The sequence below is a fragment of the Macrobrachium nipponense genome, chromosome 40 (genome assembly GCF_015104395.2).
Source record: "Macrobrachium nipponense isolate FS-2020 chromosome 40, ASM1510439v2, whole genome shotgun sequence".
Lineage (NCBI taxonomy): Eukaryota > Metazoa > Arthropoda > Malacostraca > Decapoda > Palaemonidae > Macrobrachium > Macrobrachium nipponense.
Window position 1 is genome coordinate 3406067 of NC_061101.1, and position 67421 is coordinate 3473487.

The 67421-nt window shown below is 39.1% G+C and overlaps 2 protein-coding genes and 1 pseudogene across 3 annotated transcripts in view; 2 read left to right on the top strand and 1 right to left on the bottom strand.

Annotated features, from left to right (window-relative positions):
* Positions 1 to 9015: 9015 nt before the first annotated feature.
* Positions 9016 to 36398, top strand: LOC135211887 (nondiscriminating glutamyl-tRNA synthetase EARS2, mitochondrial-like; annotated as a pseudogene).
* Positions 36399 to 44498: 8100 nt separating this feature from the next.
* LOC135211889 (endoplasmin-like) lies at positions 44499 to 59501 on the top strand. Of its 2 annotated transcripts, none has more exons than XM_064245112.1 (15): positions 44499 to 44653; positions 49048 to 49184; positions 51058 to 51156; positions 51315 to 51440; positions 51597 to 51734; positions 52250 to 52418; positions 52744 to 52925; positions 53058 to 53179; positions 53671 to 53899; positions 54004 to 54203; positions 54325 to 54496; positions 54639 to 54884; positions 56659 to 56795; positions 57788 to 57921; positions 58817 to 59501. In XM_064245112.1, the coding sequence occupies exons 1-15, from the start codon at positions 44599 to 44601 to the stop codon at positions 59023 to 59025; spliced, it is 2355 nt and encodes a 784-aa protein (XP_064101182.1). In that variant the 5' UTR covers positions 44499 to 44598; the 3' UTR covers positions 59026 to 59501. The 2 variants fall into 2 exon arrangements, with proteins under 2 accessions (XP_064101182.1, XP_064101181.1); XM_064245111.1 differs by lacking the exon at positions 56659 to 56795 and adding an exon at positions 57084 to 57220.
* A 572-nt stretch (positions 59502 to 60073) lies between these two features.
* LOC135211890 (bifunctional methylenetetrahydrofolate dehydrogenase/cyclohydrolase, mitochondrial-like) overlaps positions 60074 to 67421 on the bottom strand; it is an 18932-nt gene continuing 11584 nt past the window's right edge. The window contains exons 6-8 of the mRNA XM_064245113.1: positions 65889 to 65990; positions 65492 to 65725; positions 60074 to 60801 (exon numbers count right to left, since the gene is read on the bottom strand). Of these exons, the coding sequence (XP_064101183.1) occupies positions 60692 to 60801; positions 65492 to 65725; positions 65889 to 65990 (446 nt within the window). The 3' untranslated portion in view covers positions 60074 to 60691. The remainder of the gene's footprint in view (positions 60802 to 65491; positions 65726 to 65888; positions 65991 to 67421) is intronic.

Below are 67421 nucleotides of genomic sequence, written 5' to 3' on the forward strand. Positions count from 1 at the left end.
GCATCCGATCATAGCCTATCGCGCAAGCATAGCATATCGATAGAGATACTTAATTTCATTATATTTTCTTCTGCTTTTCCCCTCACAGTCCGTCCCAATACTATAATTTCTCTCTCTCCTCTCCCTCTCTCTCTCCTCTCTTCTCGCTCCTCGCTCTCCCCCCCCTCTCTCTCTCTCTCCCTGCTCTCTCCATTCTAAAACATACTTTAAAATATTATAATTTGCCACTCCACATCTCCCAAAGAAAATAAAGTAATTAATTAGTTTTATAAAAGGCCTAAAACTTTCACATGAGCAAGATTTTTGCGCCTCTCTCCTCTCTCTCTCTCTCTCCCCCGAGACGTTTAAAACAACTTTGAAGAAATTTATGCACTCAATCCGCAAGTAAATATAATGAATTAAGTATCTCTACAGATAGACTCTATGCTTGCGCTCTCTCTCTCTCTTCTCTTACAAAGTTCTTCTCTCTCTCTCTCTCTTCCACTTTTTGAAACTTTGAAAAAAGATATTATCACGTAATCTCTCAAAGTAAATATAATGAATAAGTATCTCTATCGATCGACCTATGCTTGCGCGTCTCTCTCTGTCAGTCAGAATTTCATTCTTACTTTAGTGTTTTCACGATTTCCACAAGTACTGCCCAAATTTTAAAACCCTTTCTCTCATTGTTTAAGATCCGTCTTTAATTACGTATAAATTTTACGTCAGTTTAGTGTAAGATACTTATAAATAAGGTTTTCCCAGTAGGGGTTACAAAGTATGATCGATTATTTCTACCCTGACTGACGATACCAAACTCAACATTTAATGATAACATAGAGCCTGTTCGACATTCAAATAAATTTGTTATAGGACCTCAACATAATCTTTTATGTTAACAGTTGAATGGAAATCTAGAAGCAAACAAACGCTATGATTTTTGAGCTCCGCCCCTGGTTCAAGAGGTTGCCAGTGTGTCATTATGGAACAATATACTATGTCCCGAAGATTTAAAAAACTGTATCTTAAGTTTCCTTGCCGAGTGCACAGATATAAAAGCCTAGCTGCCGTCATCGTCCTGCTTAGCCTAATAACTGGCGCACGTCCATCAGGCCCGCCATCTTGGCCGGTAATTCAAACAAGCAGCAGGCTGCAGTACAGGACGGTTTTTTCGCCACTATTCGCTTAATATTGTACGCTTTTCTTGTCTTATGCTCGTTACAAAGCTCACATAATTTCCCTACAAGGATTCTAATAAAATAAAGTGTTGTTTCCTTATTCTGTTTGAACGTTAACTTACAATGACTTTGTTTTTAGCAGGTAGGGGAGGGGCTAGTTGTACACAAATGTTAATATTTTACCCATCACACTAGTGCTGTAAAACCCATTATTTGAAATGCTGTGATAAGACAGCCTACAAAAAAAAATGGTTTAAAACATATTTTTAATGGCCAGTTAGGTCAATAGGGTAATCGTGTATGTTGGAACACCTAATTTGATGTTTCTAGATTTGCTTTCACTGCATTATAGCTATGTGATATTAAAGTGTTAATCTGGTCCTTGTAAGAAGAAACTAAGGGCCAAGCAAGGCACATAATGAGTTTTGTTGTTGATGTTTGATATAGCCTGCTAAATTTCACATAATCATGCATATAGAGTATCATTACAATGTAGTATAATTAAGAACTGTTGGAAACAGCACTGAAAAAAAAAACTTGTTTAACTGCTGGGAAGTATTTATAAATAAATGCACAATGTACAATAAATTGTTTATATATACATTCAATGTTTAGAACAATATGAAAATAAATCATTGTGGCAATACAATTTTTTGAGAGTTGTTACTTCAAAGTATAGGCTTAATGACCCATAAGGCACCCATAGCTTTAAATTTATCATGTTGCTGACCCAACCAATGAAAAGTTAGCTAAAAAAGTTGACTGGCCTTATGATTGTGGCCTGGGCTGAAAGGCTCGTGGGGTTGTGGTGGGGGGGGTAATGGTGGTACTATGACCGTGTTATGGGGGACAGGGTTTGCTTGTCTCAGTCTTGTCTCATTTTGGCAATTTTTGGTCTATAGATGGGTCCCCTTCTGAAGGGTGGGAGTATAGAGATGGCCCAGGCCCTTATACCAATAGGAGTGGTATAATATTTTTGGTCCTTGCAACACAGGTCTAGAGATTGAGCTTATATTGAACTGTTAGCTTGCATAGTATGATATTCCTAGTCTGAGCAATTAAGGTAGTTTTGTGAAAAATTAAGTTCTATAGAATTATTTTGTTCACCATAAAAATTAGGTCTAGAGATAGTTTAACTTTTGCCACTAGAACAGTCTCTTGATACCCCCTAAATTTTCCAAAAGCCAGGTCAGAGGTCAGAATTCACTGAGGATCATCGCCCTGTTAAAAAAATGGTTTAATCCCCACCCTCCCCAGACTCAAAGGAGCTCAGAGATGCAAAGGTTAGATAACACAGAAATCCTAGTTATTCTAGGGCCTACTATAGTTTTATTTTAGGCTCAACCCACAGTTTTATGACTTAAACTTGTAGGCCTGTGCCAAAAATTATATTGGTGGGATTTTTTAAAACAGGAGCACTTCGAGACAAAGATTTTACTTAAGGTGCACATATCCATGCTGTAGCCTACTTTGTAGTCTGTCTTATCACGAGAATGTCAATTATTGTTTACAGCAATAGTTATGGGTAAAATTTAACATTTGGTTGTACAACAAGGCCCCTTCGCCCCTACCTGCTAAACAAAGTTCATTGCAAGTTAACTTTCAACAATAAGGAACCACTTTCTTTATTAGATCCCTTGTAGGGAATTATGTAAGCTTTGCACGACCATCAGACAAGGAAATCCGTCAATATTAAGGGCGAATAGTGACGAAAAAACTGTTATGTCTGCAGCCTCTGCATTGTTTGAATTTACCCGCGCACGATGGCGGACTTGGATGACGTATGTCCGGCAGGCCGATGGCGCATCTAGGCTTTTATATCTAGGCTGAGTGTACATGGAATAAGAAAACAAGAAAATATTACCCTCCCTTTTATGCCTAAAATTAACAAATCACATTCAAAATGAAAGAAAGTAATTAAATTTTGTATATACATTTGATAATACCGTAATAAAACCAAGTATTAAAATAATGGAAGAAGACAGTAAATCCAGATGATCGTTAGCGGGGTATACATTAATCAATTGCAACAATGTTGGGAGAACAGATATGTTGGGGAATCAGAAGGGAATAAGAGACTAGAATCCGAATAACATAGAATGCAGTACACTTAACTCTCAGGGTGTGCTGTAATCCAGGCATTGTTGGGACAATTCCTTACGATTGGATTTCCAAAAACGAGTATGCTTATATACAAAGCACAACAATTAGCACACAGAAAGGGTAGTAGAAGTGCCTCATCAATAGAGATTAAATTAATAGAAGGAAACAAGGTTATTTACCTCAGAAGATCCCATAGCCGAGCTTTGATATTACAAGAAGCAAGATTAACAGATAACAATCCTTATTGCTTGTTCCCCTCGTAACCTTGGTGTCTCTGTGACTCGAGCTTTGGGTATTGCTCTCCCGTGTATGTTTTTAATTAATAAAGATCATGTTTGAAGAACTGACGTCTCCTTCCCCTCCCTGGGTATTAAGATGGTAAGCAAGCGTGGTTTGATGCTGCGGCGATCGTCTTGAAGATTGAATTTTTACTACTAAAGATAAAGAAAATGATGAGCAGCTAAAAAGTTCCCGAACGCGGGAGGGTTGTATCCGGAAGTTCTGTGTGTAAGATACCGCAAATGGTAGAACCGTCTGGGAGAAAGAAACCAATGATTTCGGCTTATGAACTGGAAAGGGCGTATTGGTTCTTTCGACCAGAGTGCTTCGTGATCAGATATCATGGATAGAGGAAAAAAAACAAATTTGTTGTGATGTTGCTGAACTGTTGATCATTGTGAGGCGATGAAACCTGACCTGAAGTTGTGAGTCCGCAGATGGTAATTACGAGTCTTCCAGTAGCTTAAATCCTTTTGCTGTATAGTGTTTTGTGAGTGCTTGGGATCTTCTGGCAAAGAAAACCTTGAACCTGATGTTACTATTTTACAATGAGTGAAACGCGTATAAATCTGGAAATTGTTGATACATATTTTTTTTCCCTAACGAGGAAAGATGGCGTCCTCAGAATACTCTGCAGTTTCCTTGACCATGAACATTGAAGATTGAAAGTGAGCTTATGAACCAGTGTGACCCGACGGCTAACTTTGGACCATGACATGCTGGAAATTTTATTCAAATTTTTCCCTAATTGTAAAGGCCCGTTATTGGGCATAAAGAAAAATGGAGATATAGGGCAAGTGTTAAAATATATTGAGTTGAATTTAGGTGAAGTGGGAAAACAAGTGGTACAACTTGGCTTAGCAACACAAATGAACTTTTTTGAGGCAGCAAAAACCAAGTTAGATCAAATGTATAGGCTAGAAATTTGTGGACAGTGCAATAAACATTTAAAAACAAGCAACCAATAGTTCGCATCAGAAAAAACTTTCACAAAAAGTGTTCAACTTATGTTTGGAGAAAAAGGCGGAAAAAATCCCATTAAAAACTGTTCACGGACAGCAACCAACGCTGGAAAGTATAGCGCTCATCAACAGGATTAGAAAGAAAATTGTTAAGAAACGCAGTGGCAGAAACTTGAAGGAGACAACTAATTCATAAAGAAGTAGAATCATATATTGGCTGGTACTAAAGACATGATAGCAAACATATTACCAAAGGAAATAAGAGAGTGATAGCATGGTGGATGTCTAGTTAGGGGAGACTTAGAATGGCTTTAAATGAGACATCTTGTTCATTTTAAAAACGATGAGTTCATGCTAGAAAATGTTAAAATTAAAGAGAAGGGAACAGGTGTTTAAATATGTATAGATGTCTTTTGTGCAATTCTTAGATATTTATGCAAAGTAATGTTTACGTGATGGTACACTGTTATAAGTTCTTTTTTTTATGAAATGCTATTGTTTGTATTCATTTTACATGTACGGTTTGTTTTTTTAGACTTTGATAAACAATTTGATATTACAATATTTTATCCATTTTATTATAATCATATACTTCTGTAATAGATCTGTTTGTTTAAAACGAAGTAAAACAAAAAGGACGGCGGGGGGAATAACAGATAACAATCCTTTAAATTGCTTGTTCCCTCGTAACCTGGTGTCCTCTGTGACTCGAGCTTTGGTAATTGCTCCCGTTGTCTGTTTTTAATTAATAAAGTTCCTGTTTGAAGAACTGACGTCTCCTTCACCTCCCTGGGTATTATAAAGATTGACCCTGCTGACGCTGGAGATTAGTTTCCTGCCCACCAACTTTTTGTTTAGCCACTCCTTACCTCAAGAATTAATCCCATTGACCATCACTCAGGATAGTCATAGAGACAAGAGAGGATTTGGCAACGTCTTCAGAAACTAGAACAGCCTCACATAAATGACGAGCTCAACGAAATAGTTCAGAAGACTGCGGGGCCTTACCCGGCTAACACCCAACCATCTCTAGAAAATTGGGGCCCACAGATCGGGCCTGAAATTACTCAAGTGTGTATGAAAGTAAAAATATACAATACTTAGAAGTAAACAAGTTACAAAGTGATTTTGTGGGTTTCTTTTTCAAACTTTGTGGAATGTTACATGGCACATCAGTGGTTTGTGGATTGCGCAGTTACGCATTTAGAGATACGTATATACCTCCCTTGCGCAAAGTTCTAACTTTACAGCTTTCAGCTTCTTGTTTGCAAACCTTCTAAAAAAAAAGAAGAAAAAATAATAAGGGGGCTTTTAGACTGCCTCCACGAGAATATTTATAAGAATTATACAGGGTGTCCATAAAGTCTGGGTACATAGTAAAAACAAATACTTCTTAAAACAAAATAATTTTAATCAATTTTTATGTTGATAAATAATAATTTCAACATGATTTCCATCATTTTCATGCATAATTTTTGTTTTATGCGTTTTACAAAATTCATGTGAACTCGATGGAATAGATCCGCATTGCCGTCGATTTCAGCACACTGACTGGTAATGCGTTCTCTTAAATGGTTTAAATCTGTAATCTTCATCGAGTACACTTTCTCTTTTAGCATGCCCCAGAAAAAGAAGTCAAGGGGAAGAAAGGTCTGGTGAACGATTCGTTTCTTCCTTAGACAAAGCCATTTTCATTCTGAGGAGAAAAAATAAAAATAAATAGTAAAATCCCCTATGTACCCAGACTTTATGGACACCCTGTATATTACCACAGGGGGCATTAGGATTTTAAACGTGATTGGGTGGGGCATTGCGCCCCACAAAAAGAAAAAAATAAGTTTTGGAACCACTGAGTCTACACAGTCGTGCAAAGGCTTGGCCTCATTCAAGAATATTTTGGTACCCTAAGACCAGAGGAATAATAAAACCATTATTTCATTATTTGAAAGTTTTTTTTTATTGTGATATTCGGGGTATTCATTTGAAGCAAGGAAGTTTGTTTAAGATAACGAGAAACGGGCAAAAGCAATTCAGATGTAGAGCTCGAACCTTTTCAGCGAATCAGTGTTGAGATACGTAAGTCATCATCGACGAATTTTACACAATATGTATTTTGTAACTAAACATTAGGCAGTAACTCGTTCGGTAACTAAACCTAACGCAGTAACTCATTTTGTAAATAAACAATACGCAAAAACTGATGTTTTCAACTAACTTTACGCAACGTAATAACTTAGTCCGTGATTAAACATTGCTCAGTAACGCATTTTATAACTAAACTACCCTACGCAATAATTCATTTTTGAAGCGAAACGTGCCGCAACAACTCATTGTGTAACCAAAAGAAGAAGAAGAAAAGAACTATTACCTCTTCTAACCATATCTGTGTTTCTAACATTCGCCAGCATTGACTGCTAGATGGCGTATACTACGTACGCACTCGGGTACTCCCAAGCCGTGGATCATCTATCAAAACAAATTAGCCGCAGGCTTGCCACATACGTTTTCAGTGGGACGCCCGCCCGCCTTCTCCTCTGATACGTTTGCGTCTATTTTGCGTATGCGTATCGTGCTTGCGTTCGTATCGTAGCTGCGTATACGCATCTTGGATTCAAATGAGTATACGTGTTCGTAATCGAACCTGAATATACGCGTCTTGCATTCCAATCTATGTGTAGATATCGAACCTGCTCATACGTGTCGTACTTCTCGGGTACTAAAAACGTTAATATACCATTCACTCTACACTGTATCCATTGTTTTCGTTACTCCCTCCTCCTCTTCAGATGCCCATGTACCCTTTCAGTTGTCTGAATCGCAACGCTTCGTCCAGCTACGTATACGTTTTTCTAGTAAGGGCTGTCTTAGAGCAAGAGCCCGTGCCAGCACAAGGCTGGCTTAATTTAATACTTATTAACCATGTATACGTTGCCATTAGTATCTATATTTGAACGTATCTGTAGGTACCATTTTTCTGTGTGTGTGTGTGTGGTGAGCTGTGGTCTCACCTGCAATGAAAACATTTAGTTCTTTACACAGTCCACTGATTACGTATAAATACCCAACAGGAATACTAATACGACTAATGAAAGAAATTCATACCTTCTCTCTGTTTTCTATGCCAGAACTTGGCAAACTGTTCCTGACACAGCGACGCTTCTTCCCGTCCCTGACGAGGAGTTGTTTAAGCATTTTCTTTGGGAAAAACAGCAGCCTAAAGGAAAATAACAATTATATTTATCATCATAGGTCGTCAATAACTCGTGAAGTCTTGTCAACTTCACAGAGCAAGTGAAGGTCTAACAGAAAAAGCGAAGAGCTAAAGATGTCCTTTCAAACTGGCATGAATAGTTTGTAGTGTATACTGGAATCCGGGAAGTGAAAAAAAACATTATGATCTGAAAACGTTTTGTACTTAATCTTTTTTTTAAGGCAATAATGTCAAGGGTACGGGCCGAGATATTTCCTGAACGTTGCGTTTTGTTGTCAACACAGCATCAGATTACGTAGGCCGAATTATGCAAATCTAGTCCTTCGGGAAAATCCCCTTAGACACTTCCATTGGGGTGTAGCCTTGAAAACAGCATTGTTCCCAGTGAAAGTAATTATAGCATGATGTATAATTCAAAGCTATAACAGCTACATAACGTCATAGCCCGAGGACGTCCAGAAATGTGATATAAAACGGTATTGACATTGGTTTTTTTATATGAAAATTGCTGTTAAAGAATTCATTCTTATTATGTGTCTATTGAATTCTGGTAGGAACATTTTTGATTCACATTTCTGTCATTTCTCTGCTAAATTGATAGAATATCCTTGGGTAGTAAATTAGCGATAACAGCTAAAGTGGGGACTAAAAATATAGGATTAACGAACTTAGTTTAACTTTCTGTTTCATGTTGATTTCATTATGTCTGTTTCCAAACACACACACAGTATATATATATATATATATATATATATATATATATATATATATATATATATCTATATATATATATATATTAGCGAATACCACAGGAAAATAAGCAGCAGAAACCCAAGTGCTTTTGTCCTTACTAATATATATATATATATATATATATATATATATATATATATATATATATATATATATATAGAGAGAGAGAGAGAGAGAGAGAGAGAGAGAGAGAGAGAGAGAGAGAGAGAGAGAGAGAGAGAGAGAGAGGTGTCGGGGGTGCTGGGTGGTGAGCATGATAATTATTATGGAAGGAATTTCTACATTATTTCGAAATGAATTCTTGCAATAAACATGTGGCTGATTTACTCGGTATTAAGCCAATATCCAGACTACCAATAGCACTGACATATACTTGTTTGAGGGCTAGACATAGACAGAAGGAAATAAATGGATAAAGTATGAAAGAGAAAATAAAATAAATTAATTATCATTCGCTGATTTAAGCAACTAAACCGGAGAGCCGTGCTATACGAAACACTTTCATTACTACTACTACTGCTGATCTCGGGACAAATGTAACAAATTACGTTTGGGTCACTTGGGAGTCCAATGTTGATCTTGTATAAGAAGAAAACCGGTGTAAAGTCAGTGTGGGTGTAGTCTTACATATGAATTTGAATTTAATCTTTTCAAATTTTCATAATTTAGGTATTTTAATTTTAATTTTGGCGTAGGCCTAGTCTATGCCTATCCTCATTTGTGGACCGGTCAGGGTTGCTTGTCGTAACCGGATTTCTAAAAATGATAGTAGAAGCCAATGCGGTTTTCCTAATACCTAGTAGAATACTAGTACCTAGTAGTTTTCAATTGTCATTGCTAAACAAGTAGGTAATGGTTTTAAAATGAAAGACACAAGATAAACATTCAAATAAATTTCTGATGCCTAGCTAGCCTAGTTAGGTAGGTACCTAGCTAGGTAGCTAGGTAGCTACTAGGCTAGCACCTACCTAGGTACTAAGCTAGTAGCTAGGCCCGTGGAACTACCTTATAGGTAGGCTAGTGGTACTTATTTATTTAGGTAGGTAGCAAGGGATAGCTACGTAGCCTACCTACCAGCTACTAGTAAGGTAGCTACCACAAACTTCTAGTTAATGGGTCGTTACGTTAAGCTAACTGATTAGGTACTATTTATTGTACCTAAGTAGCTAGCCTAAATGTCAATTGGGCTAATTTCACATTAAGACTTGTAAGAAAAAACCATAAGTAGGCTTATTTTGCACTCACATTTATGAGAATAAATTAGAATTAGTCTTTTAATCTGCAGGAATATAAAGTAAAGTTTCTGACAATTTTTTATGCCATTGAGAAATTTGACAGGTAATCAAAGTAGGTAAATAGAGACACGGCAGGCATTTCTTAGGAAATTCCAGTTTCCCTAGTATTTGGTTTGCTTATTAAGAATTTAACATTATTTTTTGTTGGCCAGATGTAATTAACCTATAATTTAACTTTGACTTCTATTCTGTGGTAAGGGGGACCCTTGGGAATGTGTATATGATCTACCCATTAGTCCCTTCTGCCTAATATCTGTAATGGGGTACCACAGTGGGAAAATGTGGTCTTACTATACAGATTAAAACAAACACTAGGAATTTCTCGAGTTCATCATGACCTACCCTTCCTAACTTAACCTAATCTAGGATGCTGCATCCTGCATGACCAAGGACACTCTATTACCACCCTCTCCTCCAAATGAACACCTTAGCCTGAGCTGACCTAACTGGGCAACCTTAATTATGGAGTGAAAAACCTAACCTAACCTCTCCTGTTAACCTAACCTAGGATACTGTTTCTAAACTACTATGGGGGGAGGTGCTTACTCATGAGCAATCATTTAGTAGCACGTTATGTATATAGTATCATAATATCATCCTCTTAGATATTAGATATTATCATGATTATCCACCCAAGGAAATTCGTAGAATATCAGTGTTTGGAGGAGGTCAAATTCTACCAAAGAGAAGATTAGAATCTCTTGCCACAAAAGATTTACTAGGTGGGAAAACCTCAGCAGTTCATTTCTGTAACCAATCTTTGTGTCCTGTTAAATTTGCTTTCAATATTTGCTGTTCATATTTTGGCGCTGCTGACACCTCTCATCCAGTCAAGTGTTTAGAGAAGTTTGCCATCCAGTTCCTCAGATCACAAATCACAGTTAAGGTCTAGAAACTAAGAGGTTTAGCTAATTTCATTGCAATCAGTTGTACAGCATATGCGAGATATACATATAGTACTGCTTTTCACCAGTCAGATAAGTTCCCCTTAGAAAGAGAATATTCTCTATCAGTAACTTCGCACATGTAAAGATCTTAGGCTGGAACCCCACAGAACCATAAGAGCTACAGGTGGGCTGGGTAAACACAGGTTAGGATAGATTAAAAATTGCATAGAGTGCATACCCAACATTGTTGGATTTTATAGATTGGGAGAAATCATTTAAACCTTTTCAGAAATCATGTTATACATGGTAACTCAAAGTCAATTTTGTTTTAAATGAGGTAAATGAAATTAGGTTGCATTTGTAGTGTGGTTAGACATATCTTTGATATCTTTAAGTAGAAAAAAATGCAAAGTGCACTTTCTAAGAAAATTGTCTCTTCATTTTTGCCAGGTTTGGAAATGACATTGTATGTGCTGTGGAGGAATGCTAAAATTTTGGTCTCTCCTTCAAAATTCTCCAGACAGATCACATTCAGTAGAAGTATTTTTTCTTCAAAGAATCTGTGTTCCGAAGTTAGAGTAAGATTTGCCCCAAGTCCCACAGGTAAATTATTGTTTATTATATAGTACATTTTAGGGAATTTTAATGATATGAGATTTGCTGATGTATGGTTTAGTAATTTGATACAAGTTGCCAAAAGTTTTGACCATATAAAATAACCAATAACCACTTGAGTTCACACAACAAACAAACAAACATCTGATTAATTTTTGTTGTACATACAAACTCATTTCATTTTCATGGTATACAAAATACTTGATACCCCTGTCTTTTATTTGGCAGAAAATAATAGGAATACCCATTTGGTATCTCTCGCACATGCATATCTAGTCACCTAGAGTCTCTAGCAGTTTTTGTTTCACTTTTGAAGTAAGTCTTCCCATTAGTTACCTAACTGGCAAGAAGTTACAAGAAATCATCAGGGTTAGGGGTGAGAACTTAGAATGCAGTAAAAGTAATGGGTTTTTATGAAAAATTTATCTTGTTTTCAAAGAATCAGATTTGTTTCACTGCAAACGAGTTATTAATAACGAAGGTCAAGTCACAAATTAGTGGTTAAAGAGTTGAATGAATTTATAACACAGTCATTAAAATTCCTTCAAAGATAGCTTACCACATGTGTTACTATTTGTAAATGGGAGGAAAAATATCATTAATAAAGTTGTTGTTTTATTATTCAGATGATTCTTTTAAACGGTAAAGATGACTGTCAAGGACCTTGCCTAATAGCTGTTGCATATCATACTACATTGAAAGTTGTTTAAAAATATTTCAGCTTTTGCCCCATTGTAAACTTCATTTAAAAATATTTCAGCTTTTTGCCCCATTGTAAATTTCATTAGTACACTGAGTTCCAATTCCTCTTTCAGGTTTCCTTCACTTGGGAGGCCTAAGGACAGCATTATATAACTACTTATTTGCTAAATCCCGAAAAGGCAAATTTATTTTTACGAATTGAAGATACAGATCAGACGAGATTAGTTCCAGAAGCGCTGAGAAACTGGAGGCAGTCTCAACTGGGCTAAGATTGTGCCAGATGAATCTCCATTTGTTGGAGGATCATAGGGCCCTATGTTCAGTCCCAGAGATACGAAATTTATGGTGACTATATCAAAAGCTCTTGCACAATGGAGCTGCATACAAATGCTATTGCTCTGAGTTTCGACTGAATTTGTTACGCAAAGATCTTCAACGAAGAGGTGAAACTGTGAAGTATGATAATAGATGCCGAAATCTTTCTGCTGCCAAGATTGAATTTGAGAGACAGGAGTGCCATTTTGTATAAGACTAAAAGTAAGTTGTTTGATGATTAACTTTTAATTCAGTAAGATCACTACAGTAATACTATTTTAATTTATTGCAAACTGAACACATTTTCTAGTACTGTAATAATAGTTTAGAATTTTTCTTTTTGTAGTTGGTAGGACATCACTGAGCCTTTTGAAGATTTAGTTTATGGACCAATTCTGAACAACATTGCTGAACTTGAAGGGGACCCTGTACTAGTTAAGACAGATGGTTTTCCTACCTATCACTTTGCTAATGTTGTTGATGATCATTTGATGGGTATAACCCATGTCCTGAGAGGTGTTGAGTGGCAGGTATCGACTCCAAAACACCTGCTTTTATATAAGTAAGTCAGAGGACTTGATGTATAGTAGTATTGCAATCTTATTTTGTTAGATAAAATAGTTGTTTGGTAAGCATTAATGTTTGTGGTTTCAAAAACAAGTGTATTATAATGCCAAGGACAAGTTTTGAAGGAGCTGAGTGCAATGTTGAACGTTTAGTACAAAAAATGTCAACCACGACTCTCACAGATGTAGATATACCTAGTCAAAAGCAGTAAAATGAGAGTTAAGATTGGTACATTAACATAATCATCATCCTCAAAAACATATTTATATTAGCTTTTCCCTTTAGGAAGGTTACACTCTCCTCTGTCTTCTGCCCTTTCTACCTACATCTCTAACAGGTCAGGATCTTCATCTGTCCCTTTAAACTAGTTTCCTGACCTTCCTAGAAGTCATCATCCCACTCTATGAAATAATTATACAACTTTCCTTCATGTGATTTGTTCTAGTAAACTAATCAGACATAGAAGCTTATCTTTGATTCAGTGTAGTTACGTATGTATATCTAAGTTAAATTATAAAATAATTAAATTATAAAACTTCGTACCTAGAAATTATATATATCTGTAGCTAATTATAATTTTGCTATAGTTTTAGCATTTGTTCATGAAACTTACCTGCAGTATATATATATAGCTGTATTCTCTGAAGTCCGACAGAATTTCTAAAACTTACGACACACGTGTGGGAGTTAGGGTGGTTAGTACCCATTCCCGCCGCTGGGAGGCGGGTATCAGGAACCATTCCCATTTTCTATCAGATTTCTTCTGTCGCCGGTGTCGTAAACATCTGTTTACACACCTCCGCCTCAGGATTTTGGAAAACTTTTCATTGCTTGAGTATCCTCCCTTGACTCTTTGGTTTTTTTGATTGGATCGATGCTTGGCATACGTGATTTGGACTGTTTTTTTGAATTTGGCTTAGTTTTTTATTCCTTAAATATGTCTGGATGTAGTTCGGCTAGCGCCAGGGTGTGTTCGAAAGTGGAATGCAAGGTTAGGCTTCCTAAGCCTTGGTTGATCCTCACACATTGTGTAAAGGGTGTAGGGGGCAAGAGTGTAAATATGATTTGCGCTGTAATGAGTGTGAAAGCTTGGATGATTTACAATGGAAGACGTATGAATCCTACGTAATAAGAGAACGTGATAGGATTAGGAGGTCTTCCTCCAGGAGTAAGTCGGGTAGCAGACAGGGTATTAATGTATCCCCTTTCTAACCCTCCTTTAGATTTTGTGTCTCCTAACCCCGTAGTGTTGCCTTCGGGCCCTCAAGTGGTGTCTGCGGAGGGTAATGCCCTTTCGCTTATTCTGGATTCATTGAAGACACTTGATCTAAAGTGCTTGCCCTTGAAAACAGGCAAAATAAGTGCAGTGATAGTGCCCCTAGTGAAGTGGAGGGGGCGTCAGATCGGCCCTATAGCGCCTCTAGGCTGGGACCTCTGCGGACTCCCAGGACTCAGGGAGAGGGCTGTCGAAGGCCGAAGGAGGGTTACGGGGAACCCCCACCATCTGCGTCCCTTCAGCAGTTCCTGTGGACGCTTCCCAGCTGCTAAGGAGCGTGCTCGAGTCACGTATCCTGAAGGATTGTTTCTCGTCTTCCGACGCGTCCTCCCCCGCGCGCAAGGGGTGGGAATCTCGTTCGGATTCGCGACCTTTGAAGAGGACTCTTCAAGAGCTTGACGCTTCACGTCATGCTTTGTCTGAGTGGCATTCTTCTCCGGAAAGCGTAGCTTTTCCACCCCAGAAGAAGTCTAGGACGTCATCCGACGATGACGCCCGCGAGCGCCCAGTCGCTCTAGAGCCAAGCTGTTCCTGGAGAAGGAAGAGAAGGCGTCCCCTCGCCCCTCTCCTTCTCACAAGCGCAGCTCGTCTCCGCGTAAGGAGACATCTCAGACGGAGATCATCATTGCGATGCAAACGGCAACTGGACGCTTTACTGAAGCAGAAGGAGGCGGTACCTCGTCGAAGGAAAGACGATAGACTGCCTATCAAGAGAAACTAAGCAGTCTTCTCCAACGGCTCCTCTTTCGTCCCCGTCTTCTGATTTTTCGCCCTCTAGACTTCGTTTTGCTCCCCAGGGTTCGTCTAGAGGTGACGTTAGACGCCAGGTTAGAGAGAGTTCTCTGCATGCTCCTCTCTCTTCCCGTAGAGAGGACGCTCGGCGTTCCGACTTCGACGCTTCTGCTGACAACGATTTTGTAGCTGTCGGACGGACTTCTTTGCGTTCGGCCCCTCTTCGACATGACAGTGTTGACGCTCAACGATACGCTAGTCGGCAGTTGATCAAGTTTCTTCGCGGGACGTTCGTAAGGACGCTTCGCGGACGTTAGAAGAGTCTCTTTGATGGACGGCTCCGGTTTTTGTTGGACGCTTCGCTGGACGCTCGGTCGGACGCTGATTTGGACGCTCGAGAGAACGCTACGTTGGACGCTCAGATGGACGCTCGTAGACGTTCTAGTAAGAGCTCTGTGGACGCGAATGTGGAAGTTCGCTGTCACTCGGATGTTGTTCCCGAGACTTTGGCTCGTTCGCCTCTAAAGGTGATTCCTGATCCTGTGACTGTTAAGGATCCGTTACCCTCGTCTTCTCTTCTTCGTTCGGATAGGAGACTTGGAGCTAAAGGACTTCTGCCTCTTCCTTCGGACTTGCACTCGGGTAGGGAAGAGGAGAACTTAGCGGTTCTTCGGAGGATGTTGATGAAGAACAACCTGCTATGTCTGCGTCGTCAGATTATCAAGTTTTTGGCACGACTACTTCGTGATTCGTTTGGCGATACTTTCCAGCCTGCTGCTCTCCTCCTTCCTCCTCCTTCTCAGTTTTCGTCGTCGAAGACAAGCAAGTCTCCATGTTTCGTGAAGATGAAGACGTCGTTATCTACTAGAAGCTTTCCGGAAGGTTACGCCTGGATGGAGTCTAGGAAAGCAAAGAAGGACTACTTTCGCCCTGCCTCCGTCTAGACTTAGTGGTAAGGCAGGGATGTGGTATGAGACAGGCGAGGAATTAGGATTGAAGGTTCCTACGTCTGCTCAAGGTGATTTCGCCAGCGTGGTTGATGCCTCAAGGAGGGCCCTTTTAGCCTAGCTAAAGTATCTTGGACGACTTCCGAACTGGACCATCTTTGAAGGGACTGTTTAGGTCCTTAGAGGTATTCAACTTCTTAGACTGGTGTCTTGGAGCCTTAGACAAACAATCCTCGTAGCCAGACTCGATCAGCTTGGGGGAGCTGTCCAGTGTATTGTCATGCATGGACAAGGCCGTCAGGGATGGCTCAGAGGAGTTAGCCTCTCATTTTTCAGCAGGGGTTCTTAAGAAAAGGTCGCTTTATTGCACTTCGCGGCTAAGTCTGTCTCTCCCGCACAGAGGACAACTTTTGTATGCTCCCTTCTCGAGTCATCTCTTCCCCCAAGCTATGGTGAAGGATCTGGCAGTTAGTCTGCAAGAGAAGCCACACAAGACCTGTTGGCTCAGTCTTCGAGACGTCCGGCTGGCCCTTCAACGTCGTCAGGAGCCCAACCGTTTAGAAAGCAGAAGCCCTTTCGTGGAGGGACTTCCGCTAGATCGTCTCCTCGAGGAAGAAGCCTTCCTAGAGGTAGAGCCCCTTCCAAGTCTAGGGGCAAGAAGTGAGAGATCGTGCCTTCAGTCACCGGTAGGAGCCAGGCTGCAGTTGTTTGCAGAAGCCTGGAGAGTAAGAGAGGCAGACACCTGGTCTCTCGACGTCATAGAGAAGGGTTACAAGATCCCTTTTCATAAAAAAGCCGCCCCCGTTGACTTCCACTCCCAGGGACTTGTCCCCATCGTATCCGCTAACAAAGCGAAAGATACTTTTCGACCTGCTCGAGAAACGAGCAGTGGAACAGGTTTTAAACCTGGCAACGCCAGGATTTTTACAACAGATTGTTTCTTGTACCGAAACAATCGGGAGGGTGGCGGCCCGTTCTTGGATGTAAGTCGTCTAAACCTCTTTATAGAGCAGCAGAGGTTCAAGATGGAGACACCTCAGTCAGTTCTGGGGCCTTAAGACCCGGAGATTGGATGGTATCACTCGACCTCCAGGACGCCTACTTTCACGTCCCGATACATCCCCAATCGATGAAGTACCTTCGGTTCGTATTGAAAGGGAAGGTCTTTCAATTCAGGGCTCTTTGTTTCGGACTGAGTACGGCCCCTTTTATCTTCACCATCTTAATGAAGAACGTGGCGAGGTGGCTCCATCTTTCCAACATCAGAATCTCGCTCCTATCTGGACGACTGGCTCATACGAGCCTCCTCGCAGACCCGGTGCCTGAAGACTTGCAAACGACTCTGTCTTTAGCTGCGTCCCTGGGACTTCTGGTGAACTTCGAAAAGTCACATCTGACCCCAACACAGTCCATCGTGTATCTGGGGATTCAGATGGATTCAGTGGCTTTTCGGGCTTTTCCGTCCCAGGAACGTCAGCAACAAGGCATAGAAAAAGTGTCGGCCTTTCTAGGGAAGGATTCATGCTCGGTGAGGGAATGGATGAGTCTGCTGGGGACCATTTCCTTGCTGGAGAAGTTTGTTTCCCTGGGGAGGCTACACCTCCGACCTCTTCAGTTCTTTCTGTCGGACAGCTGGACAGAAAAGGACAACTTCGACATGAAGTTAAGCATCTCGGAAGAGGGGTGAACCAATCATAAGATGGTGCTCGATCCGTGGAAGCTGTCAAGAGGGCATATCCCTCAAGCTTCAGAACCCCGACCTAGTGTTGTTCTCCGACGCGTCATCCACGGGGTGGGGAGCAACTCTAGGGGGGAGGAAGTGTCAGGTACCTGGAGATGGGAACAGGTAACCTGGCATATCAACTTCAAAGAGCTGGCAGCGGTTTCAATTAGCACTCCAGTTCTTCCAGAACAAAGTCTCCCGTCGTGTAGTTCAAGTCAACTCGGACAACACCACAGCCCTGGCATACTTGAAGAAACAAGGAGGAACACACTCTCGCTCCCTGTTTACTCTTGCGAAAGAGATCCTACTTTGGGCAAAGGAGAGAGAAGTCACAATATTGACAAGATTCATTGCCGGAGTCGAGAACGTCCGGGCAGATCTCCTCAGTCGACAAGGACAGTTATTGCCGACAGAGTGGACTGTCAATCAAGAAGTATGCCAGGAACTGTGTGGGTCTTTGGGGATGCCCCTTAGTGGACATCTTTGCAACGTCAAGGACGGCGAGACTTCCTCTGTATTGCTCCCCCCCCGGTTCTCGATCCGGGAGTAGTAGCAGTAGACGCCCTTCTATGGATTGGACGGGCCTGGATCTCTACGCTTTTCCCCCCTTCAAGATCCTGGGGGTGGGGGATGTGATGAGAAAATTTGCAGCATCGGAGGGGACGAGGTTGACTTTAATCGCCCCCTTTTGGCCCGCAGCGATCTGGTTCACAGAGGTGATGTTTCTACTAGTGGATTATCCGAGATCTCTTCCGTTAAGGAGAGATCTACTCAAACAGCCCCACTTCGAGATAGGTACCACAAAAACCTCTCCGCTCTGAGTCTGACTGCGTTCAGACTATCCAAAGTTGGCCAGAGCGAGAGGTTTTTTCGAAATCAGTGGCTAAAGCTATCGCCACCCGCGAGGAGACCATCATCAATCGCGGTTTACCAATCGAAGTGGGCAGCCTTTAGAAGTTGGTGTAAGAGAAAAGGAGTTTCCTCTACCACTACCTCTGTGAGCCAGATCGCCGACTTCTTGCTTTATCTGAAACAAGATCTGAAGTTGGCAGTGTCAACTATTAAAGGCTACAGAAGCGTCCTATCTGTAGTTTTTCGCCATAGAGGTCTTGACCTCGCTAACAACAAGGATCTCCATGATCTATTGAGATCTTTCGAGACGACCAAGGTACCACTACCGAAGCTACCTTCGTGGAACCTGGATGTGGTCCTCAAATATTTAATGTCAAATCGCTTTGAAACCTCTTTCCTCTTCGTCTCTACGAGATTTGACGAAGAAAACTGTATTCCTAACTGCTCTGGCGACGGCGAAGAGAGTTAGCGAATACAGGCTATCAGCAAACACGTCGGTTTTCAAAGGGCATAATGCAGTCTGCTCTTTGAGTATGTCGTTTCTGGCCAAAAACGAAACCTTCCTTTAATCCGTGGCCTAGAACATTCGAGATCAAGGGTATGGCAGAGATCATTGGTCAAGAGCCAGAAAGAGTCCTGTGTCCTGTTAGGGCTCTTAGAGAGTATATTCGTAGAACGAAGGATTGCCGAGGTTCTGCGGAGAACTTATGGTGTTCGGTCAAGAGACCAAACATGCCCATGTCCAAGAATGCACTGGCATTCTTTTTAAGAAACACCATTAAACAGAGGCGCACGCTTCTTGCAAAGACAGCGACTTTAAGATACTAAAAGTTAATGCGCACGAAGTAAGGGCTATTTCGACCTCAATAGCCTTTCAGAAAAACATGGCTCTAAAGACATTTTAAGTGCTACTTTTTGGAGGAGTAACTCAGTGTTCGCCTCGCACTACCTACGGGAGGTGAGAACGACCTATGAAAACTGTACTCTCTCGACCATACGTCGCCGCAGACACTATTTTGGGGGCAGGAGGTAGCACTCATCCTTTCCCATAGAAAGGGTAGGTGAGTTTTTAATATTTGTATGTTTTATGGTTGTAGGGTCGGCTGCCGAGGTACAGTCGTCCCTTCCTTTAGCCTTTGGTATATGGGAGTTTGTTGTTAGGCTAACTTAGGTGGTGGTTTTTGCCTCGTTGCCCTCAGAAGTATGGTCATGGTCTAGTCACATTGTGGTCCCGTCCCCGTTGACAGATCATCTAGAGCGCACCAACTACACAGGTTCACTACCTTGTTGGTAACTCTAGTGAAGCAGAAGCAGGCTGGGTGACAGTAATCACGAAGTCAGCTATGCTAACAGGTAAGGAACCAAGATGTCAATCATATACATTTATATGTTTCCTAAAATCCTTTTTCTGTCTCTCCCACCGCCAAAGGTGGGATTCAGCTATATATATATCTGACAGGTAAGTTTCATGACAAAATGATATTGTTAAGATACAATAAAGTTTGTTCATACTTACCTGGCAGATATGTATATTTTTAGTACCCACCCACCTCCCCTCAGGAGACAGTGGAGATAGAAATCTGATAGAAAATGGGAATGGTTCCTGATACCCGCCTCCCAGCGGCGGGAATGGGTACTAACCACCCTAACTCCCACTACGTGTGTCGTAAGTTTTAGAAATTCTGTCGGACTTCAGAGAAATACAGCTATATATATAATCTGCCAGGTAAGTATGGAACAAACTTTATTGTATCTTAACAATATCATTTTATTGTTAGTATAAGTTTTTAATGTACTGTACTTGTTTTTAACTATTTTATTTTTCAGAGCATTTGGTTGGGATCCTCCAAACTTCGCTCATTTACCGTTGATTACAAATTCCGATGGCACAAAACTCTCCAAACGTCAAGGAGATCTACACGTTGAATCTTTAAAAGCCAAAGGTTTCTCATCTACTGCTGTCATTAATTTTGTTACCAACATTGGTGGTGGCTTTGAGAATCGAGAGCATAACGCTATTTATGGTATAGATGAGTTGGTAGAAAAGGTAAGGAGTTGATTGTTGGATTTTACTGTATGTGATAATCACTGTGAAACAGAAGGAAAAGCATGTTAGTCCATATTTCTCTGAGTATCACATTCTAATAATTGTTAAGTTTGTTAGATGTTATACAAAGTTCAAATCCTTTTATTTGTCAACATTTACAGTCAAATCAAGACTTTTAAAAGTGAAAATTCTTCATGCAGTGTAATTGTGTAGTAGTAGTTAACAATTGGGGTGGAAGTACAGCAAGCTGAGTAAAATGAACTATGTTATTGTTGGAACAATGTAAGGGAAAGCAAGGAATCGTTGGAGATTCTAGCTAGATGAAATGTTGATATTTTTATCAAGTATAGGAGGTAGTATATCAAGGAGCAAACTAAAATGTGAATGCCTCCCTACTAATCTGTATGCCTTCAACCCTTGCAAGCAAACCTCAGCACTCTGTCTCTCACTGTATGCTCTTTTCATTTTTCAGGATGCTGTATACAGTACAGTGGTACCTCGAGATACGAAATTAATCCGTTCCAAGGCGGCTTTTTGTATCATGAGCCTTTCGTATCTTGAATTGCATTTTACATGTAAAATGGCTAATCTGTTCCAAGCCCTACAAAAGCACCCCAGTAAATTTCATAATAAAGCTAAATTGACCTATAAACAATGAAATACTACAACAATTTGGACCATTCAATACCTAACTTAATACGTACTAGTATACTAATATGTACGTATACCTGTAAATGAAGTGTATTAGTGTACATGGTATACAAGAAATACTGTACGTACATACATACATATGTAGTAAAATGTGGAACCTTACCTTTCGAGTGAGGCTATCTCCGAAAGTGGCGACAGAGGAGGACAAACGGCAGAAAACACTTCTTATATACGTACACTAACTTTACAAAACACATTAAAAAATGTCAGGAAACATAAACGAAACTTTACGAAACACATTAACAAAACTGTAACACTTAACTTTACAAAAAACTTAAAATTAAATTTTTTTTGTCTTTTGATTTTTACATTGTTTTTACTTTTATACTTTACATTTTTTTTTTTTTTTTTTTTTTTTTTTTACAAATTTAAATTTCTTCACCACTTTCAACTTTGTTTTTTCGTAGTATTATTGATCTTCCTTTTTGCTTATCCTGCTAAGTACTAAATGCCTCTTTAAAAAAATAACTATCCAAGGAAGATTGCTTCTGCCTGCTTTTCAAAATGCTCCTGAAACGACTCAGGCAAACGTCATCGAACTGTGCAAGCATAGGACCTGTGTAAGCCTTTTCAGGGTGTTCCTTTTCTACAAAATGTTTGCTTCTTATGAAAAACAGCTAGAGCATCCTTAATTTCTGCCATTGTCATAGGGTCGTCCTCCTCCTCCTCGCTGCTGCTAGAGAACTCTTCTTGAACGACGTTATGTTGCATGGCCTCCAACTCCTTCAGGTCATCCGTTGTAAGCTCCTCTTGGTGCTCCTCAAGAAGGTCATTGATGTCGTCCTCGTCGACGACCAGCCCCATGGACTTGCCGAGTGCAACGATCTCGTCAAGATCTGGTTGCGAAACAGTTTTCAGGATTGTCAACTGTTCCTGAATCTGCAGCACCAGCTTCGCCCACGTCAAAGAATCCCTCGAAGTACGGGCAGGCGGATATGGGATCAGGCCAGAGTTTCCTCCACGAAGAATTCAAGGTTCGCCTCGAAACCTCCTGCCAAGCTTGGTTGATGAGTCGGATCTTCCAAAATTCATGCAAGGTGAGGTTTGTGGTATCAGTGATGTCGAAACATCTCTTGAAAAGATGTTTCGTATACAGCTTCTTGAAGTTCGATATCACTTGCTGGTCCATGGGCTGGAGGAGAGGGGTGGTGTTAGGCGGAAGATAAAGAACCTTGATAAACGAATACTCTGCTAGGATATCTTCCTCGAGGCCAGGAGGGTGAGCAGGGCATTGTCCAACAACAGCAGACATTTCAGAGGGAGGCGCTTCTCTTCCAAGAATTTCTTCACTGTCGGGCCAAAACACAGATTTACCCGCTCGGTGAACAAAAGTCTCGTTACCCAGGCTTTCGCATTAGCCTTCACATCACTGAAGCTTCTCCTTAGCTTTGTGGGCCTTGAAGGCTCGAGGAGTCTCCGAATGATAGACAAGTAGGGGCTTCACCTTGCAATCCCCACTGGTGTTCGAACAAAGTGCGAGCATAAGCCTGTCTTTCATAGGCTTATGCCTGGGTAGCTTCTTCTCTTCCTGCGTGATGTACGTCCGACGAGGCATTTTTTTCCAAAAAAGGCCAGTCTCATCACAGTTGAAGACTTGCTGAGAACTGTAGCCTTCCTTGATTGTCATCTCGTCGAACGTCTTAATAAAGGCTTCGGCCGCTTTCATGTCCGAGCTAGGCGCCTCCCCATGCCGCACCACCGAATGGATGCCAGTCCGTTTACGGAATTTTTCGAACCACCCATGAGAAGCCTTGAAGTCTGGGGTTGACGTTGATGTCCCTTCTCCTCCGTCGTCTTCGTTGTGGGCAATCAAATCGCCGAAAATAGCACTGGCCTTGTGGGAGATTGCCGTCTCGGTTATCGTATCGCCACCGATTTCTTTGTCTTTTCATCAAGAAGCAGCCTTTCCATCTCATCTTACACGTGTCTCCCTCTTGCTAGACAAAATAGTCACGTCCCTTGGAAGGTGTAGCTGCTTTGATGGCATCCTTCTGCTTAAGGATGGTGCCTATTGTCGACGGATTTTGGCCGTATTCCTTAGCGATCACACTCAATTGCATGCCAGCTTCATACTTTTTAATTATCTCCATCTTTGTCTCCAAAGAAAGGATCCTCTTCTTTCCTACTTCAACTTTCTTGGGACCCATGACTACGTATATACTGTACTAATAAAGTTATGTAGTAGTATACATATGAAGTAAAGTTCTCAACACAAACACGATAAAATAGTACTACAACGAAATCACTAATGAATTTACATTAATAAACGAAATGGTATAGAACGAATGAATTCCGTGTGCTTACGATACCGATGATGCCGCGAAGTGGCTGAAAAAGCATGCGCTACGTAGAGCACGATGGGAGAGATGCTGACCAATAGGAGAGCAGATCTTATGTGGTGACTAGCATCAGGAACCAATGGGGAGAGTGGGAGGATGGTGGCGAGTCTACTCAGTTGGCGGCGCGCAAGTTTTAAAATTGTTATCGGTGGTCCGGGCGAATCTCTGTCTTTACAGCAACAACCTTCCGTATCTTGAACAATTTTCTTATGTAGAGCCACAAAAATCTTCGTACGTATTTGCTTTCGTATCTCGAGTATTCGTAAGTTTGAGCCTTTCGTATGTCGAGGTACACTGTACTTGTAAAAATATATGCATTTTTTTATAATGTTACATGAAATTGGTAAATCACAAGTAATGGGTTTGTATGAAAAAGTAATTCTGTTTATATAAAATTATTTTTATTGACACTTTCATCTAACCAAAAATGCCAGTCACAAAGAATACCTTACAATGTGATTTCTTAAGCTCCAGATTTAATTTGCTGTACATACTGCATTATGTAAAAGAGCAGACCACAATAGTTTATGTAAGGAGCTCCTATGCTGCTTGAAGAGAGCATAAAATCATTCTTTAATGAAACAGTTTCCATTAACAAGCACTGTACATCTTGTTTTATCATCTTGTCTTTTACAATATACATCCAATTCTTTTCTTTCAGTTTCACCTTGAAAGAATCAATACTAATTCATGCAAGCTGGAAATTGAAAAATTGTCTCAATTTAACCAGTTACATATTCAGCAATATTTAAGGTCACCCTCAGATGCAGCTCTTCTTATCGCTGAACTCCGTGAGTTGTTGAAACAAAGCTTTCAGGACAAGTAAGTTGTCTTAGCTCATTTTTTTTATATGTAATATCATAACGTTTAATTTAAAACATGCATTTATATAATTTCTTACCAGGTATCATATCTAAGTGTGTTACATCCCTACTTTAGATGGTCTGGTACTGTATCTAGGAATGTCAGCTTCCTATATTTGCTATGTTCCTATTATCATATACTGTAATCATTAAAATTTTTCACTTTAGAGAGGTCCCTATGGGGTTGATTTTAAAAGGCGTTTTTTCCACTGTTTTATGTCTTAAGTCTTCATCTGTGCCCCTTTTCCATGATTTTCTGGCCCTTCCTACTGGTCTTTGTCCTGCTTACATGAGTGCTTCTTTTCTAACTAACTACTTTTTTCTTAATCTCATCATGTCTCAACTGTGTTAATATTTGAGGTCGCAGTCTGTTTGTCATTTGTAATATGTATTATCTTCCCAATACTTATTCTGAGGACAGCAGCATTGGTGTACAGGTCCATTCAAAATGTCAACTTCCTGATATCAATTGATCTCAAATGTGTGAATTCCCATATTCCAATTAATTACTCCATGAGGAATTACATTCTTGTGGCAGGGAAAGATCTTTCAGTGCTCTTTTAGTTCACAGTCATTTTCGTCAGACTTGTGATAACCGTGAAGATTTCGCTGAAGAATTGGCCCCAGTTATATACTATTTTGGCTTGCAGAAGGGACATCTGGTAGGGTGAAGCATTTAGAAAACTTGATGGTAATGTCCTCTTCAGTAGAAAAGTGTTGAAAACATCTCAGCTTCACCATCTGTCTCTTTATATGAGTTTAGTTGTCAACTGGGTGAAGTTATCCTATTTCTTTCCAAGTCAGCTTTTCAGTTATACATAAAAGTAGATACCATGACTCCCTTGGTTTGCCTAACCATGACAGAATTCTGAAATTCCATTGTTTTGTGGCTGTTTCTCAGCTTATCAGACTCTCATGCTCTACTGTGGCTGAAAGTACGTAATAGGTTACCTTGCTCTGCTGGAGTATCTGGTGCTGTGACTGAGGTCTCTGCTACTCCAATTAAGTGATCACTGGTTTGCACCCAAACTTCCAAAGGACTATCCTTTTAATGTCTTCCAGGAGATTGTGTTAAACTTAAGTGATAGCAAGATGTAACCAACCTTCACATTATGCTTTAACCTTTTGATTGAAAAAATTTATTGTCAGCTGTTATACTTTTGCCTTTAGGGACTTGGAACAGTCCCCATGCACTTCACAAGTCACATCTGTGCTGCAGGGAAGTTTTGATAAGTACCACTTCTTACATATATTTAAAGACCAATGATTCAAGGTTGTTGATAAGACAAAGCTTTCACCATAATAAAGAAGTGAGCATTAAACTTTAGCTGAAATAGCAAAAAAGTGTAAAATCAACTAAATAAAAGCGTGAACTGGTCAAGATCTTGGGAGTAAAGCCAAAATGTATGTTCTATCTAGCAGACATAATTGGAATTGCAATTTTTGACTTGTAGAGGAACTTGAGAGCCCAGATGGTAAGACGAGTGACCTAGAGTCTTCTTATTTTTGAGTGTCAGGGAAAGGAGGTTACATACCTGAAGGCATTCATATAGTGATGATTTTTTAATGTCAAAACAAATGAGTTTTGCTTTGAAACATAATATTTTTACCTTGTGTGTGATTCAAGATCAATAATACATTAATTTTGTTTGTGGACCTCAAGTAATTGACTTTTTCGTCCCCTTAGTTCATGTGCAGGCACTCTCCAAGAAACAGCCCTCAGTGATGAAAGATTGTTCAAGATATTGTCTTGGAGCAAGGGTAGAATATTTAGACTTTCTGATCTTGTAACCCCAGAATTTTCATATATTTGGGCTACTCCTCAAGATTTGTCATTCCAACAGCTTCCTTCAATGTCAGCTGCTCCTGGTAAGTATTTTACCTTATAGCCTTAAGTTAAATGTCTATATTTAAAAGAAATACTAATTTTAAATTTTTTATAATTGAAACATATGAGACCTGATGGTTTTAAGTCTGTGATTAGTGGACCAATCTAGCTGTCTGTCTTCCTTGCATAAATTTCATTATATATTGTGCCAGAAAGGGGCCTATTTATGTTTTTGAATAACAAGATTGTGTTGGGTTTAAGCCTTATTTTTAGTTTTATATATTTTTTCAGAACTTGTGCATTTCATGAGTTGGCTTGTGTTTTTGTTCCGACACGGCATACAACCTTCGGTCCTTTTACAATAGGAAGGTACTAGCGGCAGCTGGATAGGTCGTAAGCTTTCGAACAAGGGGTTCGGTAGTTTAACTGCTTGTCCGACAGGCGCGCGCGCGCGACTGGGAGGTAAACAAATCACTTTTGCTTTCGGCCTGCTGGCGTGTAGACGTGTATCGTCGCTCTCTGCCCGCTTCATCGTCGTTGCTTTCGCATGGTTGTGTTTTTCTTTTCTATTTATCTAGTGAAACTGAATTGTAAGTACAATCATTTCATATTTATTTCCATTGAATTCAATTGCGAATTAAAGGATCTTGGTTTCTCCACCGCCCTCCGATTACCCGAGTGCCGGGTCTGAAGGGCGTAAGTGCGGGAATTCATTTTCCCCTGAAATGATCCTCGTATTGTGTATGCTCGGTGCCGAGGGCGGGAGAGCGCTCGCTCCGAGCTTATATTTTGGTTGGAAATGTGTAGATGAAAATCGTAAGTAAGTGCCCTTTTCATTTATTTTTTTTTTTTTTTTTTTGACCTGTATGCTCGTTGCCGAGCGAATGCGCTCGGCACGAAAACTTATTCTGTATGGAAGTGGAGTCGCAAGTACAGTATTCTTTTTCATTTTTCATATATTTATTTTGTTGTAGCATACTCATTTGGGATCAATTTCCGATCTTACCCGGAAATTGATCCTTTCCCCTTTTTTATTTGAATGAAGTGAAATCGCAAGTGCAGTTCTTTTTCATTTTCATATTTATTGAGATTGCATTAATTTACTTGGATCAATGTTTCCGCTATTTCCCGGGAATTGATCCTTCCCCTTTTTATTTGTATGAAGTGAAATCGCAAGAACGCAGTATTCTTTTTCATTTTCATATATATTTTGATTGGCATCAATTCATTATGATCAAGGTTCCGTTCATAATCGGGAATGGAATCCTTTTACCCTTGCGCTCGGTACCGACGGGCGCAAATGCGCTCGATCCGAGCCCTTATTCATTGTGAAGTGAATCGTAATGCAAGATTCTTTTTCATTTTATTCCTTTTATTATTGATTGCATCAATATTTATTTGGTTCAAGTTCCGCTCAGTCAGGGAATTGATCCTTATGCCCTTGCATTCGGGCCGAGGGCACGATTGCTCTCGGGCTCTTATTATTATTGTTGGGTACATGGGTGCTGTTGCGGGGGTGGGGAACGAGAACCCCCCCCCCCCCCCCCCCCCCCCCCGCTCAGCTCCCACAGATGGCCCTTCCCCTTCGGGGGGGAGGTTTATCTGCGTTCTTCTCCTCGCCTGATCCGTGGAGCGCGGGGGAGGGCGCTCGGTGCCCGATGTACAATTGTATTCGGGGTCTTCCACTCGTTCGGTGTGGGGCTCACCCCCCCCCCCCCCGCGCGAGGGGACTTCCCCCCCACCAATCACTACTACTGTTATTTCCGCAGGTGCTACTGCCACGAGGGTGGACCTTGGTGAGGTATGGGCGTCCTTCCATTTGCAGGGCGGGGTGCTAGTGTCCAGGGGCTGCGGTTCTATGTCTGGGCCTACTGCGGTCACCCATGGAGTGGTGACCACGCTCCAGGGACGACGTCCCTCCTCACCTGTTGTACTCGCCTCACGTGGTAACAGTCTTGCCTACAGCCGCTGTGAAGTGCCGTTCGCCATACCGAGAGGGGGGCGTGCCGCCGCCGCTCGTGGTTGCGCGCTGCCGCGACCACACTTCCGCTGCCCTAGAGCTCGCAACCTGGACCTGCCGCCGGTACCAGGATGTTGCTGGCTGCTGCTCCACTTCCTGTGTTTCCGGTGCTGCCTGCCGTACCTGCCGATTCTGGGCTGACTGTCCATGCAGTTGCTGCGCTGGCTGTCCCTGCCGTTTGCTGCGCTGGCTGTCCCTGCCGTTGCTGCGCTGGCTGTCCCTACGATGGCTGTGCTGGCTGTGTCTGCTGTTCCTGAGATGCCCATACCTGCTGACGTCGTCCCTGTTCGTGGTGGTACTACCCCAGACTTTGGTCTGTCTGTACAGGTGCGTCCGGGCCCTGTGGCTTCGGCTACAGCAGCCCCGGCTCCGCCCTGGATGGCAGATCTTACGTCTGTCCTGAGGAAGCTGACGAAGAAGAGGAGGAAGGTGTCGTCGTCGTCGTCTTCATCTTCTTCATCGTCGTCGGCTGCCGCTCTTCCCCTTCGACTTCTAAAGCTTCACAGCCGAGGAAGAAGAAGGTTGCCTCCTCCCTCCCTCCTAAGAAGTCTCCCTCAGGAGCTTCTCGGGACCCGTCTCACCTCGGTGGGACGGGAGGGTTCCTTCCGCTGGTCCTCCTGCTCCTTCGGGAGCGGGGGCCCGTCTCTTCTTCCGCAAGGAAGAAGACTACGGGGACCAGAGGGGGTACCGGCGGTAAACACCGGTACTACTTCCTCGCCTGGTGTCAGTGGTTCTGCCACTGCATCAGGGTCCGTCTCGGCCTCTCGTTCGCGGGAGGTTACCGAGTGTACGGTCGCCTACCAGCGACCGTGCAGCCAGCCAGGAACCAGACCTCTGAGCTCGCTCAGCGTCAGGTTCACGGCACGGGGCGGAAGACTGGTGACAGCCGCTCACGCGACTCTCACCAGACCAGCTCTCGCTCTCGCGGCGACCAGCTGGCTACCCGGGGACGTGACGGTCCACGACCGGCCACGGGCGGAGCTGGGAAGAGGTCCTCCCGTTCGCCGGTGCCAGCCACGGCTGGAACCAGCGACGTGACGTGCCGTGAGGACAAGCACCGGTCTCACTGTGACAGTGGAGCCTGCAGGTCGCCTGACCGTCGCTCTCACAGAGAGCGATCGGGTACGGCAACCAGCACCAGCTCTTCTGACACTCGAGATCGGGGCCGCTGTGCTCAGTCCAGCCCGATCTCCACAGCGAGACGGTTCGACCAGGCCTGCAGCTCGATCGCCACCGCCGCGGGTTGACGATCGCTGCAGCCCTCCAAGCCTGCTGGTTCTGCCAGCGAGCGAGGAGGGAGAGCGTCAGGTCTGCCTCTCCCGTACCTTCAACCTCCTCGGTTACAACCGGGAGGAGCTAGGTATTGAGGAGTGATCGTGAGGGGCGCCCCTCATGATCCCACCACGACGCCCTACGTGCCAGCACGGTTCTTGGACCGGCCAGGACGTATGCGCAAGTGGATGGAGAAGACCGAGAGGGCTGTCCCCCCGCTGTTCCCCCTTCTTAGGAGGAAGGTTCTCGGAATATGCTCTTGTTCGAAGGGCTTAACAGGTCCCACTCTGCAAGATGCCTGTGACTTATGAGATCCAGAGGAACTTTGCCGAGGTTATGGCGCTGATTCTCAGCACACAGACCTCGGGGAAGGATCGCCGCTCCCACCAGCAGAGCCACGTCCTCGGCTCGAGTCGTTTTGGGGCCGAGAGGGAACCCAAATCGACGGTGGGTCTGCCGCGATCGGAGCTTGCCAACTGTGTTGAACCAGGTAGTCTCTCGTCTCCGGACAAGAAGGCTCTCTCAGTTCTGGCCGGTCGAACAAGCTATTCACCTCCTCTACTGCGACAGAGGCGTTTCTAGTGTCTTCGGACACCGTATTTGAATACCCCTTCGGTCCCTCCTGAGAGGGTTTCGACCTCGACGAGGACTGGAATGAGTCGGAGGACGGTATCGGCTCTCTCCTGTCAGGTGTCGATCAGCCCCACCCAGACGAACGTTCACAGTGGCGGCAGACCCTTACCTACAGTATGAGTTCGTAACCCTCCTCGGGAAAACGTTTTCTCCTGACGATACGTTTTCCCAGGCTCTGAGAGGCCATCGCCGTAAGGCGATGGCTGCTCCTTTTCTTCTCCAACTGCTAGTTCCGCTGGGAAGCGAGCCGGTATCCAATTCCTCCCCCATTCCCCTCTCTCCTTACGGCTACGAGGGAAAGGGTAGGGATCCTACAGAGATTTCTCTGTAAGATCCCACGTTAGAGGCTGCGCTACCGGGGGGACCTTCAGTCGGGTTCTACCTGACGTAAGCCCACAAAAAAAAAAAAAAAAAAAAAAAGGTCGTTGAGGAGGGATCCCTGCCCCTTTCTCGATTTCTACGGGAATCGAGAGGATCACCAGCCGATATCGTTTGACGAATTCGGTGGGGGGTTTCGCAGAGTGCTTAGAATTCTACGGAATTTCTAGCGCACTCAGAGTGTTCGAGTTTTTTACGATCTCCAAACACTTAGGCGAGACCACGGTCCAAAGTGAGCGAGAATCCCCGATAATTGTTACACGATAATCGGGAACCTCGCTTATTGCTCGAATTCCTGTAATTTCTAGCATTTGGAAGAAGACTGCTGCTGAAAGAAGAGTATCTCACAGTAGGCGATTAACCTGGAATAGAGAAGAACGGACGGGAACTTCCAGTTGGGGCTTGAACTATTGTCTTCGGTATTCTGTTCACCATTGAAGCTTTCCTTTGGGAAAGACTTCTCCTTCACTCTCTTGACTAGAGAACGAAGGCGGTCGATCTCCAATCCTTATTCATTCCTCGAGAGAAAAGAATTTAGGATGGAGGTCGTGGTACAGAACCTACAAATATACTACGTATATACCCACCCTCGCGACATGATTCTTTTAACAGTTGAATTGTCCGGGGGGTAGGCGCATACCGTAGTTAACTCTACGGTTTGTGACCGAGACGAATTGTATCTTAATTGAACTGCAACTCGGGGTTGCCTGCAACCTCCCAGCAGTTATCAGTTTCGATTTTAGATACTTGGTATTGTCACGACAACACCAAAATCAGCTTTTGTATTTACCGAATCCGTTTCGGTTCAAATATAATTGCTCGAGCGTATTCTTTATGCTCGATGGTTCTAGCCGAACGCATTCCTTCGTGGAATAATGGATTACCTGGCAACTCAGGATGACGAGTCACCGAGAGCTACTGCGTATTGAAACTGCCTGATAGCAGCTCAGTATCAGCTAGGTCTCGGAGATGCACGGTCGATACGTCTCTCTCTCCCCTGGTTTGATTGACTACCGAACCGTATCTCTGCCCAACAATCATGGACTTAGGTCTCTGATTTAACGGGGGTATTCTCGCAATAATGAAGGACCATCTACTGCTGTGACGCTCGATTTCAGCGCCTTCGACATTGCGAGAATTTTCAACAGATATCTCTTGGACTCTCTCTCTTTCTGTTTACCGCACGGTACAGAAGTCTGTACTAGTCTTCCGCTGCATCGCACAGCGATAATGCGAATGATTTTTGCAGACATCTGAGTTTGTCTTCAAAATATCTCGTATTCATAGGTGTGCAATTATTCATTGCTCGCCCCGAATTAACAGATATGTCAGAAGACACGCCTACTCTCCGACCTGACGCTCTACTTCCAAATGTTCAGCCCATGAGAAGCAGTTCTTCAGGCAGTATTTCCCTGTCTTCATTACTGAAAGCGCTCCGCTTTTATTGCAACTACGATCCTCACCGGACAGCAATGAATAGCGGTTAGCGTTCTCAGTCTTTGTAGCACAGTTCAGAATCTTGAGAATCCTTCTCTCGGTTCAGCCGTGTAAGACGATGGTTTGCTTTTCTTTGTACACCTTCGTCTTCAACGACACATAGTGTTGTTTTCTCCTTAGCTGAGAATCAACTATACTATGAGATATCTTGCCATCAGGGACCTCGGTCTCTAGAAGGCAATTGACTTTCGCCTGTTGGGCACATGCCTTAAGAGAATCATCACCTCGCCTCTGGCATCGGTGACGAACAAATTATTTGTTTAGTCTCTTGGGCATAACCCTTTTTAAGGCGAAGTCACGTGACTTGCTCGGGTGCTTGGACAACTTGCCTCCTACCGAACGCAGTCAGTCGGCAGCTGTCAGAGCGCCAACGTCTGTTACGAACTTCGCTGTGGACTTAGTTCGGTTGTTCCATAACAGTCTTTTCTTCGTCCTAACGGCTTGTCACAGTACCCATACCATCGTACACCCACCATTGAGTGTCGGTGTCCTATCCACTACGAGAAGAACTTCACTGCATGGGGATAGGAGAATGTGAGACACTTCGCTGCAGACGAATAGACCAGTATGGGTACAGGACATCACCGAAGTCGAGAAGAGGGATAGGTCATACATCATTCCCTTCTTTTCCTCTGAGGTAATTGCATGATTTTCTTTTCCTGCGAAGTCAAGCATCCAGGGGATGGGGATTCGTGACGCTCAATTTCGTACCGACTTCGTAGCGAAGACTCAGAACCCTTGGTTCCTGACGATCGGTTAGAGTCCTTCACAATCCCCTCCCTAATGGACTTCACCGCCTTCGATGCGAAGGAGATGCTGCTTTTGTTTGTCCTGTGAAAGCGCGGTCACTCGACATCCCAGGCTGAGTGTTGAAGACTCTTCGTCAGCACCCAAGATGACCTAGAAGTACACTCCCTCGAGTTACACAAGAACTTCATCCGTGGCGCAGGTACTGAAGGCAGGGGTCTGGTACAACAGACCACTGGCACCTCCTTCTACCTTTTGGATATTGCCCACAGGTCCTTGGATCGTTTTCCTTGGGACCCGTGGTGGCTGCTCAACACGTTGTGTAGCTAACCCAGACCCTAGCAGGCTGAACAGCATCGAGTCCTGGTGTGACTGTAAGAATAGATAAGTGATGAGAGAGTGACTGGCTTCTCTTCCTATCTTTTTCTTCCCCTCTACCTGTGGGTAGAGGGATACGGTCATCACCTTGCTGGATAAGGACGAGATGCCGGTGAGCTACTCGACAGAGCCCCATCCTATCCCTTTCACTAGGGATGGGAGCGAATATCCACCACTTCCTCCTACAAGGGGGGGGAGGGGAAGTGGATGCCAACAAGAGACAAACCATAACTTTATGTTGCCTCTTGCAAATAGGAAACTTGTTCTTGTTGCTGGTACGAAGAGATACGCTTGCCTCTCTCTTAGTACTTGGTCCAGAGGTCTGACCATTGATCCTGCGGTGCACACCCCGATCAATCGGACAGAGGCTTGGATCCCATCCCTCGCTCTTACGACCAGGGAGGCATTCCAAGGTTGGGCGAACACCAGTCTGTTCACAAAAGACTCAGATTCCTCCACCAAGAAGTGAGTCTTCCTATTGTAAAAGGACCGAAGGTTTGTATGCCGTGTCGGAACAAATGACAATTTGTCCAAAATTGCATTTTTCCTAACTATACAAACCTGAGGTCCTTTTACACATAGTCCACCTCATGCCACCCCTCACTCTGCAGTTTTTGCTTGGGCCAAAAGCAAAAGTGATATGTTTACCCTCCCAGTCGCGCATGCGCGCCTGTCGGACAAGCAGTTAACTACCGAACCCCTTGTTCGAAAGCTTACGACCTATCCAGCTGCCGCTAGTACCTTCCTATTGTAAAAGGACCTCAGGTTTGTATAGTTAGGAAAATGCAATTTTGGACAAATTGTCATATTTTCCATGGGTATCTTCATCATCTTCATCAGCAATTTTTTGTCACTTTTTCATGCCTAGGACCAAACATCTAATGAATTAACCCCACTCTTTATTTTGTGCATTTTTTGCCAGAATTCCTGTCAGGCCCAAGACTCGTCTTTTTTCTTTTTCCTCTTGTTGATATCTTGCCATATCAATGAACTGTTTCTTCTTTTGTAGTATTTTACCTTTCTAATACTCTCTGAGGTGTGAATCTCAGCATTTTTATTTTATGCCTACTACTCTTGCAATATATTAATGTATTAACCCCTAAAGATAGCTATTTTCCCTGCACTTCTCTTTTGCTTCCTTTCAGACGATCAAATCTGGATTGGTTTAACACCTATACTATTCAGTCTTTCCTTCATTTCACTCTTCTGTTTCTTAAACATTTCTCAGATCTCTTTTTAAATATGCCATTACCTCAGGGTCATTGGATTTAGTTATCTTCCATTTTAAATGGATTTTTGTACAGTTTCTTATGTTCATCCGCTTACCTTGTTGGGTACCAACATTCATACCTTCCGCTGCCTCCAATACAGATTGTGTTTCATCATGTAGTATGTACTGTACCATCACATGCTCAGTGAATCTTTTGTTTTTGTAATGCCCTTTTAATTGCTCCTATCAATATTGTCTCACATCTTCCCAAGATCCACAAAATTTGGTATAGTTAATTTCCTTTTTGCATGGAACTTTTCCATCAGTTGCCTTGCTGTGAAAACCTCACTGGCCAGGTAGTCATGAGGTTGAACTGACAGTATAGTATTTACAGGTTTTTTAGATTTTGTCCAGCATCTTCAGAGGTTTTGTGTTATATGTGTATGATTTTATTCCTGTTTACTTTTCATGCATCTTATGTATTTTCACACAGTTGGGAATCAGTTTTTCTTTTGTTACTATTGCTTAAATTTTGTTTTTGTGCAACCTTGATTTCTTGTCAAGATTAAAAGCAATAACTGTAATGTCTGTTCAGTTTTTTTGGGGGGATAGGGCGGGTAGGTAGATTTAATGTAAAAAGAGACCATAATTCATATTAATACACCATTCTTAAATATTTCCTTGTACAAGAGAAGGATGCTGACTTTTCTGTGAAATGCTGTATAGATACATGGTTAGTTATCATTAGAAGTTTTAATAGTTTTTCGTCTTCGTTTTTCAGCTGATGTTCTGCATACTGTTATTGAAAATATAGCTGCCATTCCTGAAAGCAACTTTGATAAAGAGAGTGTTAGCAAATCTGTCAAGGAAGTTGGAAAGAAATTTGGATTAAAGACGCCAGTTGTTATGACTCTTGTGAGAAGAGCTGTGAGTGGCTTAAAGGTAGGTGTTCAAATAGTGTTCCTTTGGTTCACAACAAAGTCATTACTTATAATTAGACCATTTCACAGTCATGTAATCATCCCTAACAGATTAGTCCCTCCTAAGTAAAGAAAGGTAATGGCAGTCAGCACTATGCACCATATCAAACAGGCTTTGACAGCATGCATTTGTATCTGTAGTGCAGAATGCTACTATCATTCCCAGCTCTTTGCTTTGGATTTCAATGTGTCGAAAGTTCCCTCTATTCAGGTACTGTATGTTTATTCCAGTTATTTAGTACTTTGCATATATGGTAAAGAGATTAGTCAAATTCTCCCTTCGTTCCTGAGGCAAAGTTGATAACTACTAATTAACATCCTTAGAATCAAGTAACTACCACCTCACTTCCTTTGGTCTGCCATGATTTGCTGTGAAAAGTATTCTGATCTGCTTCAACTCTAGTTTTAGGTTTTTATATGCTGTATTCCTCATATTTTTGGTGAGTTTCAATCATATTGTATTTTGTTTGCGTCACTGCTAATTTTTATGTGGCGTGTACTGTTTGTCTGGCTACCACTCTTTCATTGCCATGCTGAATGCATATGTAAAGGAAAGAACTAGTTTAAGACATAAGTAATGGTTTTTCTTCAAGAGCATTCACTGCTCTTGTTCTCAGATACTGTTTCCATCAGCTTCCAGAGTGAGGCATTCCAGTGGCCTGCTGCTAATTACAATTCACTTAGGGATGTACAGTGTCAAACCCACTTTTGTTGCCACGCTTGAATATGTCCCATGATATTCTAAGGAACTGTACTCTTAAGAACAAAACACAACAGTCCCACATACCACTTGAATAGGAGTTGTTCTAGTGACCATAACTAAAACAAGGGTAGTGTCATTTTGCACACACCAAGGCCATGCTAATGACCATTAAAGGATAGAATTTGCAGACTCAAATTTTGGCTTTTTGGAGTGTCTTGTGTATTTCAAAGCCATCTGTATTGACACCATGATGTTATTCATTAATACTTGAATTTTTTTTCAGCAAGGGCCACCAGTTGGAGAAATGTTGGCTATACTCGGAAAAGAAACTTCCCTTCAGCGTCTAAAGCATGCCCAATTGCTGTTATGATTTTTTGGAGCCACTAGGTATTTGTAAATATTAAAATATTTTTATACACTGATTTTCATATACCTTTTCTCTTCACAAGATTACTAAAGCATAACACTAATGCCTTTCCTCTATATTGGAGGATTGTCTTTTGTTTGCATTTTTCTAAATTACATGAATTTCTAGCTAAATGTGAACTGTATTGAGACTACTGAAATCATTATTCTTTGGTAAATTTTTACCTATATTTGATCCTTAGTGATAAAATAGGTTTGTAGTTCTTAAAATGCATGGTCACAAGGATGAGGTGTTGTAACATTTTTCGCTTTATTATGTGACTGATAAAATTTTACATAAAACTCAGAAAACTTGTCAAAGTTATTTATATTTATTATGGATTAATTGTCATTCAATTAAACTGTTTTAGCATTAGTAGAGTGCCTGAGGCTGGAGTCAGAGGTTAGATAAATAGTAAACTATATTTACACTAACTGATACAGTTCTTTTCAGTGGCCAAGGAAATTAGTAGCAAGTGGAGAGATAATCTCCTTGCCATAAATTGTAGAAGAGAGTCAAGTTTTTAATCTTTTATGGAATATGATTCTTGCAGCTGCAACTGATAAATGGCCTTTTCTGTTTTAGTAATTACTAGATAACAGTATCAGTTTAGGCATAACCAAAGTCTGTTTAAAGTAAAAGTCTTTACCTAGAGTCATTTTTCCATACTGAAAGTTATTAGGGATAAGATCAATCATGATGACAGAATGTTTATGATAATAGTAGAAGAATAGTAGTTCAAGATGAATAATACCTAGCAGAAGAATGGAGCAAAATACTAGAGCAAAGTCTTTTATTAAAAAGCTATTTTAATTCAACATTAACATGAAACAATGGCTTTGCTAATAAAAATATTACAGTTGGATGAGGACCTGGACTTAGGAATAGGTACCTGCTCAAGGCCCATACGAGCTCACGTTCATTACCCCACATGTTACAGTACAAGTGTCAGCCTTTTTATGGATAGATGGTGAAAGTGAGAGGATGCAGTAAAAGCAGGGATAGTAATTGATACAAGAGGCAAAAGGACACATCCCATTGCCATGCCAGCTTTTGTAATCAAGAGGAAAAATATACAGTTATTACTGTGGTATCTTCAGTGAAAACTGTATGGTGATATTGTAAGGATAAGATTATTATATTTTTTATTTTATTATTATTATTATTATTATATTATTATTATTATTATTATTATTATTATTATTATTATTATTATTATTCTTATTATTAGTTATTATTATTATTATTATTATTATTATTATTCCAATTATTATTATTATTATTGTTTTATTAAAAGTAATTGGCTGCATCAGCTGCATTAATTTTATACAGGTTCTTCTCTATTTTTTTCTAATTATTGCTTTCGCACTTGTTTTGACTTAAACTGGGGTGAGGCAAACGCACCGAAGGTTGACATATCTCAATCAGGTAGAACTGTTGGATTTTATTCATAGAATCCCTATTTACCAACGTTCCCGTCGACGAAACTATTGACATCATCATAGGATCGAGTCTATCGAGACCCGTCGACGGCCTCACTCAATATCCCAGAAGCCTCTTTGCGCACCTTGCTGGACATCTGTACGAAGAGGGCCCCCTTCTCCACCCACCGAGGACAGATGTTCCGTCAAAAAGATGGCGTTGCCATGGGCTCTCCTCTGGGAGTCCTTTTTGCCAACTTCTATATGGGCACCGTAGAAGAGAGGGTCTTCGCCAGAGCCAGCACCCCCGCAAATACGCCCGTTACATAGACGATATCTTCAGTGCAAGTCGACACCGAGGATGAGGTAGAAGCCCTACGTCGCGATTCCAGCAATGCAACAAGCTAAACTATACAGTCTAGTTTAGCACCAACGATTGGCTCCCCTTCCTCGACGTCCTTATAACGAAGACAGAAGACGGTCTCCGCACTTCTGTCTACACGGAGAAGACAAATTTAGGAATGTGCCTCAACGGGGATAGCGAGTGTCCAGACAGGTTTTAAGAACACTACTGTCAGGGCCTTTGTGAAAAGGGCCCTCTCCCTTTGTTCCACCTGGCAGGACACACACCTCGAGCTTGATAGAGCTTCACAGATGCTCATGAAAGAACGGGTATTCCAATAAGCTCATCAATCGAGAAGTGCGTACCGCCCTCGAAAGATGGTACTCGAACGAGGAACAAGACCCACGACCCCGCCCCACCGAGAACATCACGATATATTATAAGGCCTTCATGCACTCTCAATACCGCGAGGAGGAGAAGGCGATGAAGAAGATTCATTAAGGAAAACATCCTCCCCATTGAAGAAGGCAAGATAGTGGACTTTATTATAATCTACTCAAAAACCGTAAAACAAAAGACCTTATCATGAAAAATAACCCCTCACTGCCATCAGGAGACCCCCTCAAGCAGACAAACGTAGTATACCAATACATATGCCCCGCCCGAGGATGTCCTGGGAAGTACATTGGAATGACTACCATGCATCTTGCGAAGAGAATCTCCTGTCATGCCCAAGAAGGGGCTATCAAGAACCACGCCCTCACCGCCCACCGAGACACAATCTCCCGCGACTGTATCATCCGTAACACCAGGATAATAGGGAGAGCACCCGACCCTCGCCGTCTGCGCCTCCTGGAGGCGTTACTCATCCAGGAACAAAAGCCCTCCATGAACACGACACAGGAGGCCTTTTTGCTCCTGACCTGCACCCGAAGAAACACTCCAATAACGGCAAACATCACCATATCGCCGCCCGAAAACGCCCCAATCCAAGACGACATTAATACGATGGATAATACCAGCAGTGACATTAATACGATTAATAATACCAGCAGTGACGTCACGCGCCTTTACCCAATCAAACGAAGCCCGGCGTGATGATATGCAGCTGAGAAGATCGGCGCGCCTGCTGAGGGCTCCAATGCGATCGGGAGCTGGCTTGAGCCCGCAGCCAGGCAGCCAATGAAAAAGAAGCTCCCCACCCACGAGCCAATGAAAAGGCAGCGGCACGCCACCCCCCGCTGCGCCACCGCAATATAAGCAGCTGGACTCACCTTCTCACTTCAGTCCTTCACCTACCTCCGCCCAAGAGGATGTCTGAGGTTTATTCAGACGAAACGTCCGGAAAGGAATAGAAAGAATAGAAAAGAAATAGAATTTAACATCAATCTATCTGTAATAAACTCTACAGGATATGCCCGAAAATTTGACTACCCCAACTGAAATTTTTACCAATAAAATCCAATAGTTCTACCTGATTGAGATATGTCAACCTTTGGTGCGTTGCTCACCAGTTTAAGCAACAATGAGAAAGCAATAATTAGAAAAATAGAGAAGAACCTGTATAAAATTAATGCAGCTGAGGCAGCAATTACTTTTAATAAAAACAAAAAATGTTTAAAAGAGGGTTTACTTCCAGCATATATTATTATTATTATTATTATTATTATTATTATTATTATTATTATTATTATTATTATTATTATTATTATATAATGATAAAATTACTCATTATTTATATGTAGTATTATACAATCAGAAATCAATGAAATATTACTTCTTATAGGAAACATTACTCTATTATACGCCATACTTGGATGTCCACTGTCCAACAACTTCCAGATCATAGATCCTTCACACAATCACAGTGAAGTGTCTACAAAGAAAGGTTATGTCTGTAATGAGTTATAAATTACAAATCTAACATTCCTGTATGGAAATCTTTATAAAATTTTATGCAAAAAACCTAATTTCTTATCAAAATTATGTTTAGGGATAGGGATGGTCTTGCCACATTAAATTTGTCTACAAATTTTATTAAAAGCCTAAGGGAAAGCCACTATGCAACAGTTTTTTATTAACAAAAACTTGTAGTTAAACATATATCACATCTGGTTTGATAGCTGAGGACAGGAGAATTTTAAGTTGTATTTTGAGTTACTATAACTTTGAGTTTATATAAGTAAATTTCCAAGTAATTGCATAGCTGATCATTTAATTACTTGATAACTATATATGAAAATTTATTTTATTATAAAAATGTCATGTTTGGTTAGTCAAGAGATGCAGCTGTAAGGCACTGCCTGGGACCCAAGGCAAAAGGGTCAACCTGGGTACCCAGACTATCTCTGCCAAGGACCCAAACTCCAAGTTGTAGATACTACAGTATTCAGTTAACACTGCATAGTTCTTCTGAAGGTGACCTGCTCTGAAGTGTCACAGTACAAATGAAAGCATTGACTGTAAAGTATATATATTCAGTGCTAATTGTTAGAAGTATCAAGAAGTAGTATAGATTTTTAGTGTTTCAGTTTGGTCACTGTATTATGGTAACCAGAACCATCAGGAAGGGCATACTTTCAAGAGACCTTCGGTTATGTTTCCATCCTGAAGGGCATACTTTCAAGAGACCTTCAGTTACGTTTTAGTTCCACTCACTGTGCTGTGTCTTAATGAAATGCAGGAATTTTACAGGTGCTTCATGCCGCTTATGTGGTCTGATTATGTCATAATTACTTCCAAGGTCAGTTTTACACTTGAGGTCCAATTGAGATACGTATTACATACTTGTCTGGAATGCAGGAACGTTTCATCTGTAGATGCACTTTTAATTACAACAGTTAATGGTAAGGCAACATACATTACTCATGTACCAGTATATTTTGTTGACTTTGGATTGCGTCAGAGATGAAAAAATCAGCTAATAAAGTTATTTAGTAATTGTCATATAGACTGTGTAATTTCAAAATTGATCCATGATCATTTTTCTGCAGTATTGTTCATGAAGCAACTGATGTGTCAGTTTTCAGTTAGCAAACTGCTAGACAGGTGCTTGTCAAGATATTCGAAGTCAGGTATTTATGCATATTTTCTCGAAATGGGATGGCTCCAGAGAAAAACAAAACCAGCCACCATCACTTTCTAGGTTTGCTAACCATTTCAAGATGGTTCTCAGAGATTTATGAGAATATGTACTGCCATAATTTTATTGATTGCAAAGTATAGTTCATTTAGTGGGAGGCTTATTTCAAATGTCATGAAAACTAGGTTATTTTCCAAAGAAGGTTTATAGATAAAACTTGTAGAACTCAGGTATTTATCAGGAACTTATTATCATTTACCAAACTTGCATGTACATTGATACATAAAAATATGTAATAACATGCTACATAGATATAGCATATTGATTATAGTGTTCGTTTTAATATTCAAGAGTAAAGTAGGAAAACTAATACTGTATGTTTATATTAAGATTAATAGGTAAAATTCAAAATTGTGCAATATACTTGTTTCAGTATTAAAGATATGAACAAGTAAAATTATTTTACGCAGGTATCCCTGCTCAAAATCTGTGTAATATTTGTGTTGTACACATAACATAAAATTCATGTGGCATTATGGTTGCTTTTACAAGATAATTTACTGAGAGACTTTTGATGAAAAAGAAATAATAATAATAATAATAATAAATAAATGAATAAATTAAACTGGTAAGTCTCTGGCAAACGTAAAAAGCAAATAAATGTAAGTGCAGTGATTTATTTTAAATTAAAGCACAGTCTTTTACACAGTTTTTTTTTTAGCATTTGAAGTGCAGGTGTTCGCCTCTTAATTATTATTATTATATATATAATATTACTCGATAAATATATATTACTACTTATTAAATTAAGGATGATATGATCCACTTGGGAAAAATCATACAAAATGTGACTGTGTACCACTAATGTAGGAACTGTAGTAAAAAAAATGAGTATGAAACCAACTCTCTCTCTCTCTCTCTCTCTCTCTCTCTCTCTCTCTCTCTCTCTCTCTCTCTCTCTCTCTCTCTCTCTCTCTCTCTCATGAAAAATACTTAACATGGACGAAAATAATAATTTTTTTTATTATTATTATACCCTACAAATTTAGCAAATTAAAAAGTATATTTGCATAGTCAAGTTTCATACTTTCTTTTCTTTTTTTCTTTTTCATATAAATTCTTTAAAAACAAATAGTGGTTTCAACTGGATGTGCTAATTGTCCACAATATGGATAATCAAGCGTGATGAAGATTCCCTTAAGAAACTCATTTTACATTCATTCTACCCCTATTCAGTTATGAAGTTATATACAAGATTCAAATGTAATGAGTGAAACAGATTTTATTGATGTGATTGCTATACTTGTATCTACCAATTCCTCATTCAATACGAAAGAAAATGTGATATAAATGTTATAATAATCTTTATGAAGAAGTATCGAGGACTATTTGTTTTAACTATCCAATGGTTCGATAGTCCGAAGTGAATCGTGCAGTGATAGACACTGTAGAACCCAGATTTAGTGGTGGTTCTAAGGCCAGCAATTTTCAAATAGTCAAGTACTGGAATTATTCATTATAGTGAAGCCGTTTTAGTTTAGGAGTAGTATATGCTTTGGTGCCTGACACGGGCAAACTCCCTGGCCACTGCCGTGTTGTGGTAACCAAGGTCGTGAGAGTTTCTCTTGAGTCTAGTGATGAAAATTGATCGTCAATTTGTTCCTATAGCTGGACAGCTCTTCAACACACGACTTATTTCAGATGATGTTTTAATCTAGAGGTGTTCTAAAGTTTAGCCTGATAAATAAAAATAAGATTGTTATTCAGTAGACAAGTCGTGTGAACAACATTTTAAATCGTGGCTTCCTGTACCCTTGGTGTTACAGCAGCAAAAGCAACGTTACTTAGAATTAAAACACGATAATAAACCAAATACTCAAATTTAATGTGACTTGGCTTACACTTCCCATTTATATTTCACACTGTAAAACATGTAACAACCTCTAGAGACGGTGAATGGAAAACTATTCAAGAAAGGTAATCATTGATGTTATTTTGAATGAGAAACCATACGCTTTCCTGAGCTTATTTGTAATTCTTTTAGGAATCAGGTGCAGGAGTAAAACCCTCGTATTTGAATAGCTTCTGCTTTAGATAACCTCTGAAATAGTTTTTATATATCTAGAATATTTTTTATCGTATTTTTGACTTATAAATGAAATAAAATCAGGATTTGTACAATTTTTATATACCCAAAAGGACTATGCTTTGCACATCCTACGCCCAGCGTTGCCAGACGCGGCATCAATAAATTCCTTAATTTTGGGGGACAATTATCGTAACAAGTTAATTTTCCTGTTTAGCGATATCCCAGTTTGACGATTAATATAGCATGCTGATAGATTTGCGGCCGTAAATACGCTATATCACAGCAGAACTAACGCAAGAGAGAATCTTCGTATATGATTATACAGAAATATTACGGTTTATCTTCAGATCTTACTGGGGAGCACGACAAAATACTAGGACGGCAGGCTTGTTTACGTTGTCACGAAAATACAATCGTCATGAGGAAATAGAGTGAAAATGTAGGTATTTCTTTAATGCGTCATCATTTTGGCCCCTGCAAAAGGCAACAAAAGGAAGTATATTGAACTAGTATCTTTTTTTTCTCGTTGTAAACTGTTCATGAAATACATTATGTCCCCTATAAATCCAGAAAGCAAGTAAACTCTTTCCTATAATGCCAAAGGTATCATGCATACTGCATATTTTCACCTGGGGGCTTAATTTGTGAATAAAAACATCATACTTAGGAATATTGCAAAACTATATTCAAACATATATTCTTGACCATAAACTGTATAGCATTGTATAAACCGACATTTAATTCATGTGATTTATACTTATGATTTTATATTGTATAAAATTAAAATAGAAACGATCGCACTTGTAGGAGCAAGTACTTTATCTTTGACAGTGCCGTTTTCTGTTTCTGAACTGACTTTATGCAGCCATTTCAGAACAGACGTGGCTTGATGACCCAATGATCTTCAGTATTCTTACTGATAACATTCCATAACACCAAATAGAAGTAATTAAAAGTTAAAATCCAGAACATTCCCCAGATTCGGGGAGTTGACGTCTGTCGGGGCTGGTAACATTGAGCTGCCCCACGAAAGACATGAATGACGAAGAGAAATCCAGCCAATAGCAGACAGCCAACTCTCTTTGGTCAGAAACACTTTATGAATTACCATTGGCTGAATTCCGTGCGTGGTCTGCGGTCATTGGTCGTCCGGAGAGGCTCCGCCCACCAGAAGGTGGAGTCTGGAGATCGCTTAGTTTACCAAACCATTCGGATACTTCAGTCGGTGTCAAACTCTGGTGACGTGCAGGGAGCGCGTTCGAAAATAAGGACACGATGTTACAAGTGAAATATCGATATTTCTTCGTTTTTGCCGCCTTGCTTTTGGCAGGTAAGACTTGAGGGTATTCATCTTTCTTATTTAATATTGAATTGTATTTATATTACTGGAAATATTCCTATTTTTAACCTTTGAAGAGCAAATCTTGTCTCGGCCTATTGAAGCATAGCTTGTACACGTACCCTAAGCCTAATGACTGGGGTACCGGCTTCCCTTAATTTATTAGGGTTTAAATTTTATTTTCATTATCACGCTATTTGTAATCTACTGTTTAAACATCATTCTATTGAATGGATAATTATTTGGTTATTTAAATGGCGAGAGGAATTCGGAAACCGCCTAATGAACTGATTGAATATTTAGACCTTCATTTAAAGCCCATTGACGTACCTATCCCATGATGGGCAGGCCTCTCTGACCTACGCCCAATTAGGTATTCGATTTGGTCCGTTTTGACCCATTGGGAGAATAGGCCATAGGGCGTGGTGGTAGTTGTAGACCAAGGCCATTATTAAGCTTTGTCTTGGCTTTAGCTGGGCTTATGAAGCTGCGTTTAAAACCCTATCCGAGCTAATGGAACACTTGACCTTAGGCCTATTTTTTTGTCGTACGTAGAATGTTTTTGAAGTAGGCTTAGATGCAGAGCTACTATTTTAAAGCAAACGAATGTATTAGCTTTGGTTAGATTAGGTATTAGGCTAGGTTAGGGTCAGAGCAGCATATCTGGGTCATTGTATGACAAATAGGGTAAAAAACCGCATGGTACAGGGATGGACCATGTACGATCAGTGTATACAACCCCAAGAAAAGTACAGACGGCCAACAAAGAATGGCGTAGTTTCTTAATTCATTGTTCGTTATGGAAATATTGCCATAAGCAGGTGCCAGAATATTTACTTAACAATAAATAAAATTTCCTTTCAAAGGCGCTATACTTGAAATAAATGACATTAGAACTGAGTAGACTTATTCAACGTATTAAAGATAATTATTTTGCAAAGTAAGGAAAAATATATACCGATGGGTCCACGATTTCTAATTTTATTTTCAACTCTAGCTTCATGACAGCATTCCGAAGATTTTGAAGTTGGCTTTGCTGCCGCTCGAGTCTTGACTCAACATATCGTACTGCACTGGGGTGTTGTCATTTCGTCTCCTACAGCCGATAATAATACATCAAGGCGTTAACATTCTTTGAAAACGATGTTTAGTTAAACTAATTTTGTCCTTTGACCAATAAAATAATTTGCATGACACGTTTAGTGGGCCTAAATTGGACTTATGATTTTCCCACATGATAAGCCTAGGTCTATTTTCAGCAGCATACTCTCTGGCGAGTACGTAATATTAATGAATATTTAAATCGACAATATATTATATATATATATATATATATATATATATATATATATATATATATATATATATATATTAATTAATCTGCTTTATTTGACTATTCCCGTTATTCTTGTTTATTAGCCGTGTTCACCTTTCTTCTTATCCTTTTAATAATTGCTTAACATAATTAACTCAGACCTAGCTATTCAAAGTCAAAAAGCATCATAAAAAAATCAAACGATATAATTCAGTCTTATTTTTTATCGAATTCCTTGCATATCATCCTGTTTCATTTGGACACCTTGGAAAGCTGTGGGAGTCAAAACTGACGAATACATTAAGAAAGGCTTACCTTCCTTAAAGCTTTCCTAGGATGATCTTTCTGTAGCTATTCATTTCTTTTAAATAGAAATTAATTCAAATTAGTTCACATGTATAACTACTAGACCTACTAACATAAGCATATTATAAGTAGCGGAAAGGATAAGAAATAGGAAAGGTGACGTTCTCGTTTAAGTCTATTTCATGTTTTTTTTTTTTTTTTTTTTTTTTTTTTTTTCTCAAGAAAAACCTACTGCTTTAATCAATGGGTTGCTCTTTGACGGCTACAGGGTGTAACACGAGTGTATGCACATATTTTGTGGAATGAAAGATAAAGTTTCTTTGAACAGAAAATATTTTATAAACGTGTATTTTAAGGCGTCCGTTGTCGGTGCGGGGACTTTTAAAATAACCGTTATCATTAGTGATGGTTTCACATGTGGAGTTCGCGGTGAGAAGTCGGATCTAGTGTTCTAGTCGCCTGAGATGTAGAAGAGAGCGGAGGTGGCGTATAGGAGTGATGGAAGTGATTAGGCCGGATGTTATTAAGTATATCTCCCAATAAAATGTATTCTTTAGGTTTTTGAAGAAAAAAAAATGCATGCATCATTGAAACCGTTTCCCTCCCTATCCGTGGTATTCACTGGCCACCGATAAAAAACAAAACAAAAAGAGTAAGCCTAACTGAAATCTTCCATCCATCAAAGATAAGTTTGCTTATTCTTTAGACAACTATTAAAGGACTTCAAGTGTAGATTTAAAAATCTCTTCCTCTCCATCTAAAGTATTCATCGGACACCAGTCATAAGCGTAGAGCTAGTTATGATTCCATGGTTCAGCAATGTCGTGACGAGGCACACTAGAATTCAAAGTTCACAAATGAATGTTGCTCAGCAACATTTTCACTACTGTATTGTCTTGCTCATGTGGTGCTTCGAGGTATTCCACCTCTAGGCCCATGTTCTAAACTTTGCCGTTCTTTAAACAATTTTATTCATCTATGTATGATTCTCTCCGGTTTATTAAGCTTTCTTGATATCTCTCCAACAGAAAACTTGCACCGAATGCAGTGCAATAATTCTCTCGCTCATCGAAGGATGTTTCTAGACCGATAAATGACACATTGACATTAGATACCCATGCACATAACATCAAAAGCAATAGTGAGGTCACCTGGTTCACATTGTTGTTAAGATATCGTTTTTTTTTCTTTTTGTTTTTAAATTTGATAGCATTTTGTGAGATTCCAATGTTTTCTGTAAAATTTAACAAATGGAATAGTTCAACTACCTTCAACTTAATATTGAAATGATAATCTAATGGACTATAGTTTTATGCGATACTACCAGTGATAGGTGTCCCCTATCTATTTGGTAATGTGATATCTATGGTTGTGATATGACGTTTTTTTATCACTTCGTTTTGTTCACGTCAATTTTGCTATATGGAAAATAGTTTTACACAATAACATAACATAATGTTCTAAAGATATCAGTGGACTGTTTTTAACGTCATTACACATGATTTCTTCCATGTTTGAAAAGAAAAATAGATAAATAAGGCATGAATCGTGCGTCAGGCAGGTGAACGAAAAATTATGAAACTCTGCCACGAGTTTTTGGCCGACAGTACTTATAATGCGTCCTGACACCGTAGTAGAGGTCTTTAGCTCCGTTTCTCACCAACAAGAAGTCGCGTCTGATGCCCATCTCCGATGTCAGGATGCGTTATAATTTACTTTTTTGGGGGTTGTACACATTGATCGTACATGGTCCACCCCTGTACCATGTGGTTTTTTACCCTATCTAAATTGTATGGAGAAATGTATGTCAATCTAATGAAATGGACCTAAGCCATACACTTAAGCCTAATTGAACAATGAAATTCTTTAGCGATTAGCTTTAGAAAAGCTTTATTTTTCAACTTATGCTCTTAGTCTGAGTACCTAACTCTCCAATAGGCTAGGTATCCTCTTGGAACTAAAAGTTTCTCGATAACTATGATCATGCTTAGGCCTATGTCTTAATTCTTACACCATCCACAACTACGCGTCTGTAGTAGTAATTCTTTTTCGTGCCGCACCATTTCACAGAAAATAAAGTAGTAACCTTGTTCTCAAAAAGGTGGAGGGATCAAGAATACCTAGCATTTAAGAAAAATTCAATTCATGTTTAATACGATTTCAGAAATTGTATTGGAATTGGGCACAGAAAAGTATTTAATTGTATGCTATAACTACATGACCCCAGATCTATATGGTAGGGCTACATGACTTCCTAACACTAGTTGACCAGGGTCGAAGTCTGATATGGGTAGGTCTGAAACCTTCCCAATCTACATGTCATGTAGGTGCGTCGTGTACATTTAAGGCATTGGCTGGAATGTACCTATTACGAAGAAAACTTTTAAAAATCTCTATTTAATTAAATATTGTTCTTATGACTTGGATCTAGATAAGAATGACCTATTTTCTTCTTGCCCAACTCAAGGCTAATTTAGTGAATACCATATGATGATAGACCACAGGTTGCTCAATGATGTGGTTTGACTGCCCAGTAGAAACAATGCTGTTTAAAAAATGTTAGTCAAGCGATCCCTATAAAGCAAATCTACTGTAGCCTATATGGTATGGCTTTTTACTGATTAGTATATGTAATATGGGAATATTTCAAGCTTTCAGGTGTAACTGTGTGTGTGGAAAGTGTAGAAAGTTAGTATATAATATAGTAGTGTGGTATGCTGTGAAGTTTTCTTTGTTTTTTCATATGTATTTCCTTTTCCAACAGGCTGTGCAAATGCTGAAGATGGGGCAGAAACAGTTGAGCAAGATATTGGTGCTGGCATGGAAGGCTCCAGGACTGATGATAACGTTATTGCTAGGGAGGAGGAGGCAATCAAGTTGGATGGCCTTAATGTTGCTCAGGTATTTTTTTGCCATTGTATTATTGTAGCTATACCCTTTCATTTTGAGATTGATAGAGTTAGTCATCCTTGTTACACCAAACTTTGTTCAATTTAAAATTCCCGAAAAAGATATTACCAGTTCATGTACACTGTTACAACTAGAAGTTAGTAAATATATCAGGCATTGAGGCTTAAATTGCAACCATAATATCCTAAAATACTGTTAAAAAACATTTAACTAAACCATGACCTGGTAAGACCTGAGATTTACATGAAGGGATCCAGAGCTGTGGGATACCCTGTGGTAGGCTTCTGGAACATAGAATCAATTTAGAACAGATATAGAATCAATTTAGAACTGATATCTCAAGGGCTTTTGGTAGAATAATCTTCATGGGGTTGCGCTCATCAATTTCCAAAGGTTAGAGGTTACCGACCCTAATCGGAATTAAGGTCATCAGCTTAGAGTTGACCAATACTTAACTGGATTGGCCATGGAGGTAATTTAGTGATTGCCCCAGGTTTAAGGCTTGGATGAGTGGCAGTTGAGGAGGCAGTGACCTTTGTAGCTTTTGAAACTTGTCAGAAATGGTTGCCTGTCTTTACATGATGCTTTGGCAGTCTACATAATTAGACATTATTGGCACCTTACTTTTGCCATTGGCTGCCTAGTTTGTTTTGTTATTTTTGCTATTTGATTTCTGAATGGTATTTTGATGTTCTTCACCTGAATTTATTCCTGCTGTAAGCTTCACTGCTTATAGGACAATTTCTGGCAAACCATATTGAATTTTGTAATGTGATTTAATTAAAGATGCTGAAATATTGACTTAAACTTGGACACATTCAAGTGCTTCTGATGCTCTTGTCGTCCTCTAGTTCTCAAACCTGGACACAAATGCTCTAGTCGTCCTCTAGTTCTTAAACCTGGACTCAATTCCTCTGAGAGTGGTAACACTTTACTCATTTTAAGTGCCATAGATGATTGGTGTATCTTCTTGCTGCTGCGCACAGTCTGCAACATTCCAGGGTATGGTGCCAGTGGCACCTTTTTTTTAAAAGAACTCCTGTGGAAAGAGTGCATGTTGACCTGGTTTTGGTTGGATCAGGGAAATTAATAGTAGAATTGTTGGCAATAGTGTGACTTGGGAGTGTGGGAAGACACTCCAAGCTTGCTTTGACTGTTATGAAGCACTGGTGGAACCAGGAGCTTAAGACGGATTGTTATACAACCATTCCTATGCACATTTAAAACATTGGATTTATGCCTTTCCAAGGCATTTGCACTACAACTTTCTTGACTATTTCACCTGGAGCTTCCCCTACTCTACATGAGTTTTCTCAGGGATGGCCACATATAATTATTTTAGCTTTCCAACATTGTAAGTTGTGAGCCGAGTCATTGGCAGGCTATGATTCAATTTGACTTGTTTTTAGACTGAGAATATCTCTTTCATCTCACTGGTCCCATTGCACAATTCCTTGATAGGTATTAGAAATCGGGGCAGTGTGGGCTTTGATCACCATATGCTGTCAAAAGCGTCTTGTTGGCGTGGTAGGTTTGGTCTTGGTCTGCCAACTCGGTGGCCATGAGTTCAATTCTCGGGCATTCCATTGAGGGTTAGAGATGTGTATTTCTGGTGATAGAAGTTTACTCTCGCCATGGTTATGAAGTCACCAGCTGCTGTTGGTCCCATTGCTGAATAACCACTAGTTCCGTGCAAGGTAAAAACACCATACAAACAAACATATGCCGTTGAGGAATTCACTTGCCTTTCTCATTAAATAAGAGTGGATTTTATAAAATCATTAAATATTAAATTCTGTATATAAATGCCTTTTAAAACTATAGTTTGCAGCCTATTTGAAATGTTTTATTTCAACTATTCCAGATAAAAGAAATGAGGGAGAAAGCAGAAAAACATGTCTTCCAAGCAGAAGTAAATCGGATGATGAAGCTGATCATTAACTCGCTGTACAGAAATAAGGAGGTAATGAGACACAACTTTATTGCAGTCTGAAATATTCATTGTTTATACAATACTAATCATAATTTAGTTTGATTATCCAGCATTTAGAAGTCTGAAACTATACCCTTCATATAATAAATTGATCTGGTTTCTAAACCTTTCATATCATTAATTTTCAGATCTTCCTCCGAGAACTTATCAGCAATGCTTCAGATGCTATCGACAAAATCCGGCTGCTTTCACTGACTGACAAGGATGAACTTGATACAAACTCGGAACTTGCTATTAGGATAAAGGCAGATAAGGTAATAGTTTTAGAATTTGAGTGAATATTATGGTTTGTGTTTACTGTTCTACTAAAAATGCCATAGGTGTTGCCTTGAATTAGTTTTATAGTAGTGGTATTTTCCCACAATCTGGTTTTAAGTTTTCTGACAGTCTCATTTTTTAAATTTTTCCAGGACAATCACATATTACACATAACTGATTCGGGTATTGGTATGACGAAGAATGAATTGGTTAACAACTTGGGAACAATCGCAAAGTCTGGAACATCAGAGTTCTTTTCAAAAATGCAGGATTCGGCAACTTCAGATGAAGTAAGTATTAGTGATTTTCCTCCATTTATAGTGTAAATCATACTCAATATTTGGATTAAATTTAAATTAGTATTAGAATATTCATGATTATTTTTTATTAAGGTTTTGGAAGTTTATTTAATAAATTTCTGTACTGTTTACAGGGAATGGCTCTATTTTCTCAGGTTTGAATATTGCAGTATTAATTTGTAAGTGTAGTTTATGAACCTTGAAGTGCCTGAAGCGTGTATTTCTCCTTGAACTACCTGAAGTGCATATTTCTCCTCAATTCCCAAGTTTAATTCCCAGTTTTAATTTTTGTTGCATGTTGAAGAATTTGGTCTTTTACCTTTTATTCATTTTCCCCAAAAATATAATTTTTTTTTTTTTTTTTTAAAGATAAGCTTTAGGTTACTAAATATTGTGATATTCTCTCAATGAATAAGGTGAAGCTTGGATATGTTATTTTGGCTCTTGTGGTGCACATTAGAGTTGCTTATGCATGGTACAAATAATAATCTGCATTTAATTTTTAGGCTGGAGATCTTATTGGTCAGTTTGGTGTTGGTTTCTACTCTGCATTCTTGGTTGCTGATCGTGTTGTAGTTACTAGCAAGCACAATGCTGATAAACAACACGTATGGGAAAGTGACTCTGCTGAATTCTCAGTTGTTGAAGATCCACGTGGAGACACATTGAAGAGAGGTAAGGAGTACTGGAAAGCCTGGTATTTTATAGTTAAAGTTTGAAGGAATGACCATTTTGTGATAGATGCTTTATGGTAGATGAAAGTTAAATTTTAAGCATCTCTTCAATGACATCTTGTAATTTTTTTGTAGATTTATTATTTGAATTTTGAATAAAGACAATTACAAATTTACCACTACTTTATTCACATATTGAACACACTCCTTTGATACCATGGCATAGTGTACTTGTAATGCTATCTTTGTAGTTACACAAAAATTGACAAAAGATTTTTCTAGCTTGTTATTTCAGGAATTTTAAAGCTTTTATTTCCCATTTTTAGGTACAACTGTCTCACTCCACTTAAAGGAGGAAGCTTATGATTTTGTCGAGATTGATACTGTAAAAGGACTCATTAAAAAATATTCCCAGTTTATCAACTTCCCTATTTACCTGTGGGAATCAAAAACTGAGGAGGTTGAAGAGCCTCTGGATGAAGATGAAGCTGCAGCTGAAGAGGACAAGGTGGGAAGCTTTTTAATATTCTTTTGAGTGTTTATCCTTTGTTCCTTTGAGATGTATAGTGACTAGTTTCTTTGCTGTAAATTCCTGAAGCTGTGCTATGAGCAATCTTGTTGAATGGGATTTCTGTTACAGGTGGAGGAAGATGAGGAAGGTAAAGTTGAGGAAGAAGAAGAGAAGCCCAAAACCAAGAAAGTTTCAAAGACAACCTGGGATTGGGTGCTTGTTAACGACGCCAAACCCATTTGGACAAGAAAAGTAAGCCCCCCCCCCCCCCCTCTCTCTCTCTCTCTCTCTCTCTCTCTCTCTCTCTCTCTCTCTCTCTCTCTTCTCTCTCTCTCTCTCTCTCTCTCTCTGATTATCATCCTGTTTTGAAGACAGAGGGTTTGTTAGCTATGAAAAGTACAAATTTATTAAGTTTGTCATATTAATGAAGTTAGAATTGGGAGATGTCATGAGTTTACCTGCAAGATTGTGGCGGTAGTTACTCCTGGTATTGTCATTTGCCTTGTAGTTTTTATATATTTAATTTGAAGCTGTTGAAACCTAAAATTTGGAGGATAGCAGTGGAAAATGATCCATGTAAATAAGTTTTTGGCAAATACTGCTTTTTAGAATTGGGGTGCTTTATATGGTGTAACAAATACTATATTGAAGTATCTGAAGGGATTAACTGATTTAGCTCCATCCTAATTACTTTGTGAATGACGATCAGTGCCTTTAACTTTTATTTCTTTATCCTCTCTAGGCCAAATGAAATTGAAGAGGATGAATACAATGAATTCTACAAAACCTTGAGCAAAGATTCCAAAGATCCTTTGGCCAAAACTCACTTTGTGGCTGAAGGTGAAGTCACTTTCAAATCACTCCTCTTTGTTCCTGAAGTACAACCAAGTGAATCTTTCAACAAGTATGGAACACGCACCGATCACATAAAGCTATACGTTAGAAGGGTCTTCATTACTGATGACTTCCAGGTATGGGTATCCCTCCTATTGTAATGTGTCAATTTAAGTGAGTTGACTTGGAAATGAGTGTTTAATGCATATAGGTAGTCACTTAAAAATAACTAATTTTGCAGGACATGATGCCCAACTATCTCAGTTTTATAAGAGGTATTGTTGATTCTGATGACTTGCCCCTCAATGTGTCTCGTGAAACCCTCCAACAACACAAGCTCCTTAAAGTTATCAAGAAGAAACTGGTGCGCAAAACACTTGATATGATTAAGAAGATGGAACCTGAAGAGTATGAGAAATTCTGGAAAGAGTATTCAACAAAGTAAGTACTACAGTTGACTGGATATTTAGATATTCACTCTGTATGGTGGTTTGTATTGCAACATAGAATATTAGTAGTTTGTATATCAAAACTGACATCTAACACTGTTTCTTTACTTTAGCATCAAACTGGGTGCTATTGAAGATTCTGCTAACAGAACTCGCTTGGCTAAACTTCTGCGATTCATGTCCTCTGCAAGTAAGGACAAGTTGACCTCTCTATCAGAGTATGTTGAAAAGATGAAGGAAAAGCAGGAGCACATTTATTACATGGCTGGTTCCTCAAGGAGTGAGGTACGTGGAACTTGTCTGGAACGTTGTCATTTTGATTTTTGTAGATTAAAGTAGTTTAATCAAAGCCTTCATAAAATTGAAGTCATAGTAGTGCTGACATTATTATATGGGGACAGTAATTAATTGCACATTTTTCTTATAGGTTGAAAATTCACCATTTGTGGAAAGGCTTCTGAAGAAAGGGTATGAAGTGCTTTACTTGACAGAGGCCATTGATGAATACTCCATTAACGCAATCCCTGAGTTTGAAGGCAAGAAATTCCAGAATGTTGCAAAGGAAGGTCTTGTTATTGATGACAGTGAAGGAGCTAAGGAAAGAATGGAACAGTTGAAGACCACTTATGAACCCTTGACTAAATGGCTAAGTGAAGAAGCTTTGAAAGAAGAGGTGAGTCCCAGTTCCTTTTTTCTTTGGCCTAAAAGCAGTTAATGTCTGTCAAAATTGCTCTTACTCAAAATATGTTTTGTAATGGTACATGTTAATGTATACTATAAGGAGTTATTGAAGTTTTTTAATATTTCAAGAAATGCCTTTGTGAATTATCAGTATCTTTGAGGAATAGTTCTTAAGTTTCCTTGTGTAACATGATTAGTTCACATTAATTCATAATTGGTAAATTACGCTCCACATCATTAAAATGAGTACTCTAGTAAAGTAGAAAATCAGCAGTTGGCATCTATAGCATGAAGAACTAGGTAATTTTTTATTGGTCACTTCATTGCTTTTCAGAAGAATCCTCATTAATACTGAATATTTTGTCCAGTTGTTACTATGTCAGAAGGAATGGCACATGAACTTTGGTTTTTGTGCTTTTGCTCAAGTCTAATCCCTATTAGGAAGAATTAGTTTAGATTTTAGTGAAATTGCAGCATGTGGTAGCTTTATCTTGAAAGCTCCTGGTTTTCATTTTTAGTTTTATCAAATGAATATGTTGGGAAAGATTTTGTTTAAGACTTGGCAAAGGTATCTTCTAATATTGTTTAAAGTATCTGTTGCTGCAGGAAGGCATGGCTCTTCACGTAACAACATGGCACGGTACTTCACAGATCTGACTAAAAAGATTAACTCCTAATTTATCTTTAACTTTCTGGATGTATTAAGTATTGTAGGTGGTGGTCCTTGGGGTAACCTGCTTTTTAGTAAATTTATCCACATGTAATTTTTTTCTTTAGTGGTGGTGCAGGAAATTGATTCCCACAATGAATGTTTGCTCCAAAATGTTTGTGATGAACCTTTTGACAAGCCAGAATGAGGAGTTAACTATTGTACTGTTAAAGTATACTGCTTTTCCAATATTGTGAATAGGATATATTAAAAACAAGACATATCAAGATATTGTGCTTGAAATATTGAATAATTTAGTGGACATCTTTTGTATGTGGATGGGTCCCTTTGGTATAGCAGCTGTTTATAATTTAATTAGCTATTGTCCATACGACTGGCATTTTGTTCCTTAAGTTGTGGTCATTTTCTTTTATTGATTCATGATCCCATCATAAGTTTCTCCTTTTATATGGCATTCACTTGATCTAAAACATTTTTCACATTTGATTTCCCAGAATTCTTTGATTCTCTAACTTGGATTTAATATGCTAAAATGAATCTGCAGCTAATATTTTCAATGCCATTGATCCTTAAAATTGCTAGGTAGCTCTTGTGTTGTTTTCCATGTTGGTGGGCAGTTAATTGAAAGAAGGAAAAATACTCTTAGTTTTGTTCCTAATAACAAATCAGACAATTCACAAGCTTATGTGAGCACATTAGTTATCTTGCAGAAGGGGATTTGTTATGACAAGTAAACTCAGATCAAATTAAAACCTTTACAAAAAAGTTACTAGGCCTTTGGTGAGTTTGGAATAGTAGTAGGAATATTAAGACTGAGGTTACGGGAGGCCTAATATCTACTAAGATGGTAATTGACAGGTGATGAGTGTGCAACCCTAAGTGGTTGAAACACATACTATTTAAATAGATGGAATTTAATAATACACTGGTGTTGGCTTTTCTCTATGTGCAGTAGTGTGCAATTCTCCACAACTCTGTAATGAATGTCTAACCCTTAATGGTAAACTTGGAATAATGCTTCTTTCCTAGCTAATACTAACATTTTCTGCTATTAGATCTTCAAATAACACCAAACTCTCCGAAAATCTTATCTCAGGTGTCCAAAGCAGTGGTATCAGAGCGTCTAGCAGACTCGCCATGTGCTCTGGTTGCTAGCACATTTGGCTGGACTGGTAATATGGAAAGATTGGCTATTTCAAATGCACACCAGAAAACTCATGATACTCACAGGGAGTAAGTTAACTGCATGGGTGGAGGTCTTTTGTTCTGGTATTGTAACAAAGCATGGCTTTTTTCAAGTTAATTAAATGCATGGGCTTCCTGAAGGTGGAGGAATAAGACTGCATTTTTCCATTCTTACAGTTACATACGTGTACATATATAGGGTCTTTGTATAGTGCTCTTCCTGAATACAAGTGATAATGGTGGTAGTCAGAAAGGTTTGTGTGAAGGTAAGTTTATTGGTTGGGTGTGACATTTTGAAGGTAAGAGTGTTTGGCACTGTCTCTTTGTTTTTATTAGATCATGAAAGCTGAGGTAGGCGAGAGGTTGACGGAAACCCCTTGTGCTTTGATTTCCTCCAAGTTTGGATGGACTGGAAACATGCAACGCATTGTCACTTCGCAAACACACTCGAAAGCTAATGATGTACAGAGGGAGTGAGTATTTAGTGCATGTTGCACATGTTTGCTGAGTATTTGTACTTTGTGCATACTACAGTGTTTATAAATATTAAATGTCAAAGCTTTTTGTGTGCATGAATTGGTCTTTACAGATTTTCCTTTTTTGTAGAGTAATTAATCATGCAAATATTGAATATAATTTTTGTAACCCATAATTTTTTTTTTTTTTTTTTTTTTTGGTCATGATGTCTTGCTACTTAACCTGTTTCAAGAGCAATAAGTTAATTTATGTATGGTTCAATTGACTTGGTCTTTCAAGGATAGGATATTTTGAAATAAATTGTCAAATTTGGTGTAAATGTCAGTATGGCCATACTGATTTTCCTTTCCGAACTTGATTACTCCCTTAAGGAGGTATACCGATATTCGGGTTTAATTAAGGAAATTGTTCATCAGTTGCAGTTCTGTTTGTTGCAAAGTAACATAATTCCTCCAGTCAAAGGTCAATACAACTTGTGTAGAATACTATTTTTGCTCAAAATTTAAGTAGAAGGGTTAATATCTTAAAGAATTGAAGTGAATGGTTAATATTTCTTCTTGCAGCTATTACCTTAGTCAAAAGAAGACCTTGGAAATCAATCCCCGCCATCCTTTGATAAAGGAACTGCTCCGTAGAGTCGAGGATGATTCAAGTGATCCTGTTGCTAAAAATATTGCTACAATGATGTATCACACAGGTAAGTTATGTAGCTGTTGTGCTTCTTTAAATTTAAAGATATTCTTAAATAGCACATAGGTCTCCAGTGACATTTTTGTAAATATGAAGGGGTTTGGTAGGTTTTGCATTACTTCTGAAGGTTGTTGGGGGATGTATGAATTTCATTTCAAGAGGAGGCACCATTCAAAGAACCATTACTAAATCCGTTAAAAGGAGAATTTCATAAATTTTTGCCCCTATTTTGATGTGTAATTTTTCATGGTGCTCAAGATTATGCTAAATCTTTCTAAATACTATATTTATGGGAAGCTATTTAGTATTGCAGCAGATCTCTGCATGTCATTGTGAAAATTTACTTTAGTGATATAATTTTTAACATACTACACTGTGATATTATTTTTGAAAAATAATTTAGGAAAAAAATTCTAAGCTTGTAAGGAAGGCAGACCTGAGTGTTTTACTATTGTTGGGGTGTGGATTGCATCAGGAATCTTGGAAGTTGATTGAAAAACCTCAAAACCATAGCCTCAGATCCTTGACTTGCAGTTACTTTTAGGTTAGGTTATGGCCTATGAGCCCATTCAGTCATAAGACAAGGTTTACCACCTGGTGGAGTTAAAAGGGGGAAAAAGTGACTTAAGTAATGCTGATTTAATATAAAAAAAAAAGGGTGGGGGAGCAAGCAAACTAAATTAAGTAACCACCAGTGTCATTATTGAATGAGATGTCTCATATGCTCTGTAACAAGTCATTGTAGAACTTTCATTTTAGTGTCAAAGAATTCAGGTTACAGGCTTTGAATTGTATAAATTTTTGCTAAATGTGGATCTTTGAAATGTACAATAGGTTTGTGACTTAGTTTTGCACTCCATGCAAGGGTTTTTAAGATTTTTTACATAATTATGTATTTGCAGCAACTTTACGTTCTGGCTACCTGCTGAAGGATACAGTAGATTTTGCCAAATCTGTTGAGGAAATGATGAGACAAACTCTTGGTGTATCTTTATCTGAACCGGTTGAGGAGGAACCAGAGTATGAGGAGCAGGAGGATGAAGATGAACAGCTATTAGATGAAGACGAAGATGATGATGGGGAGGTCGAGGAGATGCATGACGAGTTGTAAATAAGAGGACTGCTTGTTTTGATGTGTTGGGTAATTTGTTCCCCCCCTTTTTTGAAATAGAGGTAATTCCAAAGATGGCACTAGACAACTTGGTGAAGAAATGGCTGTGTATCATCACTGTTATAGCCGTGGTGCCATATCACAAATGCTGTAAATATTTTTGACAAGACAATGTTTGGAGCATTTTGTTAATTTCACATGGTTATTTGTACAAGATGTCTGAATGTCACAAGTCTGAAAGGCAGCTTTTGTTTGAAAGCACCTTTGCACAAGATGATGGTATTTTAAATGGAACGAACTCAAACTTGATGATATAGTCTTAACTTCTGAGAAGTGACGCCAGTGACAAGGATGCTAAGAAACATTATTTCATGAGTGACTCTTACTAGGTTTATGGATCCATTCCCTAGTGGGGATAGGTGTGTGTATGTGTGAAAGTCATTTCATTTTCATAAATAAATTATAAATATTTAGAAGTTTTTGATTGTCCTTGCCAGAATCACCAGGAAAAAACTGGTAAGGGTTAGTTTCTCAAAACTAGTCAAATAGGTTCAATTTGTTAGTTTCTCAATTAGTCAAATATGATCAATCTCCAAGATTATGAAAGTTGGAGAGCAAGACTTGTTGCAAAGAACCTTGCTGCTATGTGGGCAGTATTCTCTACTGCAGGGCAGTTCAAGAACGATATGACAAGTAAATCCAAGGTTGCTAAAGAACTTGAAGCACAATAAAGCGAAAAGTTTCAGGTTCATAAAAGCTATCTTGCGGACACCTGTAAAAATGCCGAAGGAGTTTCGCCAATCATGTTTCTTGAAGTATAAAAAAAAAAAAAAATTGTGGATTGCCATTGATGTAATTAGTAATGAAGTGTCTGGTCAGTATTTAAACTATAAGAAAGTTTGACGCAACGGTTACATTTAATTCCTCCAATAGGCATGGTTTGAGGTTAACATTGCTTTAGCAAACGGCAGACTAGTCTTTTGTAATAGAACCTTGTAAGCTCTTAATTCAAACCTATCGGAGGGCAGGTTGTTAAAACAAATACACATTATTTACATTAGTTTTATTGAAAATCAGAATCCTTTTGGAGCTTTCGTTCTGAAACGCTTTAAGCTAAACTATTAAGTATAAAAGTATTGAAATTAGCTAGGCTACAATGCTTTATAAAAAAAAATTTACTGTGCTTTTGCATATATTGCTATTTGTGTTAGACAATTTTTAAAAATCACAAAATATTTGGTACAAAATTTTCCCAGAAATTTTAACATTTTCCAGAAATAGTACTCAAAAAACAAAAGAACTGCTTAACCATACTATAGGAAGACTAATGCACTGAACGCTACCAAAACCATCTAATATACATGGACCCTTTTCCCTTGAATTGACAACACATTTTTCTCTAAAACAGCACTAATAAAATGCAAAGCAATACTGTTTGGTGAATTATAATTAAACTTTACTATATTTCAATGCTTTAAAAATCTCTACATACTTCGTTTGAGTTCTGTTCCAGTGTCTGTAGTAGTTACCAAATTGGAAACTATACTCCAAAATCGAAAAGCAAAAAAAAAAAAAGAAATAAAGTGGGGTGATAAATATACCTTAAGTAATTAAGGTCAATATCTGGAAGAGGAACTAAATTATCGGATACTATATAAAGCATTCATCAAGTTGATCTCTTGGCTGCAGCAACTGTGTTGCGCATTAACATTGCTACAGTCATGGGTCCAACACCACCTGGAACTGGACTAATGTATGCTGCCTTTTCAGAACAACCTGTGGAAAGAGAATGATTTTATTGTATATCTAGAACCTTAATTTTAAGCCTGTACATACTAGCTAAGAATGAAGCCAGATGCTAGAGTGATAACTATGGCCTCCTTTATAGGTAGCTGGAAATATAGCTGCATAGAGGGAAGTCACACTGAAGGGAAACTCCTACAGTTGTACATAGTGAAGAAGTGATTTCCTTAATACAGTATATATATATATTTTTTTTTACAAGAAGAGCACCTGTTGTATACTGTTATTACATTGTATATTTACTAAGAATCCAGTGATAGGTCTTAAAGCCTAACATCCAAGCTGTGAAAAGCAATGCAGGCTAAACTGGTGCTTCTGGGTGATAACTACATACCGATAAAGGTATATAAGTTAAAGAAATCCATGACATCCTTGTTTTTCTACAATTTTTACATTTCACCTATGTAACCAATCCCTGCAGATTGCGATGCATTGTTTGCTGTTTATTTTACAATTATTTTTCTTAATTCCAAATGTGTTTTGTATTTCATATCTCTTGTCAAAAGTTCATAACTTTTAGAGCTTTTTTTTTTTTTTTTTTCTCATGTTTTCAAGTCAAATCCCTGATAGCATCATCATATTGCTGTGGATTAGTTGTGGTTTTTCAATGTTCCTTTCCCAATTCTCCACAATTATTTGTGAAGTGTATCTTGTTTTTTCACTATACAGGCAGTCCCCGGGTTATGACGTTCCGAGGTTAAGGCGCTTCTCAATTATATTCATCAGACATTATTTCCAGGGTTACAACGCATGTTCCAGGGTTACGACGCCTACAACACTCGTCTGGCAGATGAAATATGACACCAAAAATGCAAAATAATCAATATTTGAAGGTTTTTTTTTATGAAAAATGCAAAAGAATGCAGTTTACATAGTTTTCAATGCACCGAAAGCATTAAAAGTAAGGTTTTCTTAGGATTCTTTATGATGTTCCGGCTTACAAAGCATCTCAAGAACGGAACCCCCGTTGTAACCCGGGGACTGCCTGTACTTGATAATTTTGGTTTATTGCAGGAGCATTTTCTCTCTTTTTCATACCCTCCCTCACTGCTCCCAAGGATATATTGTGTGGCAAGGCCTATAAATGCTTCATATCCTAATGTGACTGATTTGCAGGTACTTGTGCTTATTATTAGCGTCAAAGATGTTTGTGAGCTTTTGCCACTGATGTATGATTACTAATGAAACCATGAATCCTAGAGTATGTGATAACCAAAGCTGATACATTTTTTTCCCCAAAAGGCCACTAGCCTATTTTACATTACCCATATTCCATATAACTGCCTTTGTATTCGTCCGAATAACATGGACCTACAGTAAGAATTATATCTAATTTGTTAGGCGGATTTGCGGAGTACTTAATCAGTTTCTCCATTTAAATAAATCAATTTTTTTAGATGAGATTTTCCCTCACAAACATTTTCATAAAAATTAATTACTTCCAAGCAAAGTAAACCTGTACAGTAAAACAAGAACCAAAACCATTAATGAAATACACAAAAATATTCATCAACCAACAAGGAAATCCATTACTTAAAAGCAATCACTGAATAGACAAGAAAGTAACAGAGAAAGACCCGACAAATTTTTATCCTTTCCATGTGAATTCACTTACTCCTTGAGCTTTCATATAATCTCTGTGAAATGTTACAGTAGCCGACTTTGCTGGGAGTTGCAATCAGTGGCGATTTTACCCCTCAAAACGTTGGGGGACAACTCTGGGGCAAAGATAATTGTTGGGTGGGCATCATAGGAAAGGTGACTGTAAAAATTATTACAATTTTGGAAACATTTTGAAACTCATGGAGAAATGAATTTGACTAAAGGTAAAGGTTCATACAGCATTTTGTTTGATTCCTAAGCAAAACAACTGTAAATCATTCATCTGATATTTTACCTGACTTGCATAATATGAAAATTTAACATTCAAAACTATATACAGTTCCAAACAATAAACAAACATTAAAGAATGGATGGTATGTATTTGAACCAAATAAAGAAAGGTAGTAATTACATGAAATGAACAGATATACATGGGGCATGTCATGACAATTCTGAAAAGGTTCAGTTTGACATTCAAAACTATATACGATCCCAACAAATATGCAAATTATTAAAGAATGGCAAGTTTGTATAATGCACATTTGAACAAAGTAAGGAAAGGTATTAATTAATGAAATGAACAGACAGATATTAAGCTTATCATGAAAATTCTCAAAATGTTGTTCCAACATTCAAAACTATATACAATTCATAACAATATGCAATTATTAAAGAATGGTAAGTTTTTATAATACACATCTGAATACAAAGCAGATATGGACGATGTCGGGACAATTCTCAAAATGTTTAGTGCAGTTTGATTCTACGATTGTTATGTCGGCTGTCAAACTCATCTACAAAACTATCTAAGTCAATACTCTCAGCCCGTTTACTTTCAACTGATAATAATGCAGTGTTACTTAGTCTCACTAGTCATTGAATTTCTAAGAAATATTTTTACTATTTTCATTTTGGAAAAACTTCTTTCACAAGAAGCACTAGTAACAGGAAGTGTTACAGCTATCAAAAGTAACCTGTATAAGCAATCAAAGGCAGATTTAAATGGATGAATAAATGACAAAAACTCCATATGATGTAGGTGGCTGATGTTCTTTCTGGAGCAATTTCTTAACTAAAGATAGCTCGTGTTTTAAATCACTTTGATTAACTGAATATGATAAAGCAAATGACTTCAAGTCATCCTCATGTCAGAATATCTGTCCTGCAAGACAGAGCTGAAATGCCACAGAAGATCACACATAACTTTGGAAAAACGACAATCTAATTCACTATTTAAAGAGTCTGGTAGTGCTTCGTACAAGATTATGATGTGTTGTGCATGACTTGGCTCCACAACTCTCTGGCCAGTTGTTTCCAACATGATAAAATATGGAGTTGTCAAGGTTTTCTTGAATGTTTTCTTGTCACTGTTGGTGAAATGTCACATTTTTTACAGAGTTCGTCAACCCTATTAGAGTAATTCTCAATTAAGTTGGAGTTTCTTACATCAGCTAAATCTTCACGACGACAAGAAATAAGTTTAGCTGTTTTTCCAAGGTCTGCCTGTTTGTCCTGCAGCTGCTGAGATACTTTATTTATTTTTCCCAGAATTTCAGAGAAAAACTGCAATAAACAAACAAATTCTGCATCCATCTGAGCAAGCAAACCTCTAGCAGATACAGCCTGAGCTCCAGTATCATCTGCAGAAGTCTCCTTCAAAAGTCTTATAATACATTCCAGATGTAATAAAGCATTATCACAGGAAGTAGCCTGACACCACCAGCGAGTATCACTGAGATGCTGAAGTTCTCGAATTTGTTCTTCAGGAAACATTTCACACTGTATAGAAAGGAACTTCTCATGAACCACTGCATTACTAGCAAAGATATAGCCTTCTTCAAGAAGACTGAAAAATCCAGATGCTTGTGGTACATTCTTTGCAACACTTGTCAAAACCAAATTGAGCTTATGACCATAACAATGAACATAATAAGCAAAAAGTGCTTTCTCTTTTATATGTTGCTGAACGCCACTAATTCCTCCACTCATGACTGATACTCCATCAAATCCCAAGCCAACAAGAGAAGATTTATAATCTAAGCCTAATTTTTCTAGTTTTCAGTATTATGTCTGTGATATAGGCAGCATCCAATGAAGACATGGGAGTGAATGAAATAAATCATTCCTGAATACAGTGTGAGATTTCATCATAAAATCGTACTACTATTATAGTACTAATTGCGCAGTTTTACTCATCTTTGGCTTCGTCGGCTTGAACAGAAAAGTAATGGCAGGATTTTGTTTTCAGCTATTTCTTCCCTCACAATTGATGTAAATGTATCAATCATCTCATTTTGTATTGCAGAACTGGTGTACTTCTCATTTTTTGGATCACTTTTGACACTTACAGCTGTAACAGGATCATGTTTGGCAATGGATCTAAGAAGTTACAGATATTTCCTGGATTTTGTTCATTGTCACCTTCTCTGTGGCCCCTTTGTACTATATATTTTATTAGTGTCAAGAGTATAATCTTACCAAGAGTTTTTATGTAACGACGATTTTCAAGGACTTTCTTCTGATAGCCCTCACTTATACTCTGTTTAATGGATGTTTTATCAGTCTTATTGTGTTGGTAGTCAATTCACGCAGTATAGAGGATTTGTGGATATGTGAGTTCAGGTGCTTTGCAATGGCCCCATCTTTCCTTGTGCCTTTTTCTATCGTCTAAAGCCACTCTTTACAAATGTATCGTCTACATTGCCATAAGAAGGTGATGCAAAGTGCCTACAAGCAAAACAGAACAATGCATCACGTTCTTGAGAGTACTCAGCCCAATTTTGTGTGACTAGTTAGTGGCTATTGTTATATTTAATAATGATTAATTTCATATATAATATTTCATTAAAAAAGTGAGGGGGCAAATCAAAATCTGGGAGGGCAGCTGCCCCCCACCCCTAGAATCGCCACTGGTTGCAATTTCCCCATAATCTGGCAAATTTTAAGCTATGTATGAAAAATATCTCGTGACAGAGCTATTTTCATAACTCTATTAACACAGTTTTAATGGAGAAAGAAAATCAACAGTAAAACTAGGAAATGTGATTCCCTCTATACTTACTTTCAAAGTCACAATCACCAACCAACTTTGCTTTGCCTGTGACGGGGTCTTTAATGCGATTAATTCCGACATCTATAATAGCACATCCTGGCTTTATCATGTCACCAGTAATAAGACCAGGGACTCCAGCAGCAGTGACAATGATATCAGCTGTAGCAGTGAAGACCCTCAACTGATCAGTTGGTGTGTAACGGTGACATATGGTTGTAGTTGCATCTAAACCTCCAGTTGCACCTTCACAAAGAGAAAAATAGGTTCAATCGATATAAGACAGGTTTAATACAAAGACCCAAATAAAGTTATTGTGTAAAAAAGTACACATACACTAATAACATACAAAAAAACATATAAGCAGCTCATACACAGTGATATCCAGAGCAGTCATTACACTACTTACCATCAGGACGGACACCATCTCCATGCAAGAGCATTGCTATAGGCATTCCTACATTTTTACTTCGCCCACATACGACAGCGTTCTTACCATAGGTTTCAATACCTGGATTACGAAAAAAAGCTCATTAACATAATATTATAGGGACTAACCTATAAAGAAATTGAAATTTTACAACATCGATGAACTTGAAATAGCATCTCATTATAACGCACTTAATGAGTACGATATGCCGCTAAAGTTTTTTTTTTCATTCACTGATATATGTCCATCTAAATAAAAAAAATAAAAAAAGTAAATTCAAGGAACTGTTCAAATCACATTTCACACAGTGCGGCATAATTCTTTTGGTTCCTGGCTTTCTGAAAGTAGTAATAAGGTTTATGAGTTTGCAATTGCCAATGAGTAACATTCACATATCATAATTTGATGAGAAAACCAAAAATAAAGCCTTAAATTTGTATAATAAAATCTTTTACTCTCTTCCCCTTTACCAAGTTCCATTTTTAGTTCATACACCAATAGCAAATCCTCCAGGTGAGCCATATGAGAGTCTAGCACCTTGCAACTAACTTTTACTTTGCTTTAAAATAATCTTTTGTGTTTTTGCTTTTACAAGTGAAGTAGTATGTGGTTATTTTCTTGTGTTAAAAGTTTTAACAAAAAAACTTGCAATACAACATTAAAGGTATGTTTAAAAAGTATTTTTTTTTTAAAGTGACAATGTCACCCTTTGTTCATCTGGCAAATCACATGCTCACAAAATCTCCTGAGATGTTCATATTAAACAACATGTACTATACCTGTCTCTATTCCAGAATAGGGCAATCACCAAAAGTAAGGCATTCATAAAAAAAAATGGTTTGTAATTTGTACTTCACATGATTTCAATAATAGAACAGTGGGTTATACTGAACTTATTGTGCCAAAAAGATATTTCTATTTTAACAGACTGAATGCTGTGCAGCAAACTGAAAAGTAAGATGCCAACTTTACGAGTGCCATGGCTGTGGCTAAACATTTTACTAAACTATTGTTGAACACTTACGAAAACAACATGCAGGTGCTGCTAGTACAATAATAAGGCATACTTATGCTCTAATATGCAGTAAACAAAATATAGTTGAGTTTCAACATACGTAATATAAATAAAATTTCTGAACAGCAGCCTTTACACAATCAATAGTAAACACAGCAAATTACAGTACGTACATAGTGTACTACAGCTATCAAAAAAGGAAACAACTAAGTCTCCATCCTAATACACAAGCAGTAACACACTTGAAATGCAAGGTGGGTTTTATCCAACATCAGAAATTATAAAATGCAAGAATCAGATAAACTTCAGAGTTAGATTAGGAGCAGAAAATTTGGAGCATAGGATATATATTTCAAATCACAATTTTCTACACACTATTCTTAAGGAAATAAAGGAGATATAAGATGTGCAAAACGTAGGCATAAGCGTGTGCCACAAATGAAATAAAGGAGAAGAATATTCCAAACTGAAACCATTGGTGAAAAAAAAATTGTCTA

What these genes read in the sequence shown, in the direction of transcription:
- LOC135211889 (XM_064245112.1), top strand. Translation starts at nt 44,599, where the DNA reads ATGTTACAAGTGAAATATCGATATTTCTTCGTTTTTGCCGCCTTGCTT. An exon ending in TTAGGATAAAGGCAGATAAG is followed by an intron (nt 51,441 to 51,596) that starts GTAATAGTTTTA and finishes AAATTTTTCCAG; the next exon opens with GACAATCACATATTACACAT. An exon ending in ACTCATGATACTCACAGGGA is followed by an intron (nt 56,796 to 57,787) that starts GTAAGTTAACTG and finishes TTCTTCTTGCAG; the next exon opens with CTATTACCTTAGTCAAAAGA.